Below are 72,089 nucleotides of genomic sequence, written 5' to 3'. Positions count from 1 at the left end.
ATAAAGATGAACTTTGTTAACATAGACATAAATTGGGATATAACCTTAAAATTTTGTTAACTAAATCATCCTTTTTAGCACAAATTTTTAAAATTAAGCTTTATGATAATTCATACTTGTTGAAAGAATACGTTGAGAAAACACACAAATATTAATTTGCAATTTATTGAAAATTCAAAATGTTGTATGAATAATGAAATTTTTCTTAAGAAAATGCTTTATTTATTGTGAAACTAATGATATGCATACATGTTAAAACTATTAATACCCAACATCATTTGTTCTGTGGTGGATATGAAAACATTTACATTTACTGCTCTTGTGATAGAACAAAAATGACACTAGTTATGTTTATTGCTTTGCTTGATTGGGTAATATAGTTCATTTGGTTCCACTCTCAAGTTTATTTCCTTGATTAATAAAATACATTATAATTAACTCTATACTTAATAAATATTTTTATGGATATTTCATGACACTCAAAACTTGTTAAATATTTTTATATAGGTTTCCTCAAATTTTAAAATAAAATAATACATTCGATATGCATTTTCTGATGCAGTTTGAGAAAGTCAAAACGAGAATATATATGTGAATTTGTACCTACCATAATGATGTGCGGTTAGCACAAAAATAGTATTGTGTCTTGGGAAGGATTTTCAAAGGACTTACTTAATGTCATGGAAAAAATACTATTATCATTATTTTTTAAAAGCAAGTCTCCAGTTTTGTTAAAATCTTTTCAAGGTTAGTTTCAGGTAATATTTTACTACTACTAATCCTTACACATCTAGTTAGTGTTGGGTGGCTAATGCCCTTATTTTTTATATTGTTTACTAGTTTGATAAATGACAAATAATCTATATAAAAAATAGGTTTACTCACAAAGTATTTATGTGTAAATGTAATGATATGTAAACCATGCTCATACAACACGTTACTTATGATATGTGAAGATGTAGAGAATCTCTCTCGAGAGAAAATTAAGCAATACATGACTAGGAAAGAATCTTATGAGGAGACATCTATTAAGGGAACGAAAACCCATTAATATAGTATTCTCATACTAAATAATTCTATGTTGTGGAGCAACAACCTAATTATTTTCCTATTGATTATCTGGCCAAAAGGATCATTACTAAACACAATTAAAGCAGATATTATATCCATCATAACATAGTTCTGTACCAAACAATAGTCATTAAATTAATGAGTTGTTTATTGTTTCTAGGTTTGAAAGTGAAGTACTAAATTTAATAGGTATTTTTTTGTCTAATTTGAGTTTATAAGTTGAAATTGAAGTTGTTACTTACTGTACTAACCTTATTCTTGATTAAGTAGTAGTTTTTGTGTAACTAATACTTCAAAGTTTCTAATATAAGAGTTTATATTCTTTGAAGAGGCATACCAAGAGTAAACTATTGAGTTGGGTGCATTAGAGTTAGTCCTATCGATTGTATAGTTGTAATTTGATATCTTTCTTTGAAGTTTGGTGGTGTTTTATCAAAAATCTTACTCACGCTAGGTTGTGATTTTTACTCAATAACCAAGATGTTTTTAATGTTAAACGTGTAATGACCTTTCGGACCATTTTCTCTTATTACATTCTTTTTTACATTTAAATCATTCTTATAGCGACACCATGTCATCTATGACTTGTAGGGGTTGACAATTCGATTACCTCATCATTCATTTGGTTTCTATGCAAGTTTCAACATTTAGGAGTTTGTTTAAGTAAAAGTTTAGGTAGATGGACTCAGAATGCAAGTTTGATGATTCTAGTAGCTCTGGAACACCAAGTTTAACCTAGAAGGACCTTCAATGTGGATCTTTACCACAACAACCCTGTCCATAGATTGAATTATTTCATGGATTGGATTTTGCTTGACTGTCTACAGTTCCATTGAGTTTTCTTATGGTAGAATTCTTGAGGCTTCTAGGCTTAGTTTTAGAAACTTTCTGGCAATACCTTAAAATGGAGTTTTAGTGTGAAACCCACATTTCATCAAGCCTAGATTAGAAGTTTCGACATCTCACTTAATTTTAAAACAAGCTAAGTTTGGTGGGGTAGAATAGTTTGTTCGTGTGTTCGTGGTTTCAAAAGAATATTGAGTACGCCATCGGGGATTTTGAATTTTGGAGAATCAGTTGATGTGCATAATCTAGTGCAACCTCCATTTACCCTTCATGTTTATGCATCTCAGGACACATATGTTATGATTGACAGGCTTGTTGTCTGCATTAATCGGACCTACGAGGTTTCCCATCACGTTTGTATTCCTATATTATAATTGCATAGGAAAAAAAAGCTTACCTTTCACATTCGTGCGCTAGACACCATGTTTGGGATACTTTGGGGGCCTGTCCTTCCGCGATCTTAAAGGTCATTTGACTAGTCTCTATGATAAATAATAGTCATAATTTCAACTTAGTTACACATTTCTATTTCCTATTATTGGAGTTTTGGAGCTCTGTTTTGGTTAATTTTGTTATGTATTACTGGGGTTTTGTATGGCTTTGTACTGGATTATTAGATAGGCATGGAAAATTTGTTTCACATGTGATTTCCTTTACGAAGGACTACGCAAGCCCTTTTAGTGGTGGTTTTTATATCATTTCCTTGCATGATTGGTTTTTGAGGTTTTCCGACCTTGAATTGTACTCATTTCAGGGTTACAAATCAGTAAGCTAATTAGGACCCATTGAAGGAATCAATTTTGGTATTTCAGATGCGGGTCTCATAATTCCATTTTGACTTGATTTTGCATCTGTTACCAATTATTGTGATTTTAATTTATAAAAATCTATTTTGATGTTACGATTATTTTTTGAGAGTGTGGTAGCGATCAGAGGTCATTCGGAACGGCACTGTCCAGAATTTAAAACTGAGAGTGTGAAAGTTTGTATTGATCTAGGCTACATCTTACTGATCTTTAGATTGATCATGTTAATGTAAATGTTAAGTAACTAGAATTGGGATGGGATTATAGTCGAATCATGTTTATTTATTAGAATTCATGTTTTAGGTGTGTGTCAGGTAGTTTTGGGTGCTCAAGCATTCCTGTTATTGTGATGTGATAATGTCTTACCTCATAGTTTTCATGTTTTTGTTGTTGGATGCTTGTTGTTGGACTTATCCTATAGGTTAGTTATTTCTTAGGCTTACTTAATGAAGCTGAGAAGCTTCAAAGACTTTCCGATGTTTCTTCAAATGACTTTACCCACTCGTATACTATTTAATAGAATTGGGTAAGATTGTCTGATCCTTATTTAGGTGACAAATCAACTAATATTATCACGATTTGAATCTACACCTAGGACGTGGCGGGTACTCAAGAACCATCGTTGGTCCCCAAGCGAATCCTCATCCTGGCTAACTTAAGCATGCAAAATCTTAAAATAGAATAAAATTCATAAAACTAAAATATAAAACTTTAACTTAAAAGAAAACTCTGAATACTATAATATGTTCCATTCTCCATAAAATAGGAAACTTAAGTCCTTTAAAATATTTTTAAAAAATGATTAACGCACACTCCTCAATTATACTGAATATCTATTAAGTCTCTAAATGACAATGATGGAAGTCGGGACATGACCCACGACATCCGAACAACTTATATAACTGAAAGGTAAATAAAATCCTCTAGAAGCAAGAGGGATCATCATAGCTAACTCGAACTCTCAAATATATCAATGAAGCTCCTGCTGATTATCCTGAATACCTCTGTCTAGATCATGAGAAATACAGGCCAAATGGTTCACTGTGTGGAATGTACGAGCATGAAAGGGGAACTCTAAAGCATAACTTGAGCTTGAACTTGATAAAAATGTAAACATACTTACCTCTTTTCTAAATTACTCAAATCAAAGAGTTCTTAAGGATACTCAAAACTACTAACTTACTCAACTCAGAAGTACTCAAGGATAAGATACTCAATTCATAGATTAGATACTCAACTTCAAAGAATAGGTACTCAACTTCAAAGATATGATACTCAACTCAATGAAACATAGATCTACTCAAGATACTCAACTTAAGGTACTCAACTCTTATTGGTTAACTGTAGTCATTTCAATATAGAGTAGTTTAAAACAAGTACAATATAAAAAAATTGTTTAAAACATGATGTCAACTCATAATCATGATATCATAAAAGACATACCATGCTCCCTCTTAAAGTCTACTTGTGCAATGTATGAATGAAGTCTCATACCTCAATTCATACTAAGTAGAACCATTTAGGTACCAACATGCCTTTATAACTTCGGCAGGGTTTATTGGGTCCTCTTGATGGGGCATATACATTGGACTCCACATTTAGCTCCTGTGATATTATTATCGGTAATTAGTAGCTGCCACAGTTCAGTCAGACTCTCTGCATTGACCATTTATCAGTATATTCAGTATTTAGTTTTAGCATGTTATAAATTGGTCATTGCATCCAGTCATCTCACAATTCAGTTTATCATGTCAGATTATTATACTAGCTTTTGTGTTTTTTAGTGATGTTTTATTTCAGCTTTACTCTATCCTACATGCTCAATACCTTTCAAGTACTGACAAATACGTACGCTACATATTCTCGTGAAGTAGGTTCAGGTTCTCAGCATCTAGATCATGCATAGACCGATTTCCGATCTCAAGTTTAGCAGATTCAGTGGTGAGTTCTTATTTTTGGAGGACAACAGTCATGAGTTTCATTCCTGTCTTTAGTCATTTAGTTTAATTTTTGGCTAGATGTAGCTGCGGCTTGTCCCAGTATTTCTAGGCAAGTTTAGAGGTTTATTTCAGACATAGTTAGATTCAGGTTAGTATTGAGTTAATATATCCTTTGTATTAAACTCATTGTTTTCAAATATCTGAGTTAAAGAATATGGGTATTCCCCGTCTTTTCAGATTTATGTATGATATAGCTTTCGCATCAATTTATTTTCTTTAGTTAACTCATGATCATTCCAGCAGGTTTAGATTAGGTTCACTTGTAATCCTACGTTTTGTGTCCGCGTCTCACGGATAGATCGGGGTGTGACAAAATTTGGTATCATAGCACTAGGTTTAAGTGTCCTAGGATGTTTGAAAAGACGCACTAAGTAGAGTCCTTTTCATGGGTGTGAAGTGCGCCACATCTAATGAGGGGGAGGCTATGAAGTGTTTTGAAAAAAAACTTCACTTTCTTGGTATTCTTATCGTGCGTGAGGTATGATCTTATTCCATTATAACTTTACGTTCTACATTTCATATCATGCCTACTCGTAGAACTAATGCTATGAATGTGAACGCCAGGAATGCAAACGCAGCTCCTCCAGTCCCAAATCAAGAAGTCTCTAATGATGAGTTCACAAATTCCATACATATGTTGACTCAGAGTATTACTAACCAAAACAATCGGGTTCATGCTCATGTGAATGAAAATTGTGGATCAATGGTAGCAAGGGTTAGTGGCTTTGCTAGTATAAATCCTCTTGAGTTCCTAGGATAGCAAGATAATGAGGATCCTCAAAATTTCTTGGATGAGATCAAGAAGATCTTTGAGGTAATGTAAGTTACTGGGAATGATTGGGTTGAGTTAGCATTATGTCAGTTGAAGGATGTTTCTCATATGTGGTACACTCGGTGAAAGGAGAATAGGGGTTCAAATGTAGATCCTCTCACTTCAGACTGCTTTAGTGAGACTTTTCTCGACAGTTTTTTTCCAGTAGAGTTGAGAGAAGCAAAATCCCAATAATTCATGAACATAAGGCAGGGTAACATGACAGTCCAAGAGTAGGAACTCATGTTTAACAAACTCTCCAGGTATGCTCCTCACATAATTGCTGACTCCAGGGCTAAGATGAATAAGTTTTTGTATGGAGTGTCAAATTTGGTGAAAACATAGTGCAGAAATGCGACATTATTTGGAGATATGAAGATCTCTAGACTAATGACTCACGCTCAGCAGTTTGAGGGTGATAAGCTTAGGGAACATGCTATGGAAAATAAGAAGGCTAGGACTAGGAACTATGACTATTCTTATCTAAAATTGGGTGGTGGAAATCGCTCACAAGGTTAGCAGAAGTTTTTGGCACCGGCCCATTCATTAAAAAGTGTTCCATCCTTCAAGAAAAGGTTTGACCAAAAGGGTAGAGCATCAGGCCCTAAATCTCATGGAAGTGTTTCAGGCACCAAGGCTTATCCCACTTGCCCTAAGTATGGTTAGAACCATCCAAGCAAGTGTCTTACAGGAAAAGAGGGATGTTTTGGGTATGGTTAGTCAAGTCACAGGTTGAGGGATTGTCTTTCTAGACAAGATCAAGGAGGTGGTAATGGTAAAGCTCATTCTACAACTTAAGCAGCACCAGCAAGTCGCCCAACTCAGCAGGGTAGCTCATCTCGTATAGGTGGCGGTCAGCGCCTAAATAGGTTGTATTCTATTTAGGCTCGCCAAGATCAAGAAGTTTCTCCTTATGTAGTCACTAATACATTACGTGTCTTCGACCTTGATGTTTATGCGTTGTTAGATCCATGGGCTACTCTTTCATTTGTAACTCCTTAAGTAGCAGTCAAATTCAATATCAGTCTAGAAACTCTCTCATAACCTTTCTTAGTCTCTACTCCAGTCGGTGACCCAGTTATAGCTAGATGGGTATTTAGAAATTGCCCTGTCACAGTCTCTCAAAAAGTCACCTCAGGAGATCTAGTAGAGTTAGAAATAGTAGACTTTGATGTCATTCTACGCATGGATTGGTTACACTCATTTTATGACACACTCGATTGTATATCTAGGATTGTTCGTTTTAAGTTTCCAAACAAACCAATCTTAAAATGGAAGGGTAGTAGCTTAGCGCCTATGAGTCGATTTATTTCTTACCTTAACGCCAAACGGATGATCTCTAAGAGTTATATTTATCATCTAGTTCGTGTTATGGATTCTAGCCTTGAAACCCCAACTCTTGATTCAATTTCAGTAGTCTTTGAATTTCCAGAAGATCTTCCCAGAGTCCGTGCCAAAAGGGAAATCGACATTGAAATTCATCTCCTTTGAGATACCTAGCCTATTTCTATTCCTCCTTACAAAAGTCTCCACCAGAGATAAAGGAATAGACAGAGCAGTTGAATGACCTTCTATATAAGGGTTTCATTAGACCTATTATTTAATCATGGGGTGCACTAGTGTTGTTCGTAAGGAAGAAAGATGGTTCTCATAGAATGTGCATTGAGTATAGAAAGTTGAACAAGGTCACAATCAAGAAGAAGTATCCCATCCCTAGAATTGATGACTTGTTTGACCAACTTCAGGGTTCTAGTCATTTCTTAAAGATAGACCTCAGATTAAATTATCATCATCTGAGAGTCAGAGATAGTGACATTCGAAAAATAGCCTTCAGAACTCGGTATAGTCATTATCAATTTGTAGTTATGTCATTTGGACTAACTAATGCTCCCGCAACTTTCATGGATTTGATGAACAATGTTTTCAAATAGTACTTGGAGTTGTTCATTATCGTCTTTATTGATGATATCCTCATTTACTATAGGAGTGAGAAGACATACATGTCAGTTGAGAGTTGTTTTGCAGACTCTCAAGGATAGCTAGTTATTCCCTAAGTTTATTAAATGTGAGTTCTTGTTGCAATCCATTGCTTTTCTTGGTCACATTGTACCTAGCAAATAGATCCGAGTAGATTCGCAGAAGATAGAAGCCATGAAAAAAGTGGCCCAGAATTACCTCTACTACAGATATAAGAAGTTTCTTAGGTCTAGCTGGTTATTATAGAAAGTTTGTGGAAGGATTCTCCTTCATAACCTCACCATTGACTAAGTTGACTCAGAGGATGGTCAAGTTTCAATGATCAGATGATTCTGAGAAAGGTTTTGCAGAGTTGACAACAAGATTGACTAAATCTCCTGCCTTGACTCTACCAGAGGATTCAGATGGTTATGTGATCTATTATGATGCATCCAGAGTTGGCCTAGGTTTTGTGTTGATGCAGCGAGGTAAGGTGATAGCTTATGCCTCTAAACAAATTAAGGTTCATAACAAGAACTATCCAACTCATGACCTCGAGCTTATAGGAGTGGTGTTTGCACTGAAGATCTAGATACACTACTTGTATGGTGTTCACGTAGATGTGTTCACTGACCATAAGAGCCTTCAGTATGTGTTCACCCGAAAAAAGAGTTGAATCTTTGCCAGAGGAGATGGCTATAGTTCCTTAAGGATTGTGATAGGAGTGTGCATTATAATCCGGGTAAGGCTAATGTAGTAGCAAATGCTCTTAGAATATTATCTATGGGTAGTGTAGCCCATGTTAAGGAAAAAAGGAAGGAGCTAGTGACAGAGGTTCACAGGCTTGCTGGCTTGGGAGTTCGCCTTATGAGCATATCTGACAATGGTGTAACAATTCAGAATGGGGCAGAATCCTTTTTGGTAGTGGAGGTTAAGGAAAAGCAAGATAGTGATCCAATCTTTCTTGAACTTAAGGTTGCAGTCCATAATCAAAGAGTGGAGATTTTCTCCCAAAGGGAAGATGATGTACTTCGCTACCAGGGTAGATTGTGTGTTCCTGATGTGGATGAGTTAAGACAACATATTCTTGCAGAAGCCCATTAGTCTAGCTATTCTATTCGTCCAGGTTCCAGTAAGATGTACCGCGATCTGTGAGAAATCTATTGGTTGAATGGCATGAAGAGGGATATAGCAGATTTTCTGAGTAAGTGACCCAATTGTCAGCAAGTCAAGGTAGAACATCAAAAACCAGGGGGTATGACTCAAGATATCGATTCCTACATGGAAGAGGGATGTGATAAATATGGACTTCATCACAGGATTACCGCGTACTCGCAGACAACAAGACTCCATTTGGGTAATAGTTGATAGGATGACTAAGTCTTCTCGCTTCTTTGTAGTCAAGACTACATATTCGGCAGAAGACTACACAAGGCTTTACATTAATGAGATTGTGAGGTTGCATGAGGTTCCTTTGTATATCATCTCAGATAGAGGTACTCGGTTTAATTCTCATTTCTGAAAGACATTTCAGAAAGGTCTTGGTACTCAAGTTAACCTTAGTACAACATTTCATCCACAGTCGGATGGGCAAGCAGAGCGTACCATTCAGACTTTAGAGGATATGTTAAGAGCTTGTGTGATCGATTTCAAGGATAGTTGGGATGATCAACTTCCTCTTATTGAGTTTGCCTACATTAATAGCTAACATTCTAGCATTCAGATGGCCCTTTATGAGGATTTATATGGGCATAGATGTAGATATCTTGTTGGTTGGTTTGAAGTAGGTTAAGCAGCTTTGATAGGGCTAAATTCAGTCATTTATGCTATGGACAAAATGCAACTCATTAGAGATAGACTTAAGACAACCCAAAGTCGTCATAAATCTTATGCAGATGTAAGGAGAAGGGAATTAGAGTTCCAAGTTGATGATTGGGTTTTACTGAAGGTCTCTCCTATTAAAGGGGTGATGAGATTTGGAAACAAAGCGAATCTCAGTCTTAGATATGTAGGCCCTTACAAGATCTTGAAAAGAGTTGGCAAGGTTGCATATGATTTAGAGTTGCCAGCAGAATTAGCAGCCGTGCATCTGGTCTTCCACGTCTCACTCTTGAAGAAGTGTGAGGGTGATCCAGCCTCTATAGTGCCATTGGAGAGTGTGGAGGTGAAAGATAGTCTTTCTTTTGAGGATGTACCACTTGAAATTCTTGTCCGTCAGGTCAGAAGGTTGAGAAACAAAGAAGTCGCTTCAGTTAAGGTTTTGTAGAGGAGTCAGTCTGTATAGGGAGCTACATGGGAAGCAGAAGTAGTCATTAAAGCCAAGTATCCTCACCTCTTTCCTTCCGATTCCACTCCAGCTTGAGCTAATAATTTATTTTCAATTTTCCAGTCATTCATTCGTGGATTTAGTCATAGAATCATGTTCCCTCATTTTGTACTTGCATTTTCAGCGTATTTTCATGTTACCAAAACTCAATTCAGTACGAAACTCAATTCTTATTGTTTAGTAGTAGGGTTTGTAGCTTTATCCCTCTAGTTCAGCTAGTTTAGTCTTCATTCGAGAAACAATATTCACAAGGGGGAGATAATGTAACACCCCGTAGCAAAAATATACCAAAAATCAGGTTTTTTCAGAACAATCAGAAGGTGCTACTAACGGTGACATCTACGGTCCATAGGACGGACGACAATTCGTGCTGCACAACAGTCGATGGGATTAGAAACTCCCAAAAATATTCAGCCGGGAAAAATTGGCTAAGTCTTGAACGACGGAATAACTAACGGTCCGTAGGTCAGACGATGGTCCATAGTCTGTGACTGTCGATCGACACCCTCATTCACCCACTCTCTGACAAAAGCTACGGATGACCAGCACGATTCGTAGGTGGACCTACAGAGAGGTCTGACCGTAGGTGGAAAATTTACAAACAATTAAGAAAAATTCAGTTTGGTCAACTCCAAATGGTCATAACTCTTTGCTCAAAAGGAATTAGGTTTTCCATTACCTACCCACAGATATATAATTGAATTATCTTTCCATATCCACCGACCTTGATAAAATCAGTCATCCAAGTAAAACGTTATGCCCATTTTAGTAAAGGCCTGTCGAACAGGCCCTAACGACGGACCCAATGACGGGGCATCGTGCAAACGATGGAACGTCAGTCCTAGCCGTTGTCTGGTCCGACAGCAACTTTCCCAAGGGTCTTTTTGACCTTTCACACTCTGTTTAAACCCTAAGTTACATTCTTTTTTACCCTAAATCATCATATTATAGTCAGTTTAAGCCTAGAAACATGATTAAAACATATCTAAGTCAAATTATTAAATCAAAAGTTAGAAAATTAGAAGAAAAAAAGGAGAAAAAGCTCAAGAACCCCAGTTCAAGAATGCAATAAGTTCCAGCAGTTACAGCCCCAAAACCTAAGTATATATTCATCGATTTCATCACCAGGTATGTGGAATTTCACTAGTGGGTTACTTTCACCCATTAGGTCCCTAGTTTTCAGTCACATTCATGATTCTATTATCATGCTTAAACCTAGGGTTTCTAGAACATTGATAGAACTTCATGCACCTATTAAATACATGTTCCAAATCAAATTATCATGTTATTACTCAGATTATCACATGAATTTCAGAACCCTAGTTTTGAATTTCTTTAGTCCTTTAATTACACATGCTAGGTTAGATATTTAAGTTATTCAGTTATACATGCCTCAATTTTTAATGCATTATTATCATATTAAATGTTGAATTCTCAGTTTGCATGTTCAGTTCGAGGTATCTAGTATTTACATAAACTTAGACATAATCAATAAATTTATAGATTTCATTGGGAGTAGCATAATACCGAGTTAAACTTGGGTTTAGCAATACCCAATAGTCTGAGAACTAGTATCCAAGTAGGTTGTAAGTTCCCTCTACGGTAGCCCTCATTACAGGAACAAGTGATATGGAACTAACTAAGGATCTTAACATGTGACAGGAGACAGGAAAAAAGTGCAATGAGTTTAGTTATCATGCCAGCATGCCTTTATACCTTTGGCAAGGTATATACGGTCGTTTCGATAGGGAGTATACATCGAACTCCACATTCAGGTCATGTGGTTTTATTATCAATTATTAGTAGCTCCCACAGTTCATTCAGACTCTCTACATTAACCATTTATCAATATGTTCAGTATATAGTTTCAGCAAGTTATAAATTGGTCATTGTATCCAGTCATCTTAGAATTCGATTTATCATGTCAGATTATTATACATGCTTTTATTCTTGTTCAGTTATGTTTTATTTCATCTTTACTCAATCCTACAAGCTCAGTACCTTTCATGTACTGCCGCATTCATGTGCTACATCTTCTAGTGATGTAGGTTCAGTTTCTCAGCATCAAGATCACGCATTGATCGATTTTTGATCTCCAATTCAGCTGATTCACTGGCGAGTCTTCATTCTCCGAGGACAAAGTCATGAGTTTCGTTTCAGTCTTTAGCCATTTAGTCTATGTTTTTGCTAGATTTAGTTGGGGCTTGTCCCAGTATTTCTAGTCCAGTTTAGAGGCTTATTTCGGACATAGTTAGATTTAGCTTAGTATTTAGTTAATATTTCCTTTGTATTAAACTCATTATTTTCAAATATCTCATTATAGAATATGGGTATTCCTCATCTTTTCAGATTTAACTATGATTTAGCTTACGCATCAGTATATTTTCTTTTGTATGCTCATGATCATGCCAACAGGTTTAGCTTAGGATTACTTGTGGTCCTAGGTTCCTTGTTCGAATCTCGGAGGTAGCTCTGGGTGTGACAAGATAGGGCTAGACCTAGAGGAGCTACGCCTGGTACCGGAGGAGGGGAAAATCCTCTCTATGCAATCACTAGTCTCCAAGAGCAAGATAATTCGCCAAATGTTGTCACGGGTATGATCGAAGTCTTTACTTTTGATGTTTATGCTTTGTTAGATGTAAGATAAATTTTATCTTTTGTGACCTCTTATGTTGCAAATCAGTTTGAGATTCATCCTAAGAAACTTTGTGAGCCTTTATGTCTATCTACCTCTATTGGAGAGTCTATTATAGCGGAAAGAGTCTATCGTGATTGTCCTATCTCTATTAATCATAACAACACCATAGATGACCTAGTGGAGTTGGACATGTTAAATTTTTATGTCATTCTAGGTATGGTTGGATCCATGTTTGTTATGCGATAATAGATTGTAGAATTTGAGTTGTCAATATTCTAATTCCTAACGAGCCAGTCAAACAGAGAATTAGTAGTTTAATAGTGCCTAAGGGTCATTTTATTTCGTACCTTAAGAAGAGGAGTTAGTTTCAAAGGGGTGTCTATCACTTAGTCCGATTAATGACTCAAGTGCTAAGATACCTTCCCTTTAGTCAATTCCTATAGCAAAAGAGTTTCAAAAAAAATTCCTAATGATTTACCCGTAGTCCCTTCTAAGACAGAGATAGACTTCGTCATAGATATCATTCCAAATACTCGTCATATCTCTATACTGCTATCAAGAATGGCACCAGCAGAATTAAAAGAATTGAAAGAGCAGGTGAAAGATCTGTAAGATAAAGGTCTTATTCGGCCAAGTGTCTCGCCTTGGGGTGCTCCGGTCTTATTTTTATGAAAAAAAAGGATGATTCCCTTCGGATATGGATAGAGTACCGCTAACTAAATAAGGTGACCATCAATAATAAGTATCCTCTTCAAAGGAAAGATGATCTTTTCTACCAGCTTCAGGGTGCTTCCTGCTTCTGAATAATTGATCTCAGATTTGGCTACCATCAATTAAGAGTTAGAGAATGTGACATTCCAAAGACATCCTTTAGAACCAGATACGGGCATTATGAGTTTTGGATTATGTCTTTTGGGTTGACAAATGCACCAGTAACATGCATGGATCTTATGAACAAAGTATTAAAGCCTTACTTAGATATGTTTGTTATCGTGTTAATTGATGACATACTAATCTATTCAAGGAATGAAGAAGATCATTCTCGTCACGTCAGAATAGTACTTCAGACTTTGAAAGAAAAGCAATTATATGCCAAGTTCTCCAAGTGTGAGTTTCGAATTAAGTCAGTGGCATTCTTGGGCCACATAGTTTTCGGTGATGGGATTAAAGTTGATACCGTAAAGATAGAAGCGGTTAAGAGTTTGCCTAGACCCTCGTCTCCAACTTATATAAGGAGTTTCTTGGGTTTGGCTGGATACTATAGAAGGTTTGTTAAAGGTTTTTCAACTATCTCGTCTTTATTGGCCAATTTGACTTAGAAGACTGTAAAGTTTCAATGGTCTAAAGTTTGTGAGAAAAGCTTTCAGGATTTGAAAAGAGATTGATTACCGATTCGGTTTTGACATTATTGGAGGGTACTCAAGTTTTATGGTGTACTATTATGCATAAAGTGCTTGTTTGGGTTGTGTTAATGAAAAATGGCAAGGCTATAGCTTATGCCTCCAGACAGTTGAAATTTTATGAGAAGAACTATGCAACCCATGACTTAAATTTAGTTGTAGTGGTTTTCACCTTGAAAATATGGCGTCACTATTTGTACGGCATTCATGTGGATATATTTAGTGATAACAAGACACTACTCTATGTGTTCACCCTAAAGGAGCTCAATCTTAGACAAAGGAGGTGGTTAGAACTGCTCAAGGATTATGACATGAGTATCCTTTACAATCCAAGTAAGGATAATTTGGTTGTTGATGCCTTAAGTAGATTATCCATGGGGAGTACCGCCCATGTTGATGAAGAAAAGAAGGAATTAGCTAAATATGTGCACAGGCTTGCACGCATAGGAGTCAGACTTATGGATTTCATAGAAGGAGGTATAGTGGTGACTAATGGGGCTGAATCATCATTAGTGTCACAGGTGAAACAAAAGCAGACCAAGACCCCATTTTGCTTGATTTGAAGGAAAATGCTCATAAGAAAAGAGGATTGACTTTTGAACAAGTGGGAGATGGTGTGCTGAAGTACCAAGGTAGATTATGTGTACCTAAGGTGGATGGACTCCAAGAGAGGATCATGGAGGAGGATCATAGCTCAAAATATTCCATTCATACAGGTTCCACCAAGATGTACTGCGATTTGAGAGAGGTATATTGGTGGGAAGGTATGAAGAATGACATTGCTAAGTTTGTTCCAAGTGCTCAATTTTCCATCAAGTGAAGATAGAGCACAAAAGGCTGGAGGTTTGGCCCAGGATATAGAAATTCCAGAATGAAAGTGGGAGACGATTGATATGTACTTCATCGCAGGCTTTCCAAGGTCTCGCATGTAGCATGATTCTATTTGGGTAATTGTCGATAAATGACAAAATCATCCAAACTTGTTCCCATAAAGACTACATATTCGGACAAGGATTATGCTAAGTTATACATTCAAGAAGTGGTAAAAATTTATGGAGTCCCAGTCTCCATTATTTCGTATAGAGGTTCACAATTTACTGCTCAGTTCTTGAAGTCTTTCCAGAATGGCTTGGGTTAAAAGGTGAACTTAAGCACTATTTTTCTTCCACGGACGTATGGACAAGCAGAGCGTACTATCAAGATCTTAGAATATATGTTTAGGTCTTATTTGATTGATGTCAAAGGGAATTGGGATGATCACATATCTCTCATTGAGTTTTCTTACAACAATAGCTACCATTCGAGCATCCAAATGGCTCCATATGAAGCTCTTTATGAGATAAGATGTTGATATCTTATTGGGTGGATCGAAGTTGGTGAAGAATGGTCAATAGGACTATATCTAGTTCACCAAGACATTGAGAAGGTGAAAGTTATTAAAGAGAGGTTGAAGTCAGCACAGAGTCGCTAAAATTTCTACACAGATGTTAGTAGAAGGCTGTTAGAGTTTGAGGTGGATGATTGGGTGTATCTTAAGGTTTCACCCTCGAAGGGTGTTATGAGATTTGGTAATAAAGAGAAACTTAGCCACCGGTATATTGAACCTTATGAATATCCAAGAGAGTTGGCAACGGTTCTTATGAGTTAGATTTACCACCTGAATTAGCAACAGTTCATACGGTATTTCATGTATTCATGTTGAAAAAGTACACAGGTTATCCATAATTGATAAACCCAGATGAAAATACTGGGATTAAGGATAGTTTATCATATAAAGATATTTTGGTTCAAACGTTGGATCGCCAAGTTCGCAAGTTTAGAACAAAGGAGTTGCATCAGTCAAAGTTCTTTAGAGGAATCAATTTGTTGAAGAAGCAACATGGGAAGCGAAGGAGGATATGACAAAGATATATCCACATCTCTTTGAGTCTGGAAAGAACGCATATCAAGGTACTATTTCTCTTCTTAGTACTTTATGAACTATGAGTAAGCATGATTGTTTATTACTTTTGGAGTGTTAAGAATTGAATTTGTTGTTACTATCATTAGCATAGTGAAAGAAATCTCATTTTAGGATGAATGTTCACTAGGGGGAGATATTGTAACATCTCATAACTCGAAATAGCCTAGAATAAGTTAAATACCTAAAAATATTCACTTTTGGAAAGAATAGGAAAAATCAAAAAAATTCCTAAGTTAAGAAAATTAGATTTTGGTCATTTTGAAATGGGCATAACATATAGCTCAAGATGAGTTAGAGTGATTTGTTGATATGGTATTAAATCCCTGGAAGAGATCTATCCAATGTTACCGATTTTGTGCAAATTTTGATATCTTATGAGAGAGATATGACTATCAAAAGTTGAATTGTTGGGTTGAGGAAGGTCCGAATCAGGATTTTTGTAAGGGTGAACTTGTCACTCCACCCAACTGTTTCCTAATTTGTTTTAAGAGTTTAGTAGGAGTAAAAATAAGCCTAAAGTCAGTTTATATAACCAATTCACGCTAAGGGCTTGGGAGAAAGAGAAAAGAAGGAGAAAAGAAGAGAATGATCAAGAATCCATCAAGAACGTTAAGGTTTTGCGAGTGGAATTCATCGGGGGTGATACCTATTAATGTATGTGAGATCTTCTATGTTGGGTTAGTCTACCCATACACCAATTTGCTTAATTAAGCAAAATTTTGAATATATTGAATGATGAACATTGAAATTCTTCAACAATGGTTAAATCCTTATTGGTTGAGTTGTAGCATGTTTTAGTTGATTGGATTCGTGTTTTTGGGTTTAATCTATTGGGTATTGAGGTTATTAGTGATCCCAAGTGATTGGGGTATGAGTCATGGAAATTTAGAAGGTATAGAGATGAAAATGGAGAACAAAAGTCAGAGGTCCCATCTAAGTTACCCTGGGGTGTCGTGCCTACTAGAGTCATTCAGGACAGTCTCTGTCTGATAGGATCTGGTGCGTTGCACCAGCCAGAGCGCCTTAAGACATTGTCTGTCCATCAGGATCTGGCGCTCCACGCCTCTCATAGAGCCCTGGCGCTCCACGCCTCTCAGAAAACCAAGGACACCTGGAGACCCCTTTCTTTTCTTATCTTTTCGTACTAGTTCTCAAGTGATGTACCCACACTTTTTAGTTGATAACAATACTCTAAGGTACATATAAACATCACGAAATTATCCATAAACATGAATCATGAATCTTGAATCCATAATTCTAGTCAAGGAAAGATAGGATCAAAGTCAAGGAAGTTGAGAAGTCAAGTTTAAAGCAAGTAAGTAAGTTAAAGTAATGTTTCTTAATGTTTTCAAGAGTCCTATTTAAACTTTTTAAGGATCAAGCTTCGATTTAAATAAACAATAAAAGTTGAAGTATTTCCTTCAAAGAAGCATAAAGGAACTAAGTATTCCCTAAAGAGTTGATTTAGATCAAAATTTTAAAGTCAAGCAAAGAGTAAAGAGTGCAGTTCATTTATCAAAATATATAACGGAACTAAGTATTCCCTAGAGAGTTTATAAATTTTTTTACATTTAAGATAAGAGGAAACTAAGATTTCCCAATAGAATATTGAACAAGAAAAGGGAACATTAGTCCCAAGAGGGCTGTTTAAAAGCCAAAAAAGGTTGAGCAAATTATCTCAACCAAAAGGAAGGAAGTTATTTTTAAAGCATGACCTAAAGCATATTTTTGGAGTATCGATCACCGATATGGGGATGAGAGTTCATATTAACTGAAGTCTCCATGCAATCCATGTAGCCATCATTGGTATTAACAGGTCATAATTTTTAGATGATCACTTAAGTAAAGCTAGTGGATCCACTAAGTTGAGGAGTTCTGTGCAGTGGAAAAGTATAGGACAGTTCTAGCAGCGCGGATGATATGTTTTATCACCACTTAGGCTCATAGTGGTGGTTCTCGCTTAGATAACCTCCCACAAAACTATATCACTTTCATAGATAAGTAAAGTTGAGTTTGCTATTGCATTTCCTTTAATGAACTACTTTCCTTTAATGTTTCACAAGTTTCATTTATATATTGCAGGAGTTGTAAATTACTTTATATGTACACATTGAGTTGAATAATTCTTGAGTCGAGTAAAGCCAAGGTAAGTTCATCTTATTATCGTTAAGCTTAAGTTGTTGTTTAGCATTCCAACTCGCATACTCGTACATCTAGGTACTGATGCCAATTTGCCTGTATCGTCTTATGATGCAGATGCAGGTTACCATGATCAGCATCCAGTGGATCGTTGATCCAGTTTGAGCACTCAGATTCAGTGGTGAGCATCCTTGCATTCCGGGGGATCCTTTCTAAGCTTTCCAGTCTTTTATATTTTAGAATGTTGTGGGGTCTGCTCCAATATTCATCAAAGTATTTTAGAGTCTTCATAGATGCATATCTATTTAGTTTAGATAAGTCTCTTTTATTTTCAAATGTTACATTTTGAGATTTATATGCCATTTTGGTCAAAACATTGATTTAAGTATTTATGAGAATGTGTCTTATTTTATTATTGAGTTAAGTCTTCTGCTAAGTTAAGTAAGTCTGGCCAAGGTTCTGTCTATGACAACAATGGTCATTAGGTGCCGGCCACATCCAAGGTGTAGGTTCGGGGCGTGAAGCATGGTCTACCAATCCATTGTCACATATTGCGACCCTAGGTTTTTGCAATTATTCTGGAAAAAACTCAATACACTTCAAGGGACATCTTTAGTGATGAGTACACATATCATGCATAAATGGATGGCCAATCAGAGGCTTTCAACAAATTCATTAAGTAGTATCTTGGATGTTTTGTCGCAGATTCACCACATGAATGGGTAGGCATGCTTTCTTGGGCAGAATTTTGGTACAACACGGCCCTTTAGTTTTCCGCAAGTATGACTCCGTTTAAGGCATTGTATGGAAGATAACCCCTACATTGTTGAATGTTACATGCTTCGAAGGGATGAAAAACTAGAGATTTTTAAGGCAAATCTGGCAAAGGCTCAACATAGGATGAAAAGGTTAGCAGATAAGGCACAAACTGATGATCATTTCGAGCTTGGTGATTGGGTGAATATCAAGTTGATAGCATATCTCCTAAATTCAGGTCATTTACAAAAAGATCATAAATTAGGAAGGAAATATTCTTGTCCTTCTAAGGTAATTAAGTGCATCGGCAGTGTAGCCTATAAACTTGAATTTCCAGCCGCAATGCTCATCCATCCAGTCTTCCACATCTCTATGTTGAAACGTCGTATGGGAAAGTCTATCCATAAAGTCACTCCCTTATTATGGTCATATACAATTACATCCAGTGACACAAACCTTGAGGACATGGTATTTGCTTCAGAGGGGAATAATGTTGTGAACGATAAGGTTCCTGCTGAGGTGGACGTACAAGCTAGTAGGGATATTTTGGGAAGAGGACAAAAGATCAAAATGTCAATGGCTAGATTAGCCTACTTTTATTAGAATCATGATTAAAAATTAGAGATATTAGAGTTAGCAAAAAATTAAGAAAAAGGACAAGGGCAATTAGTTATAAGAGCAGAGTAGTGTACATGAGAGGGCAGCCTGAGGTTGATGCATTCTCTGTTATTCTCTCATCTCCATTCCTACAATATGACCTCTCATCTCCTCTTCTATATCTATCCTTTCTTTTGCTGTAATTTTTCTTTTTTAGGTGTAATTTCCTTGTTACTGCACTATTAAAATCGAGTTATTTCTTGTGTTAAAATCTGTTTCGGTCCACACACACCAACAATTAATCACATTTTATTTTATTAGTCCTTTTACATCATTAGAGTAATTCAATTTGGAAAATTTAACCCATCAACAAGTCTCGTTACGTCCCAACACATATCACAAGGAAATACATGATTCTACACACTTAATAAGGCTTTCAAAATCCACTTACCTCACAATCACTCTGGGACTTGAGTCTTCACTTTTATTTATGCCTCCTCATAAATTCAATTTATTCAAATATATAATCTTCATAAGAATGCAAATCTAATGACACCCATAATACTATGTTTAGTTTCGGCTTGAAAATTGGGTAGAAAAGTCATTCCGAGCTATCAAATTCGAATCTGGAATTTTCTTTCAGTATGTTTACCCATGATAAAGCAAACTCACATGAAAAATTTTAGCTAAAACGAATCATTATTTGACCCCCATACTAGGATGTTATTCTAAGAACCCTAGACCTATATTTTCTTAAATCAATATATATTATACACTTTTCCAGCCTAAAAATCTATTCAAAATTACGTAAAAATTTAATAGAAAGGATGAGAATAATTACCTGGACTCTTTCGGTTGAAATTCTAATTTTCCTCTTCCCTTTTTCCTTTTCTTTTCTTCTTCTGCATTTTTTTCGTCTATTCTGGTCATATTTTTTTTTTCAACTTTTCGTGAGATATATGACATTCAACTCTAGGGATTTTTTCCCTTATTATTATTATTATTATTATTATTATTATTATTATTATTATTATTATTATTATTATTATTATTATTATTATTATTAGTATTAGTATTATTATTGCTAGGCAAATTGCTCGCGTTTCGTGCAGTGGTGAACTACGTTAATAATATACTTTTGAACATTTGATAGAACAAGCGTTTTCAAGTGGGTACATCACAACGATTAATTGTCAAAAATATTTTACCCAAAAATGAAATGAATTGTTTTTAAATCTTAAAATAAAAAAAAATTATTCCAAATGATTAAGAATTTTGTTAGTAATTATTCATTTTGGTGTAGTTACTCATCACCCAAAGTCTTTAGAAAAGATAGGTTTTCTCAAATTTTAAAATAAAATAATACATTCGATATGCATTTTCTGTTGCAGCTTGAGAAAGTCATGCCATAAGAAAGAATATTATATATATATATATATATATATATATATATATAGAGAGAGAGAGAGAGAGAGAGATAGATAGATAGATAGATAGATAGATAAATATATAGAGAGAGAGAGAGATTATTTAATTATACACATCTAGTTAGTGTTTGGTGGCTAATGCCCTAATTTTATAGTGTTTACTATTTTGATAAATGAAAAATAATCTATATAAAAAATAGGTTTACTCATAAAGCATATATGTGTAAAGGTAATGATATGTAAACCATGCTCATACAACACGTTACTTATGATATGTGAAGATGTAAAGAATCTCTCGAGACAATTAAGCATACATGACTAGGAAAGAATCTTATGAGGAGACATCTATAAAGGGAACGCTATCCCATTAATATAGTTTTCTCATACTTAATAATCTATGTTGCGGAGCAACAACCTAATTATTTTCCTATTGATTATCTAGATAAGGATTATTACTAGACACAATTAAAGCAGGTACTATGTCCATTATAACATAGTTCTGTACCAAACAATAGTCATCAAATTAAGGATTTGTTTGTTGAATCTATGGTTGAAAGCGAAGTACTAAATCGAATAGTTATTTTTTTGGTCTAATTTGAGTTTGTAAGGTTAAATTTAAGTTGTTACTTACATTACTAGTCTTATTCTTGATTAAATAGTAGTTTTTGTGTAACTAATACTTCAAAGTTTCTAATATAAGAGATTATATTCTTTGAAGAGGCATACCAAGAGTAAACTATTGAGTTGGGGGTATTAGAGTTAGTCCTATCGATTGTGTAGTTGTTATTTGAAATCGTTCTTTGAAGTTTGGTGATGTTTTATAAAAAATCTTACTCACACTAGGATCTGATTTTTACTCATCAACCAAGATGTTTATTAATGTTAAACGTATAATGACCTTTCAGACCATTTTCTCTTATTGCATTCTTTTTTTACATTTAAAACATTCTTATAGCGACCTCATGTCATTTATGACATGTAGGGACTGACAATTCGGTTACCTCATCGTTTGCTTGGTTTCTATACAAGTTTCTATAATTAGGAGTTTTTTTAAGTTAATGGTTGACTTCAGTTAAAAGTTCAGGTAGACAACCTCAGAATGCAAGTTTGATGATTCTGGTAGCTCCGGAACACCAAGTTTAACCTAGAAGGACCTTCAATGTGGATCTTTACCACCACAACACTGTCCATAGATCAAATTATTTCATGGATTGGATTTTACTTAACTGCCTACAGTTCCATTGCATTTGCTCGTGGTAAAATTCTTGAGGCTTCCAAGCTCATTTTGAGCAACTTAGTGGCAATAACTTCAAATGGAGTTTTAGTGTGAAACCCACATTTCATCAAGAATACATAGATTAGAAGTTTCGACATCTCACTTAAGTTTAAAAAAAGCTATGTTTGGTGGGGTAGCATAGTTTGTTCATGTGTTCGGGGTTCCAAATGAATATTGAGTACTCCATCGGGGATCTTGAACTTTGGGGAATCAGTTGATGTGCATAATCTAGTGCAACCTCCATTTACCTTTCATGTTTATGCATCTCAAGCCACATATGTTATGATTGACAAGCTTGGTGTCTGCATTAATTGGACCTACGAGGTTTCCCATCACGTTTGTATTCCTATACTGTGATTGCATAGGAAAAAAAAAAGCTTACCTTTCACATTCGTCCGCTAGACACTATGTCTAGGATACTTTGGAGGCCTGTCCTTCCATGATCTAGAAGGTCATTTGACTAGTATCTATGATAAATAATAGTCATAATTTCAACTAAGTTACACATTTCTATTACCTATTATTGGAGTTGTGGAGCTCTGTTTTGGTTAATTTTATTATGTATTGCTGGGATTTTGTATGGCTTTGTATTGGATTATGAGATAGGCATGGAAAGTTTGTTTCAAATGTGATTTTGTTTCCGAAGGACTACCCAAGCCCTTTTAGTGGTGGTTTTTATATCATTTTCTTGCATAATTGGTTGTTGGTTTTTTTCGACCTTTAATTGTACTCATTTCAGGGGGTACTAGTTTAGTAAGCTAATTAGGACCCATTGAAGGAGTCAATTTTGGTATTTCATATGTGGGTCTTATCATTCCATTTTGATTTGATTTTGCGTCTGTAACAAATCATTGTGATTTTAATATATAAAAATCTATTTTGATGTTACAATCATTTTTCGGTAGTTGGTAGCGATCAGAGGTCATTCGGAAGAGAAAAGTCCAGAATTATAAACTTAGAGTGTGAAAATTTGTATTGATCTAGGCTACGTCTTACTGACCTTTAGATTGATCTTTTAAATGTAAATGTTAAATAACTAGAATTGCGATGGGCTTATAGTTGAATCATGTTTATTTATTAAAAAATTCATATTTCAGGTGTGTGCCAGGTAGTTTTGGGCACTCAAGCATGCCAATTATTTTTTTGTGACAATGTCTTACCTCATAGTTTCATATTGTTGTTGTGCTCGTTACCCTATAGGCTAGTTATTACTTAGGCTTACTGAATGAAGCTGATACGCTTTAGAGAATTTCTGATGTTTCTTCAAATAAATTTACCCATTGTATACTAATAAATAGAATTGGGTAATATAGTCTGATCCTTATTTATTTGACAAATCAACTGATATTATCACGACCCGAATTTACACCTAGGACGTAGTTGGTACTCTACAAGAGGAAGGCTAACTTAAGTATGCAAAAGCTTATAATAGATTAAATTCATAAAACTAAAATACAAAACTTTAACTTAAAAGAAAACTCTGTATCATATAATATGTTGCATTTTCCATAAAATAGGCAACTTAAGTCCTTTAAAATATTTATAAAAAAATGATTAACGCAGACTCCTCAACTATATTGACTATCTATGAAGCCTCTAAATGACAGTGATGAATGTTGGGACAAGACCCACGACGACAACTCATATAACCAAAAGGTAAATAAAATCCTCTAGAAGCAAGGAGGCTCATCACAGGTAACTTGAACTCTCAAATGTATCAATGAAGCTCTTGTTGATTATCCTGAATACCTATGTCTAGATGATGAGAAATGTAGGCCAAATGGTTCACTGTGTGGAATGTACGAGCATGATCTTGAACTTAATAAAAATGTAAACATACTTACCTCTTTTAAAAATTAATCAACTCAAAGAGTTCTTAAGGATACTCAAAACTACTAACTTACTCAACTCAGAAGTACTCAAGGATAAGATACTCAACTCATAGATTAAGATACTCAACTTCAAAGATTAGGTACTCAACTTCAAAGATATGATACTCAGCTCAATGAAACACAAATCTACTAAAGACACTCAACTCAATGAAACACAAATCTACTTAAGATACTCAACTTAAGGTACTCAACTCTTATTAGTTAATTGTAGTCATTTTAATATAGAGTAGTTTAAAACAAGTACAATATATAAAAAAATTGTTTAAAACATGATGTCAACTCATAATCATGATATCATAAAAGACATACCATGCTCCGTCTTAAACTCTACTTGTGCAATGTATGAATGAAGTCTCATAACTCCATTTATACTAAGCAGAAACTCTTGATGAACCATGCAATTACTATTGTGGGAGTTTCACTAACCGACAACTACCACTATGAGCCTAAGTGGTGATAAAACGTCTTGTCCATGCCGCTAGAACTGTCCTACAATTTTCCATCATATAGAATGCTTAACTTAGTGGATCCACTACCTTAAATTAAGTGATCATCTAAAAAGTATGATCTTTTACTACCTATGATGGCTACATCATTTATAGAGATTTGAGTTACATGAACTCGTATCCCCATATCGGTGCTCAATACTACTTAGCTCATATGTTTTTAAAACAAATTCTTTCTTTGGTTTGAGATAGTTGCTCAAAACATAGCTTAAAATCTCTCTTGGAATCGATGTTACCTTTTCTTACTCAAAACTCTTTTGGAAATCTCAGTTTCCTCTCATCATAAATGCTAAAAAAAACCTTTATAAATTCTTAGGGAATACTTAGTTCCCTATAGATTTTCTCAAAAGTGAACTCAACTCTTAACTGTTAACTTAAATTGAAACTTTAAGTCTGTAAAACAAAGTGAAAACGTTTATGAAAGACTTTTGAAAACTTTATAAACTTCACTTTGACTTGTCTTAATTTCTAGACTTGACTCTTAACTTCTCTTGACTTTGATTTTAACTTTCCTTGAATTGGATTATGGATTTTAGGTTCGTGATCTCATTTTTATGGATGATTTCACGATCTTCAACTTGGAGGGTTCATTCGGAATTATAAGTATAACTACTCGACTCAAGGACTCAAAGACACTTCTCATCTCAAAATTGTTTGACTTATAGGGTTCATGCGGAATTAAAGGCATGAACTACTCAACTCAAAGATTTCATGACTAACATGTTCTGATCCCGTGATTAGAAACATAAACTCAAATGTGTTAGAAACTTATTACTCAAGATTTAGAACTTGAAGATGCTCCTCCTCTCAAAGATAATCAACTTATGAAGTCCATGCAAATTTTATGGGAATGAACAACTTGACTCAAAGATCTACAAAAATGCATGGAACTTATTTGTACAACTCTTCTCATTCTCTGATTTACTTACTTAAAACTTGGTGTGAATCAATAGTTGATCTCAAAAGATTCACATTTGAACTCAAAGATTTTCTTGAACTCTACTCTTAACTCTTGAATGTGAATTATGAATTCAAGCGTTATGGTTCATAATATGAAGGATGTCATAATGACAAGGAAGAATCATAAATACATTCTTGTAACTCTCATACACACTTGCTAAAGTCTTGAAACAAGCTATTAGAATTTGTGGAAGACTCCTCAGAAAGAGTAAAAGGGTTTTTCTGAAAAATGTTTGAAAGAACTCTCAAGACTAGACTCTCAACTTTACCTTGAATGTGATTATAAATTCAAGGTTGTGATTTGTTGTAGAAAAGATCTCGTTATGTTTAGGAGTAGTTCTAGATAGCTAAACAAGCGAATAGGTCACAAAATTATCATTTTGCAACAAGTCCGCGATGCGGAGTTGTATTAAAATTTTTGGTCATGAAATATAATTTTGAGGCAGAAGAGTCTACGTCCTAAACACGAGGCGGAGAAAATTTTTGGTCACTAGGGGAGCAAGTTCGCAAAGCGGACTTGCGTGCCAAAATCTGGTAGACTTTTCCTTCTTCGTTTTCTAGCCCAGTTCACCAAAATTCAATTTTCTTTCTAAATCCGTCTCTTGATTTAGAAACCTAGCACATGTGCACTAAAATATAACTCTAACCACTCTATAAATTGACACATTGACCTTAATAACTCCTCAATCTTATCCCAATTCAAGAATAAAAACAAATTCATGAATAAATAACAAAAACATCAAAGATTCAACTTTTAGAACTAATTGAAAGCTGGAATTAACATGATTGACATGTGTGTGAATAAACCCAACACTATGGAAGCTTACATAGCTGAAAGAACCATCTTTTGAAGAACTTAAAGCAAAATTTAGCTAGATGACCTAGCCTATGTGTTTCTTGATTTTTCTTGAGCGTGGAATCTTTGGAGTGAATGAGAGAGTTTGATTTGTGAAAATTGATTTTCTATACGTTTAGGGAAATTTAGATGACAACCTAATGGTTTTTTGGAAAAGAATATCCTTAAAGAAATAAATAAAATTAGCTGAGAGTCAGAGATAAAATGAGATATTGAGGACACTATTTACATTAAAATAAAGCCCTAAATGAGCCCAGTTTGTGAACTCATCACCATCAAATCAATAAAACTTTCCAGCAATAAAATTTCATTTCACTATATTTGAATGTAAGGATTTTATCTAGATAGAAGAGCATTATAAGTTTAAGAATTTTATAGGCAAAAGTGTTCTCTTCTCTTGATGTCTCAAGCCACCAGTCGTCGGAGTTCATGGAATTTGGCTCAATACAGTATTAATAAATACTAAAGTAAAAAGTTGTTGAGAATATTTGAATAATATTAGAACTCTCAAAACTTCTTTCGACTTTCGCTAAAAATATCACGCAATCACTCCTTAAATTTTAAAAGAAAATCAAGGAATCTTTCATTTAAATTCAATGGATCTAAATAGAAAAATCTTTTTAAATCCAAACAATGGGTATATTGTTCCTATTTCCATATCATGAAGGAATTAGCACTTTTAATATTTCCTAACAATCTGTGGTTATCCGGTGAGTCATTTATTTGGATAAAGTTTGGACTTTTTATTTATTTATTTGAAATATATGATAAGAGAAACTTGAATTGATCATTTAAACAAGCTTTGAGTTCATTTAAAAGAGACTAAACAATTGATGATAAATAATCGATAACCACTTAAAATTTATAAGTATACTAATTTGACAAAGTAAAGATACTTTGAAATCCAAAAATGACATCTTTACTAGAAGATTCATTTAAGTTAAAACTATAGAATTCAAATCAAATAATTACATCTGTAAGCTAAATATTATAATAGAATAAAGTTAACTAAAATATAAAATGAAAATAACTAACTACAATATAAAATGAAGAAATAAGCTAAAGAGGAGTTTAAAAGAACCCAAATTGGAAACTCAAAATTTGGGCCCTTGCCCATTTAATTTCAAGCTGTAAATTTTCTTGCCTTCGGCCTGCAATATTCACTTTTCTGTTTCTTTCATTTTAGCTTCCTTTCAAACTTAAAGCCAAGGCAGACTCAATCAGAAAAATTTAGGCCTTCGTGGCCCAACATCGAAATGCAAAGGGAGAATATAGAGTCCAGTGGACTCCAAAGAGAAGGAATTCATTCACAAAAACTGATAAAGATAATCACCCATTTAATGATAGGAAATTAAAATTATTTGAAGATACATAAACAATCATGAATATGAGACTAACAAGTAAAAGTAAGGCCACAACTCACAATAGTTGATCCCAATGAACTAGACAAGAATGACACCATAACATGCAATATCCAATTAAGACGAGGCTGAGAAAGAAACTGAAATAATCATGAACTATAAACATACTATCATTTGATATCTAAACCAATTTAGAACAATATTATACCTTCTTGAAAGAGACAAGAATTTAGTCAAGATCGAAACAACCAACAAAAAAAAAAGAAAATATTAAATATGAATCAAGATACATGACATTCTTCAAAAAAACAAAAGCAACATAAATAACTCATAATATTTACCAGAAAAAAATGACAGAATGAAAATGAATTAAGGAAATAATTAGGACTTAATCTAATCTATAACGAAGCAAATAACGTATTTACAAGCAAAACAGGCAAAAGCTAAATTACCAATGGGAAATAGTTTACTTTTTTCAGAGCAAAGAGTTGTACGATGAAGAGAAAAATACTTCACCACCACATAGAGGAGCTCCTGACAACTCCGAGAAAGCTCCAGCGAACGCCAAGGCTGAAATTTGAGGTCTAAACCTTTTATGGTTTTTTTTGTGAAAACATCGTCCTCTTCCCCAAAACTATTAACTTTAAATCGCATAATATCTCATAATTATGATCTCATAACTCTATTTATATATACTTGAATTAGTAAATTCCTACACCCGTATCCATACATGGATATATATCCACGAATGTCAAAATTTTGCATCATAGAGACTTAAATCTCTAGATCCGCATTTCTATGGACATTTACACTCGATTCCGAGCACCATAGGATCTAACCAATGAGTGAAAGATCCCATGAAAGCCTCTTATGAGAATATACTATGGATAGGAAATCCCATTAAAAGGTCGTGATGATTATGGGAGCAACAGATATGGGAAAATCTAAACTTTTCATAGATCTAGCTAACCATTTTCAAGCAAAGCTCTGAATATGGAAAAAATAAAATTTTACCAAAGGGCTTGGTATATAGTCACAAATAATGAGATTGTGGATGTAGTACTATTTGTCCAAAGAATGACATATGACGACCCTATATCAAGACGTCTATCAAAAATAATGGGCTAAAGATCCATGGAATAGCTAGATCTACCCGCCCTTTTGGACCCATTACAGTCACCGCCTTATCTTTTAATTAAAAGAACCATATATAGTTAGATATCCAAGAAACTAGCAATTAAGAGACTTATAGTATTTACTAGAAAATAATGCTTCAATATTACTTGTATAAAAATGCAACCAAATTTGTAAACAAGAAGGAATACTTCAAGTTTTCAATGATCTCTTTCCCTCTTGTTCTGTAGAAGCAATATTGTTTTATGATGCATGTATCTCTCTATATATTGTATAAAATTTTCTTTTAATTATCGAGAAACGCCTTTTTGAACACTTGACAACTTTTGATTCATTTTTTTATGTAAAGCTGCCACACCATTTAAACATGTGGCATCATCTTGTTGGTATTAATTTTTCTTCAAATTTAGTGTCATTAGATATGTAACATAATTTTGGACCTTAAACTTAAACAAACATTGGTTAAAACGATAAAAAACTGACTTATATAATTTCTAATAAATTTAAGACATTAGACCCAATAAATAATAAAAATGGACATCTTTATTTAATTTGGATGGTTGTTTCCTTGTAATGTATTGTGTTGTTTAAATATCATGTGTATTTTGATTGTTATACATCGATAAAATTCATCGTTAAATAACGACCAAATATCCTATTTTACGTAATTTATGAATTTGGAATGATCATGTTATTATCTTAATGTTTTCTTCTCGTTCGTCTTTACGCCTTGTTTAATAACCTTATTTTGTTCGTTGTTCTTTTTTTTATAGTAGCTCCACTTCGTACCATACTTATCTTGTAGGTTAATCATTTAAATTTTTGATATATCAGGGTGGCTTAACTTATTTGGGGTCTAAAGCAAAATTTCAATTTGTGGCGTAAAATATAAATAAACTTCGTATACGTATTTATTCAAAATTTATTTTTCTTACACTATTTAGATGAAAATTATTAGTATTTAATATAGTTTTTTTTCCAGTTACTAGTTTTAGGTATGATTTTAATAACTCAACATCGAAAAACATCATTTAAGTCAGGAAAAATTATTATATGCATTGTTAACATAATGCTATAAGTAATCAGTTGATAAATATTAAATGAATATAAGAGTTTGAACCATGAGAATGGTGGTGCTTACTTTGGATTGCTTAATGTGGTTACTGGTCTTACTCTTACCCTATTAAGTGTAGAAGTCTTCTTCTGTCTATGTGAGTTGTTAGATGATGTCCTCTTGCTTGTCATGTAAACTGAGAGAGGATCGATAGTTAAAAATAGGTATAAATTTGATGATTTACCGGATCTACAGCTTCTCCCCCCCCCCCCCTTCCCTTTTATTTATACTTAATTTGATTGAAACATGCAAACATCACGTCTATGAAAAACATTTGAACTACGACTTTACTTGTACATCACGTCTATGAAAAACATTTGAACTACGACTTTACTAGTTAACATTAATTATATTTCATCATATATTTTTAGGACCATGTTTGGAAATAATCTCAAAGCGCTGTAACCTTGACTTATTTTAGTTTAATTTCTAGGCATATACTTTCCACATCTATATATGTCTTTTACTAGTTTCTGAACACGTGCAATGTGCACGTGTATCCCAATAATATGAAATAGATATTTTTGAAATTGTAAGACAATACTAAAATATGGTTGTGATGATTAGTAATATATGAAAGCATTTGAGTAAATATGTATGAGACTTTTTTTATTTTCCATTTGGTGTTTTGCTAATTCAAATTCATGTGTGACATTCCACTGTGCGGATACTTCCTATTAGGTCTTTTCATTATCAAGAATTTCATTCAAAAGATTGAATTAGATGTATGAATATTTATCAATCAATCAACAGATTTGATGAAAATATATATGAATTTTGGTCTGCACATGTTATAAGAGGACAAACTTCAATTTTATTTCAAATTAATTAATTAATAAGGGTTCTTACTAACATGTTGATCTTTCTAGGAAAGAGTGAACAAACATTGAAAGTTTAAAAAGCTTACTCCAAAACATATCATACGAAAAATAAAGATAGATCACAATTATTTCCTCTTTTAAAAATATCAACTACCACTTTTAAGATCAAATAAAGAATTGTAGCACTGCATAAAAAATACAAAAAAAATTATTTCCTACAATAACAAATCAAGAAATAGGAAAAATATGCATCACATATCCTAAAATTTCCTAGACTCTTAATATGCCAAGATATTATCTAGATTTGACAATCAATTCATTACAAATAAAAGAAACAACTATAAAAATAACATAACTCAAATGAAAAGTAATAAGAAATGATTCTCCTTTATCTGATTTGATAGGAAACTCATTTCTCGCTCATCTTTAGTTTTATTAGTATGGACCCATCTCAATGTCAAATAATACTTATAAATGTTTTAGGACCTTATCTATCATACCATTTTGTACAAGATTTTACAGATAAATAAAAAAAACACTCATTGTAAGAGAAAATGTTAGAATGAACTCCTCAAGAAGTAAAATATGTATCCAATACACTCTATGAATTTCCAGATTGTCCGCTTCCGTATGGACACAAATACAATCATTTTTGTGTGACACCTTTATGATCGACATAATGTAATTATTTCATACAAATGAAATATATTAAAAGAATTTGATACCACATTGTTGTTAATGTTGTAAAGCTTTGAAATAAAATTGGCATGTTCTTTATTACTATCCAATTAGTAAATTTAAGATTTCTAGCTAGTAATGGATGACAGTCAAAACAACAATCATTTATATAATATGAATGAATGCATATTTGAGTATGTAAAAAGAATTTCCATCTAAAAATATATATTTTATCGAAATAAAAAATGAAAATTAAAAAAAAATACCTTTATAACATCTAGCCAATCCACATAGAAAGCGGCAGGACATACCGGTCATCGTATGCTACAAAATGAGAAGATCTAAACAAAACAATATATTATTAATTAAAAAAGAAGGAATCAACAAATAAAAAACTAAAGCGAGTAAAACAAGATGATGAAACACAAAAAATAAGAGAACTAACATTTTCTTGATAACTTTATAAAAGAATAAATCCAAAGTAAAAGGAATGCTAAAAAAAGAATATAACAACATAAGTTAAAAGGACCAACGAGTAAACCTCATTAAGTAGTGAAAGATGATAAATTTTAGTCTTTAATAATGTATTTGATTAACATATTCTGTCATTTTTTATTTAATTAAGAAACTTGAAGGACATTTTTGTAATCCAATTTTCGAATTGGAATTTTCCCACTTATATAATATAACTGGTCCTGAGAACGTGCGTTGCACGTTTGATCCCTATTATTATATTAAATTTATCGAATTTCATGTTTCTAATATCTTTATCTTATTCTTTCCACCGAGTTGATTCATTGAATCCATGTAATGTAAGAATTTCATAAAAATAAATTATATAAAATTGTTAGAAAAAACTCTTTTTATAATTCATGGAAGTGTCATTACTTTTTTATTTTCAAAACATATAATAAAGTTCTAACATTTTAAGATAAACTTTCTAATGTCATTATTGATTTAATTATAAAAGTTAGCAAAAAGTAATTTTTTAATTAAAAAATAGAGAAGATATTTATGTAATTCAATTTTAAATTTAAAAGCTTCCACTTTTAACATAAAAAGTATCTATAACATCAACTTAATTAATGTGAAAAAACAATCAAATGAACCTGTCATTCATACTATTGAAAAGAAACTAAAATAATAAATTAATTAATGCAAAACATATCTAAATGTGAAAATTTTATATTCAATAACTATAAAAATATTATAAAAGTGAAACAGTAAACAAAAAAAAAAAATACTTTATATAGCACACAAGAATCAACAATAAAAAATAATCTCTTTTTTATATTAAAATTAACTAAAGGAAATGGTTTCCTGTTCTAATTAATTTTTGAAAATAAAAGAGCTGTGATGGAGATAAAATAAATTTGTTCCAATTGTTTGACATAATATTAAATCACAAATTTCACTTTTATAAAATAGATGATCTAAAAAGTAGATATTCACTTATTATAATTGATACAAACTTCTTTCCATTATTAAATAAATAAAAAAAAAAAAATTAACACAATGTTGACATAACAAAAAATGATCAAAATGAAACGAAAAATTTATTTTCTTTTGGATTAAATACTTGATCCAACTCTTCTTACTTTATAAATATTTTTATCAAATTATATTATAAATTTAATCAAAAAGTTATTTAAAATTTAACTAAAAAGGTTCTTTATTTAACTTATTTTGACTAAGGTATAATCATATCTCAATTCCTCATTCCAATCAACATTCGTAAATGAAAGAAATGAAAGAAAGATTGTACTTTCAGTTCTTTGACATATATACACTACTAGAAACATAGTCTATAGCAACACTTTCTTTGCAACAATTATTTGACTGTTGATATAGATAGACTATCAGAGCATTTATTGATCGTTGCCAAAAAATTTTGGTTCTATTAGAACATAATTTAATGAAATTGTTGGCTTAGAAAAACATGTGTTGTTGTATAAAACATTAACGCAACAGTAGTTTCAACTGGTGCAATAAATCCACCAATAGCAACACTTTTTCAAAAAAAATTATCTACTGCAACACTTTGTGTACTCCCTCCATATTTTCCCTCTTTTAATTTCACAAAAAAATAGTATATATTTAATTCCTAAAAAGTATATCCTGTTTATGTCTTTTAGCATTTTAGGTCATACATTATCTTCTCTCTGAGTGACAAAACAAAAAAAATCGAAATATTCTTGAACGAGGATCTGGGTAGCTCTTGAATTTTTCTTTCATCTTTTCTCATTGTTTGTTCAAATCTAAACAAAGCGAAACCTCGCTCAAATCTAAATTGCTCGATCTTCATATCTTGGTTTTTAGGTATGAGTCGGTTCTTTTTTCTACAAAGGATTATATATGACTTTTTGTTATTAGGGTTCGAATTTGTATCCACTTTTAAAATTTTATTGTTTTCCGAAAAAAATGGGGTATGCATATTCTTAATTTTTTGTTTATCTGTCATATTTAGAAATTCAAATGGCATATCTCCATTCATATGCGTGGCTTGTGTTTTTTCTATTTTTTGGTTGCTTTGTGTTCTTGTTGGTTTTCTGAGTTGAAAATAATGTGTTGGTTAATACCTTAGTAGAGTAATTATTGGTGAAATATTTCACTAAGACTAGCTGTGCAGTGAATGTCATCTGCTTGATAGAAATAAGATTTTAATGCTTCCTGTGGAGCCATACTCAAATTCTCAAGTGTCTAATATGTAATATGATTGTCTATGTTTTCATGCTTTATGTGCACTATTGGGATTGACATCTTATATCAGGTGTAATATGACAAATCTTCTAATTCACTGGACTGGCTGCACAAGAAACTTTGTATACTCTCGTTTCTCGTCTCTCTGAATATATTTATACGTACTGATCGTGTAAAAGATATTGAACTTCATTATTTTGTTGTGTCAGAGGGATAATGTAGAAGCTGCTCAAGAATTTGCGAAACGGAATCAGTTATCACCAAGGATATAAGATCAGATTTTGTCTCATATTTGTCTTAAGTAGAAACTTTAATAGGTGCAACAAAAAGAGACCATGAATATTCTGCCAAAAGGTACCAGATCAAGCATTGCACATTACCTGTTTTTATCAATAGTTCAAAATGTCAGTCTATTCCGAGGCGTTTCTAGGTGCCTTCTTTTCCAACTGGTAATTTCTTGTTCTACATTGTTCTGATACCCTTCACACTAGGTGTATAAAAGATATATTCAGTGGTTTATATCCTGCTTTTAAGGTTCTTGAAATGGAAATTGAATACTACCATCTAAGGAAGATGTGATTTTACAGAATGAGTCTCAAATTGATTTTTACTTAATAGTCTCAAGAGCATTGGTATGTAAATTTGTTTGGTACAGTTACTTGAACACATCGAATTTGTTTTTCATGTTATAAATCACTTATGTATACTATTTCAGGATCTTTTAGTATATACCAATGGACGTGAACAAGTAAGTATTACACATCATATCTTTTCAAACATATTGGCCTTAATTTATTTTTTCTGAAATATGTTAAAGAAACAGATCATTGGAAAGGTTGTTGCTGGAGAATCATTTGGAAAAATTGGTGTTTTACTTGGAAGGCCACAACCATATGTTGTTAGAACAACTGAAATTTCTCAAATTTATATTATTAAGCTATACAGTTAAATCTTTCTTTCATGTTCGGACAATTAGGAGAGAGATAAGATTTTCTGAATGCTATTAGTATCTTAGGCTTGATGGACACTATGGCATCTGAGTGTGGCTCTATCTCTCTGTGCTTTATTAAAAAAAAGGTCTCGTTCGTTCTTTAATTATCCTGTTGTAGCCAAGATCAACCCTCAGATTTCATCTAGGTGAGTTCACTAGAGGAGAAGGAGGAGGATCAAGAAAAGAGGATATTGTCAATGAATGATATCATGAAAGGTGAAAGGCCATATCCTAAATGGAGTTTGTACTGCAAAATAGAAGGATGAAGCTCTGGATTTAGGATACTGCCTTAAGGTAGTTTGTTTCTTTTCACTACTTTGTTCTTTTTGTTTTGACCATACTTTTATTGGATTGTTGATGTCCAGACCAATATGTTTTTCTTGACTTTTTTGTTGTCTATTAAGAGGGTTGTCACTACTTTATATAATTTGATATTTATAATGTTCATTCCTAAAAAATTGAGGATGTATTCCATGATGCAAAAAACACTTAAATGTAGTTTCAACCAACTCACTTGCTATTTGATGGAGTAATTTCAGTAGGAAATATGAACTCTCTTTTATTGTTTTGTGGTTCCGTTTATGTTACACACTTGGAGGTCATGCTTTGAGACACAACGATATGCTTCTGCTACTCCTTTTATCTTGAAAAAATTTGAGGTCTTAGGATGAGTTTATAGTGACTTCTTGAGCTTTACAATTTTAGAGTTCTATCCACAAGACATAAAGATTTTAAATGAAATTTACCATTTGATAAATATGAGACTACTTGTTTATTTTTAAGCCTAAATCATGCTTGAGTTCAATGAATATCTCTTTCTTTTATATTTAGACTTTCATACTTAGAAAAGTTATTTCTTTACTTCAAAAGGAAACATATGCCTATTTTTAATCAAAACATAAATTGTCCAGATTTTTGTTTTTCTAAATGTGAGCTAACGTCTCATTACTTGTTTTATCCTGTTTGAAAATCTAGTGATATCCATATTGTACATAGAGTACACATTGAGTGTATCAATTCAATGTCTTGAAGAGAAAAGACGTTTTTACTTTCAAAATTTTCAATTGTTGTATTTAGCCCTGATTAAAAGTTTGAGTTCTCTTGTATTTCAACATATACATGTTTACAAGTTTATTTGTGTTTCCTACTACATCTAACTGACAAAAATCTTAAAGTAACGAAGTTTATATGTTTTAGTTAACTTTTGCATATATGCAGGAACTAAAGAGTAAAAACATGATTTTTCCTACTCCATTCCTAAAATGATAAACACACTGAAAAGGACTAAATAGTTTTAGGCAAATACGGAGGAAGCGTTTAATATTTCTCCCTATGTCCCAATTTATATGACTTACTTTCCTTTTTAGTATGTCCCAAAAAGAATGATATACTTCTATATTAAGTAATTAGTTAACTATAAAATGTCTATTTTACCCTTAATGAAATGATTTACAGCCACTGATATTTCTATCATTAATTTTGGGCCACAAGTTTTAAAAGTCTTCATTTCTTTCTTAAACTCTGTATCGTGTTCAATGTTTATCAAACAAAATTAGGATTCATCAACTTTGTTTGACTAGGATCTCTTTCATCGATCCAAATTAAACAAAAGGGCAAGTTGTTGTATTTTTCTTTTGTGAACAAAATTAATTTAGTTTTAATTTAATGTTGCTATAAGGAATCGTGTTAAGAAGGGTTTCCATTTTCCGGGACAAACTTTTTCTTCCACACCTGCTTTCTGTTAATACTAAATTTAGTTTTGAACTCATTCTGAAGAATAAACTCTATAATTCCTCGTATAGAAAACAGAATTCAAGCATAAAGAGCTTGTTCATGGGACTTCACCTCCTGCATTAGAATGTATACAATGTATTCTTCAACAGCCGGTGCAATGAATTCCATGCTTTCCAATTCAGTAATAGGATCGTCCTTGGATAAAGTAACAAACATTGTTAGTTCTTCATACGATACGTTAGGTCCCTTCATATCACCTTCAAGCCCCAACTGAGAAACTCTTCTGATTAAATATGCTTCATCAAGAGGTGGCCCCATTGACATATTGCTTTGGGTCGAAGTTTGTTCAAAACTTCTATTAAAGGATAAGTCGTCTATTTATTCAAGGTTTCCCTCACAATATCTGGTGACAAACCTCAATTACAATTTTTCTTATCCCACTTGTACCATTTCGATTTTGACTGATAAATATGAGAGATGAATCATTTCTAGTGACTTTTTGGGTTAGCACAATTTCATTTACATCTATACAAAGATTTAATTCAATCAAAAATCAAGTAAACTTTAGGCTACAAAAGGGTAAAAGGGCATAAAATGAGGAAGAACAAACCAAATGGTAACGTCAGGGGGAAGGTTATTCTCAAGAACTCAACTTTACAACCCCATCCAACCCAACCTAATAATTTATACGTGAAAAAACTTTCACTAAGAAATGCTCTAGTAAATTCTCTCTTATATGTATTCTGCCAAAATAAAGAGAAGTAATTAATACTTTTGAGCATTTAAAAATATGTCCATGATAGCAATTACAACTTTATGACATTTAAAGAAAAAAACTTGCAGAGTAGATTGTAATAAATGCTTGTGATCTTTCTAGAAATCATGTGAGAAAATTTCATACGCGTTCTACAAAAATAATTAGAAAATAAAAATCCATACCACCTAGTAGGAGTGTACAAAATCGAACAGAAATTGAACCAAACCGCAAATTGAGTCAACCAAAAAAAACCCGATTAGTGGTTTGGTTAGTCTTGGTTTGATATTGGGAAAAAATCCGACTATATTTGGGTTGGGTTGGTTTTGACTAAAAAAAACCAACCCGAGACCAAACCAATCCGACATTATATATGTTATTTTAAAGTTTATTTTATACATAAAAATATTTACTTTAATATAATTTTAAAATATTTCTTAATGTATTTCATAGTTTTATCTTTGAATATATTATTTCAAGTATAAAACTTAGAATCCAGAATGGTCCAATAATGATTATAGTTTATAGATGTTGATGATTATAATAATACTTAAATAAAAAATAAGTTATTACTAATTCAAAAAGAAAATCAATTCAACACTAAGAATGACAATAATATTGAATATTTCTTCTATAGTTTTACATTGGTTTAGATGATTAAAATATATAATCGAATTTTAATTTTCCTTAAATATATAGTAACTAATACTTGTTAAACTTATTTTAGAATGGTTTCTTTTAAATTATGATCATTTTCATAATGACTTTACAATATTTATTTTATATGATGATTTCATTATTTTTAATTGAATATTTTTTTGTCATCAATACTCATTTCATATTTTATGTTATTTTTTCAAGAAAAACCTTAGATGATTGTATTTTTGTTGGACTAAAGAAATTTTTGAAGCACAAGATAATTATATGTGTGTATGCAAACTTTACCGAAAAATTCAGAAATCTGGAAAGAAAGAATTCGAGGTATATTATTTGGTTTGATTTATAAATTTAAAATTTGACACAATTGTTTGGTTCGGTATTTTAAAACACCAAACCAACCCGAGGTTGAAAATCCCGAACAAAAAGAATTGTATTAGTTTGGTTTGGTTAATAAATTTAAAAATGTTATACAAATGGTTTGATTTGATTTTTGAAAAACCCGAACCAACCTGTTCATGTACAGCCATCCCACTTGGGATTTTTTACATAATCACAAAATGTAAGAAGGCATAAAACATTCTCTTTTACTTATAAAATGAACTTAATCTCGTTAACATAGGGAGAGATAGTTTTAAAGAATACATATATTTATAACAACTTGATATATTTCTAAATAGCTTGATAAAATAATTATACTTCATATTTTACAAAAGCTACCCCCATAAGTCAAGTGTGTTAAAAAGTTGATATAATAAATATGAATTCTGTTAATTCAGACATAAATTAGAGTAGAACCTCTATGGTCAAGTAGCACATTTCTTGAGACAATTAAGCATACACGACTAGGAAAGAACCTTATGAAGAGACATCTATTAAGGAAATGTTATCCCATCATATATATATATATATATATATATATATATATATATATATATATAAAGAACCCTTGGCCCGCCTATGTGTCGCCACCATAATCAAGGATTCCCCTTTAAATTTATCTATTACCAAAACTACCATTTCCCTTTCATGAAGAGTTATGAGTTTTATGAAAAGTTGCGAGTTTTATGAAAAGTTGTGACTTATGAAATGTTGTGACCTTTAGGAAGAGTTACGACTTTTATCAAGATTTGTGTCTTTTATGTAAGGTCGTGACCTTTTCGAAGGGTTGTAACTTTTCCAAAGAATTTGTGACCTACATTTTGTTTAATATAAATAGAGGGATTTTCTACCACTATTTTTTGTAGGTCTTTTTTCGTTATAGGGTAGTCGAATTCAAATACATTAATTATGTTTCTTATGAAGTTTATTTAATTCCTTACAATTTTCTTTCTCCTTTTCATGGAGAATTCAATAAGTCATATTTATTTATGTAACTATGACAATTTCTTTTTAATATTTTAATGACCTTTTTTGAACTCTGTTAAAAATCTCAGCGAGGATGATTAAAATCGATTATCTCTTTCTTTCCTTCCTACAAGTTTCTTCATGTAAAAAAAGAAAATGGTTTTGATCTCAATGTGGAATTACTACTCTTGCACCTCTCCATTCACAACTCACAAAATTGTTGAAATGATTCAATTCATTATATTTGGTTATTTCATAACAAAGCATTTATTTTTGTCACAACTATTGGTATGTTTAATTCACTATAGGGGAGTTGAATTTAAATACATTAATTAAGTTTCTTATGAAGTGTGTTTCATTCCTCAAAATTTTCTTCCTCCTATCCATTGAAGTTTATTCTTTTACTGTAAGTCATATTAATTCATGTATCTATCGCAATTTCTTTTTTCTATTCTATTGTATTTTTTTTAACTCAGTTAAAAATTTCAATGAGGATGATTGAAAATTTATCTTCTTTTTTTGTCTCTTTCTATAGTTTTATTCGTTTACTTTTTGAAAAAATTTAATTTGGATTGTGTTATATTTGATAGCATAGAACAATAAATATGTGATAACTAATACACAATCAATGTTGAAGTTTGTTAAAAGAACCAAAAAGATTTCTCTCTTCTTTGTCACAATTAATATTGATTGCTCATTCTTAGATACAAAAATTCTATATGCCATTGCACCCTTCCTAGAATATTAGTATAGAGTCAATTAGTTCACTTCTTTTATTGCAAGTTAACTAATTTGTCATATTTCTTCGTCTCTTATTTTTAGGCATAATAAGAGATCATGTTTTCTTGAAACAAATAAATGTCCAAAATATACTAAAATAAAAATATTTTTTATCGGCAACGAATATGCACAGTATCGAAGAGTGATAGAGTCTTTACCGACATTACATAACTGTTATTACATTCAATGTTGCTATGGACTTTTTCTAGGGACATTTATAATAGTCTGGTTATATGAAACCTAAGCAATAGTAATGACTATTCTGAGACGATGAGGAAAAATATTTATAATACTAATAGTTTTAGGGTCATAAGAAAGGAGCCGAAGGTCCTCCATTTGAATTAATAAATTATGTTCTTGTATGGACATGATGTTTCACTTTACTTAGGAGTGTTGTTGTTAGAGGCTTTTTGGTACCTTCTTTGAAGTCTGATGTTGTTCATTATAAGTTCTTGGAATTTAGAAAGTTTCATTACTTCTTACCAATAATTTCCATTGAGATTTCTTAGACCTCTTTCTTATGCTTAAAATAACTCTATGACTCATAATTTTTAAATAAAAAATAAAAAAAAATATAGCACTTTTAAGATTTTGTATTCCCTTAAGATAAAATGATCTTGACAATAAAGTGTGTGTGTGTGTGTATGTATATATATATAAGAGAACCCTAGGCCTGCCTATGTTGCATTACCACAAACAAGGATCCTCTTTTAATTTACTTTATTTCCAAAACTATCCTTCCTTTTTCATGAAAAGTTATGACTTTTAGTAATGTTGTGACTTTTATGAAAAGTTGCGACTTTTATAAAAGGTTGTGACCTTTCCGAAGGGTTGTAATTTTTTTCAAAGAGTTGTGACATTTCCGATAAGGCATAATAAGAATTTGTTCACACTACCCTTTGTTGTTTATAAAGAGAGGAAGTTTCTCTCATTTATAAAATAACAAAAAATATGAACTTTTTCTTTTTATTTTGGATAGTTAAATATTTGTGTACTTTTTGCTTCCGTTGAGTAGCTCACTGAAACCATTATTTTTGTATGAATACACTGGTGATGAAATTGTTTAAACCTAAGATATTTATTCCCTTAAACCTGGGGTACATCGTGCATTCAGTGAAATCTATTTTTTTCATTATAGTTTCATTCTATTGTTACAAATCTTGGTATGTTTTTTATAATAATTAATTTATGCTTATATTATAAATTGTTGTTTTTGAATACATGGTTTAAACTTTATTGATTATATTTCTGCAAACTTTATTAGTTACTATTGTTTAATTTAATATTCATACAAGTTCTCTCTATTTGAATTCTTAAAGGTACAATAAAAAATTCTAATAAATCTCTAATTTTTCATCAACAACGTCATTCCTTCAAATACAAGGATGAATATTTTTTTCATTAAAATTAATTAATATAGTATTCTCATACTTAATAATTCTATGTTGCAGAGCAACAACCTAATTATTTTCATATTGATTATCGGGATAAAAGGATTGTTACTAGATACAACTAAAACAGGTATTGCATCCATCATAGCATAGTTATCTACCAAACAATAGTCATCAAATTAAGGAATTTTTCGTTGAATCTAGGGTTGAAAGTGAACAACTAAATGGAATAGGTTTTTTTTGGTCTAGTTTGAGTTTGTAAGTTGAAATTAAAGTCGTTACTTACTTTACTATCCTTATTCTTGATTAAGTACTAGTTATGGTGGAAGTAGTATTTTAACATTTTTTAATATAATAGTTTATATTCTTTGAAGAGGCATACCAAGAGTAAACTATTGAGTTGGGGGCATTAGAGTTAGTACTATAGATTATATAGTTGTAATTTGGAATTGTTCTTTGAAGATTGGTGATGTTTTCCCAAAAATCATACTCACACTAGGTTGTGATTTTTACTCATTAACCAAGATGTTTTTAATGTTAAACATGTAATGATCTTTTGGACCAGTTTCTCTTATTGCATTCTTGATGGCATTTAAAATATTCTTATAGAGACCCTAGGTCATTTATGACTTGTAGGGACTGACGATTCGGTCACCTAACTATTCTTTTGGCTTATGAAAGTTTCTGTATTTAGGAGTTTTTTTTATTTAATGGTTGACATCAGTGAAAACTTTTGGTAGACGGCCTCAGAATGCAAGTTTGATGAAGCTCTAGAACACCGAGTTTAACCTAGAAGGACCTTCAATCTGTATCTTTACCACTACACAGTCCATATATCGAATTATTTCATGGATTAGATTTTACTTGACTATGTATAGTTCCATTGTGTTTGCTCGGGGTAGAATTCTTGAGGCTTCCAGGCTCATTTTGGCAAACTTGTGGCAATAATTTAAAATGGAGTTTTTGTGTAAGATCCACTTTTCATTGAGAATACCTAGATTAGAATCGACATTTCACATAAGTTTTTAAAAAAGCTAATTTTGGTGGGATTGCATAGTGTTTTTGTGTGTACGGTGTTCCGAATGAATCTTAAGTATGCCATCAAGGATTTTGAACTTTGGGGAATCAACCATGATCGGGATACTATAGAGGCCTGTCCTTCTACGATATCGAAGGTCATTTGACTAGTCTTTATAATAAAAGAACAACCATAATTTCAAATTAGTTACACATTTCAATATCCTATTATTGGATTTGTGGAGCTTAGTGTTTGTTAATTTTGTTATGTATTGTCGAGATTTATCATGGCTTTGTACTAGATTATGAGATAGGCATGGAAAGCTTGTTTCACATGTGATTTCCTTTCCGAAGGACTACCCAAGCCCTTTTGATGGTGGTTTTTATATCATTTTCATGATTGGTTGTTGGTTTTTTCTGACCTTGAATTGTACCCATTTCGGGGGCACAAGTTCACGATGCCAATTAGACCCATTGAAGGAGCCAATTTTGGGATTTGTAGAAGAATCCTGAATTCATTTCTCTTTCTCAATCCCTCTTTAGATTTATATACCCAACACATGTACACTAGAGTCTAACTCTAACCACTCTATAAATCGACACATTAACCTCAACAACTCCTCAATCTCAGCTGAGTTCAAGAACAAAAGCAAATTCATGAATACACAATAAAGAACATCAAAGCTTCAACTTGTAGAACGAATTTAAAGCCGGAATTAACATGTTTGGCGTGTGGGTGAACAAGCCCAACAATATGAAAGCCTACATACATGGAAAGAACCATCCTCTTGAAGAACTTGAAGCGACATCTGGGAAGATAGACTTAGTGTTTCTTGAGCATGGAATCTCTTGAAGGAGTGAGAGGGTTTCATCTATAAAAACTTATTCTCTAAATGTTTAGGGAAATTCAGATGACCTCTGAAGGGAATTTAGGACCAAAATGCCCCTCTGGGAGTTGGAATTATTTTTCACCGGATAGTGAGGTCCATATTGGCTCCGCATCACGGAGTCATCACGGAGTTGCTGCCACGTTTGTAGGACGTTAGATAATCCATCATAACTGGTCACTTAGAGTTCGGAATTAAGAAAACTCGGCGGCATTGAATAAAGAACTCAAAGAGCTTTAATTTAATATCCTATGGATTTCCTAACTCATTATGTACTAATATTTATGACTAGTTGAAGTTGACCCAAAACATAAGAAAACTTAGGAATAACTTGAATGTTTTTCTCTATGGTTTGTATTGGAACTTAAGGTTCTACATCAAGAGACCTTAACACTCAAGAAATTCTAAATTCCTTGAAAGAATATCACTCACTACAAAGAACAGTTTGAGTCTTGGTTCAAAAAACATTTCTGGGGTGTTACAATATCTTTCCCTTGGGATCATTCATCCTCGAATGATGACTGAGCTAGGTATATAGTGGGGATATTCTTACTAAGGTCTGAGTCTAATGGTTTGCTCTTACCATATTCGAGCATAGCTCAAATCCTTAAGTTCAGACTCTATATCTCTTTATGGGAAATCTCATCCCAAGCTATTACTCTTTACCACCATATTCAAGATTAGCACTCTAACAACTTCGTGAAATCCTACTAACCAATTCCTTAGGAACCAACTAAGGTCTCTCATTTAACTATTTCTCATAGTAAAATCTTATACTCCGAATCACTTTAGAACTCATTACTATATTATTCTCAAAACTTGACTTCCTTGGACCAATTCCACATCACTAAGTGGTTTACATTCTCTTAATGCTATTTTTCTCTTGTGACATAACCACACATAACTAACCTTATGTAAAGTTTAGGGTCTCTACTACTCGTATTCATTGCAACAACCATTTCAATTCCTCACCTATTCTATGTCATGTCTACCATATCAAATCTCAAGACTAACATCATCATTCTTATGTTGTCATTCTTTTGATAATGATACTCATCTCAAATTCGAGCATAATGTTTATTACTAAACGTGAATATCAATATTATTGCTCAGTTACTATACTTATACCTCAATATTACTATGGCAATTTAGAAACAGTGTCCCACTAGGACCTCATGAAAATAAGTTATTCCTTACCGATCTGTATACTCGAATAACCATCACATTCCACTTCACAACTTACTTACTACTTACTGACTTACCCAAATTATCTCTTAAATAACTCTATCATCCTCTTAATGCCATGAGGTTCTCTTTTAATATTTATAAACCTAGATTAGATATATCAATTCATGAATACTCTTGCCCCTTCTATATATTCACCACTTACACTTGGTCATTACTAGTGGCGGAAAAATAAGCCCAAATTTTTGTAACCTCCCAAACTGCCTATATTTGTATGGGTCGGGTGAGTGATTTTTCACATGGACAAATTATGGGTTGACACACATATTTTACCCATAAAAATATGGGTAAAATATGGATAAACTATGGGTAAAGTATGCATTGACCAAATGAGTTAAACTTCTAACTTTTATTCACTCAAAATTCATTATATAACTTAAAATAATGTAACTTCTCTTCCTTTTTATGTTATTCTATAAAACTAACTATTATCTCTCTAATTGAAAAGGTGAAGTCTTTGAACCTCAAAAATATATAATTTAAATGTACATTTCTTTTTTAATTATAATTTCATTTTATTTATATAATTTTATATTGGGTAATCAATAATAGTATGAAATAAGCAAATCATGTATTAGTATTAGCATTGCTTAAAGTGAATTAAGCATGTTTTAGTCCTAAAATGCAAATATTCATTTACATTGAAATTAAAAAAAAATTCATCTTATTATTACATAAATTTATTTTATACTGAAAAGTTGTAAAATTTATTTTATTTTTATGATACAATAAGCTAAATGAAGCATGTTTAACATTTTCATCTAAAAAAGACTAAAATATCTTCTCCATATTGATTTTTTAGGTAAAGTACTATTTATTCGTGAAAATATGGGTAAACTAGTATTTTACCTGAACCATTTATTACCCAACTCATCTTTATCCATATCAAATATGGACGAGTTAAATGATTACCCATTTTATGTTATCCATTTTCAGCCCTCCCATTTGCCACCTTTAGTCAGTACTAACACAATGACCCATCATCATAACCCCTTTCTAGTTAAGGTATACTCTAACTCATATTGACTTGCAACACTTACTCTACTTCATATCATATGTTCTTCACAACTTTTCACTTCTTAGTCTACCCATAAGGGAAAACTCTTCATTATAATCTAACTAGGTGCATGACTATGATAACATAGCTTGCCAAAACACTATCTCCCATACTTAGATTACTAAACCTCACATAGTTCCCTTTAACTTTGACTCATTCACCAATGCTGCTCATGATCTCTTCATCCATACTATCATTTATGGATGAAATTACTACCCAGGATCTAGACATACTTCCTCATAAGGATCTCATCTGAAACAGGGCTTAGACAAGAGAGTACAACTCACTTTTCACTCAAATGCAAGATTCATATGAATGCATTACTCTAAAATTGAACACGTAACTTACTCTTGGGCTTCTTTCGAGACCTTCTGAAGTCTCAGGACTTTCTCAAGACTCTTGCTAAGAACAACCCATCCATAAGGATCTTTTCACTTTACTTTTCCACCACCTTTAATATGATGGGTAGTTGAATGAATCTTAGAACACACAATTTGGAATAGATTTATATGACTTAGCTCTATTGCACAATTAAGAGTATGAAATATGGGAAAAAGTTTTCTTTAATGTCTGTAGTACCCCATTTATATAAGTGGGAAACTCACAACCATAAACGAGATCCTACTTGACACGGCTTCATGGACAGACTAGGACACTTGAACTCTTTGCTCTGATACCAACTTTTTCACAACCCGAGTCTACATCCTAGATGTGGTCGCACTTCAAGAACCATTGTTGGTCCCCAAGCGAACCGTCATCCTGGCAGGCTACAAGCGGAAGACTAACTTAAGCATGCAAAAGCTTAAAATAGAATAAAATTCATGAAACTGATATACAAAATTTAACTCAAAAGAAAACTATGAATAATATATTATGTTCCATTCTCTATAAAATAGGCAACTTATGTTTTTTTAAAAAATTATTAAAATAAATGATTAATACAGACTCCTCAACTATACTGACTATTTATGAAGCCTCTAAATGACAATGATGGAAATCGAGAAAATGCCCACGACACCCTAACAACTTATATAAATGAAAGGTAAAGGAAATCCTACGAATTCAAGCAGTTTTACCATAGGTAACTCGAATTCTCAGATGTATCAATGAAGCTCTTGTTGATGATCCTGAATACCAGTGTTTGCATCATGAGAAGATGCATGCAAAATGACTCAGTATGTATAATGTACGAGCATGTAAGGGGAATTCTAAAGCATAACATAAGCTTGAACTTGATAAAAATGGAACATACTTACCTCTTTTCAAACATACTCAACTTAAGGAGTACTCAAGGATACTCAAAACTACTACCTTACTCAACTCAGAAGAACTCAAGGATAAGATACTCAACTCTGAGATTAGATACTCAACTCAAGATTACATACTCCACTTCAAAGCTCATCAAGTTTTTGTTTGATAAGTGAAGGGGTATAGTCATTTTGCACACTCTCGTGCTTCTTTTTCTATTTACACCCTCGAAGGGAAAAGTTTGTTTCCTTCTCTCTAGCTTTCTCTTCTAATCTCATCAGTTGTTTTGATAGAACATCTACTTGCGCCACCAGTTTATACCATTCGTATTTTCTTTGGGCTTCTTTGTTGGTTTAGAACATTTTATCAAGTAGTGTCGCAACAACAGTGTTTGGATTGTTCAACATTCCCCCTTCACAAATGTGCTTATTTACTCTTTTATTTTTGGGTTTCATACCTCGATAGAAACAATCCAGTGCGTTACTAGGCATTCCATGAGATGGGAATGTCTACAAGATTTCTTTGAACCTCAACCACATTTCCATAATTATCTCTTCCCCTGCCTGTTGAATATCAGTAAATTATCCCTGAGGTTCAATCTTTTCTTGATTTATAATTAAAATAATCAAAACTAAACTAAAATTAAGGTCAGGAAAACTATAACTAAAAATAAAAAATAAAAAACTCTAAAAGAACTATATTTTCACGTGACACCACTCCCTAACAAAGGTGCCATTTTTATGCTCTTCTATGTGAATCGTGATCAACGACAATAGCCTACAACCTCAGTGTCTATGAATTCAAGTGAGTATAGAAACCCAACCAAATGTTAGGGTCGTGCCAAAATGGAGCAGTAGTAAAAATGGTAGCTAAACTATAATCTCCTTATAATATGTAGTAGCTTAAGAAATTATCAAATAAAATATGTAAATTCAATCGGTGACACCGAAGTTTCAAATATCAAAAAGGGTGATTTGTACAACTAGTAAAGACAACAAAAATAACAAAGGGGACTCAAGTATGAGGAGAAGTTCTTGGGGTGTGACCGCAATATATGTTGATGTAAATCAATGGGTACATGTTTTCATTAGGAAAATTTTCAAAATAACGGTAACTAGGGTAAGATTTCAGTTAAAGTAACTCCATCTCGAGCAACTTACCCCATAAGAAATAGGTTCCTCTCGAAAACCACTCGTCTAATGAAGACTAACCTACGCCTTATCCACACCCACTCTTTCGATGAAGAGTACTTGCATAGGGGACTAGGGCTCACCTTCTCGGGCTGAGCCTCATATCACCCCACTCCTTAGGACATTAATCTAGTGGTCTTGATTTCGCGACATCTCTCTCTCGAGCAAGCCAAAAACACAAGGGTGGTTTTGTATTTGCAACTACAAATTCATTATTAAACCACAATCACTAGGCGAAATCATTATTAAAATGCATCTAATCCTATCAGCAAGCAAGTTTCAACAATAATATAAACACATAGCAATCATACCCAAAAAATGGGGATTTTTGGCCATACATCAAGCAACTATCAAATACACATAAAATAATAAAGAAATCAAATATGTATAAGAAATTAAACCTTAATATGAGCAAAGGAAGAATAATGGCGAAGACCCGCTTTCGATTTGAGGAAGAATAACTTCTTTCTTCAAGTCTCCCACAAAAACCCCTCCAAACATGAGAGAAAATATCAAAAATCTAAATTCTAAAAGTAATAATTGATAATAATGTTTGTACCTTTAAAAATAATAACTAAGGTTAATATTTATAGCTTTTAGATTTAGTGTTGGTGAATTCGTTTGACGAATTTAGTCGTGAATCGCCTAGAAGTTTTGCAATTAGTCGTTCTTGTTGTTCATCACTGGTTGTGCTTTGTCTTCAGCATCTATGCATTCTAAATCATAGGGCGGAATAATTCTTCTTCATGGAACTATTCAGTGAAGCACCGATTGGTATTTTTCATCGCCTTCTGAATCCACTTCTTTTAGGGTTTCAATAGTTGGAACAAAGGGCAAAGTCACCAAGTGTGCTTGGCGATACTCAAGCTTCAACTTCAGCTGTTTTCACCCTTTTTATTCCCGTTTTGTGACTAAGTGTCCATTCATATACTAAAATTGCAAATACCCAAAATTTAAGAGTTATCATCAATTATTGAGATAAAATGAGAAATTAAGGACAATATTTACAATAAAATAAAGCCTTAAAGGAGTCCAACTTGTGAACTCATCACCATCGGATCAATAAAACTTCCCCGCAATAAAATTTCATTTCAATATATTTGGATGTGAAGGGTTATTGATAGACAAAAATGTTCTCTTCTTTGATGTCTAGATACACTAGTCGTCGGAGTTAACTGAATTTGGCTCAGTACAATATTGATAAAGAGATTTATGTAGCATTTACAGGTACAAGAGTCAGAAGACACCAATCACCATGAAGGTTTCATTATTTATAGTTTGAAAGCAAATTGCAAATTAGAGATTCGAATCGAGATCACAATAGAAATCACTAAACTTTTCAAGATTTAGGTTCAAATATTACATTAATCTAACAGCACCATATTGTTTTTAAGTTAGTTAAAGGGCATCCCCATCCAAATCATCTGCAATGTGGCGTTGTTTTTTGCTGGTGTTTTCTCCCTTTGTTCTTTCTGGTCTCTTTTCTTGTTCTCAGAAATTTTGAGTACATCGAGTTACCATATACACCATGGTGCTTGTGTCTTCTTCCTGTTGTTTCATGCCATCAACAGAACTATTATTGAAACAACCAGTTCTTCTTCGGTTTCTAGGTTGATATTGGGAGCATAACTTTGCTACACTTTGACTGAAATAAACTTGTATCCTTTCATCATCAATTTTAGTATTATCCATCTTAAAATATACTTGCCCACATGACTTCTTGTCCTCATGTGACTATTCTCATTCTTGTGATCTCTAATAATTTCAGCATATGTCACGGTTCCAAATCGTGAGAATGTTATATACAATGCTTTCTCTTCTTTTGACGGATTTAATTTACAAACAAAGAGCACATTGTTAGGGGTGTCATCCTAGCATCAGGAATTTCTCCTACAGTTTCAAGTAATACTGCTCGGGAGTGTGCTTCCTTCTCTTCACAAACACCTAATTCCTCATCCTTTGGCATCCAACAATCCTCTAGTCGAACATCATCAATCTCATATTTAGGCTTTCTTTCAGGTGAAGCATCTGGAATCAAGTCCTCTAGTCGGGTTTTATTTTCTTTCAGAGATAGTCGAAGTCGCTTTTTTCAATACCAAATAAAGTCAAATCATAATCATTAGTCGGGTTTTATTTCTCAATTTACGATTTGATTCATGACTCTAACCTAGTAAAAAATCATATCAGACCACCCCAACCATAACTCAAATATTTCTAGCAAAACTTGCCTATTTCCCCCCTCCCCTCCCCCAAACATCCCCAACAATAATTCCTCTTCCCTTATGTATGTTTTTTAGTGAGCATATTAATATACTTTTTAGTTTAGGACATCAAGCAGTGCTACATATTGATATCTAAATAGGGATTACAATACATAGCTCAATCATATTATGTGGATACATCATCTATAATACATAACAATTTATGAATAGGTAAAGCCCAAAGATTGTTCTCATCCATTTTTGAAAAGATCCCAACTAACTCTCCATTCTAATCCAGCACTACATGTCCGGTGAGTAAATTTTGTCTACTATATAATTGTATGTAGACGTTATGAATTTTTTCCTTTCTCTAATGACCATATTCATGGTTGCAAGCAATCAAAGATTGGAAGATTTTCAATACTAATTTCTTTCTCTATGTGTATACTTATCATTTTGAGCTCGTAATAGAGATTCTCTAGCATGCTTCATATTAAAATGTTCTTCAGGACATGGAGGTGGGGGTTGTTACCTTGCCAGTCCCTTAATCAATATCTATACCCTTGATTAGGTGAAAGAAAACCTTCTCCCTTCGTATATCCTCTATCACAAAATTAATATTATGCAAATATCACATATTATATGGAGAATAACTTGTGTCTTTATATTAATAAGACAAGATACTTTTAAAAATACATATGCTTATATTAATCAAAACAAGATACTTTTACAAATAAATATGCTTATATGAAAGGAAACTAACCAAAGTAAATCAAGGAAATCAACTAAGAATCTGCTTCAATAATTAAGTTATCTATATATAGAATAGACAATATTTACGCCGATTATATTCTATAACACTCCCCCTCAAGCTGGAGCTTGGATGTTGATCATGCCCACCTTGTCATAAACATAATTAACCCGAGCTCTATTTAATTCCTTTGTGAACAAATCAGCTAGTTGTTCTACTGTCTTTACATAACCGGTGGAAATCAAGTTATCTTGGATATTTTCACAAATAAAGTGATAATCTACCGCAATATTCTTTGTTTTTAAGTGATACACAGGATTTGAGGCAATATGAAGAGTAGCTTGATTATAACACCAAAGTTTTGTTGGTGTAGAGTGTCTCATTCCAATTTATTTCAATATGTGATGTATCCACATGATCTCACCTGTGGACTGTGCCTTATCTCTATATTCAGATTCTGCACTGGATCGCAATACAACACCTTGTTTCTTAATTCTCTATGATACCAAATTACCCCCAACATAGACACGATAACACTAATAGATCGTCTATTGGTTTTACATCCAACCTAATCAGCATCAGCAAAGCACTCAATGTGAGTATGTCTATGGTTACCATATAAAATTCCAAGTCCAGGCGTTCTTTTCAAGTATCATAAGATTTGTTCCAAGGATTCCCAATGTTTGACTGTAGATGCAAAAATGAATTGGCTAACAACACATACTGCAAAAGCAACATTTGGATGTGTTATAGTAAGATAGTTTTGTTTCCCTACTAACCTCTATATCTCTCTTGATCACAAAGGGGCTGCCATCATCTCGGGTCAGATGCAAATTAGGGACCATTGGAGTACTATAAGGTTTGGCTGGGAACTTTCCTGTTTCCACAAGTAGGTCAAGGATATACTTTCTCTAAGATAGAAAGATTCTCTTCATGCTTCTAGTTATTTCTACTCCAAAAAAGTACTTTAGTTTTCCTAAATCATTTGTGTGGAATTTAGTATGCAAGAATGAATTGACTTAAGATATACCCAAATAATCACTTCATGTAATAATAATGTCATCAACATATACCACAAGAAGTATACCAATTGTTGATTGTTTATAAAAGAGTGAGTAATCTCACACATGCTTTTTTCAGCCCAAATTCCTAAACTACTTCACTTAATTTGACAAAAAAAGCATGAGGGCTTTGTTTCAAACCATACAAGGATTTCTTTAGGTGACAAACTTTCCCATACTCCTCTTGAGCAACAAATCCAAGTGGTTGCTCCATATACGCTTCTTCTTGGAGATCACCATAAAGAAACACATTCTTGATATCTAGCTAGTGCAATTGACAATTCTAATATGCAACTAATAAAATAAATAAGCGAATATAAGTGAGTTTAGCCACATGACAACATGTGTCTGAATAATCAACCCCATAAGTCTGAGCATATCCTTTAGCCACTAGTCGAGCCTTAAGTCTAGCCATAGAACCATTTGGAGTAACTTTAACTGCAAAGACCCATTTGCATCCCACTGCCTTCTTTACTTTTGGTAAATCCACCAAGTCCCAAGTGTGATACTCATCTAGTGCATGTATCTCCTCAAGCATTGCATTATGCCACTCAGTGTGACTCAAGGCTTCCTTAACTATCTTAGGAACAATGATAGATTCTAGAGAAACAATCAAAGATCTATACATAGAGGATAAATAACCATAGGAAACAAAATTAGCAATGGAGTATGAAATTCGCAAGTATGTGTACTTTTGCGAATAACAATAGGGAGACTAAGATCTTTTGGAAGATCAGATGAATGAGGATCTGATGACAAAGGGACCGGTGCAGGACATGTATCATTGGCTTCTCGCCTCCTCGAATAAACTTGAACAATTGAAGGTCTTACTACAGTAGATGGTGCAGAACTTGAACGCACAGTAATCGATTGATACTCAATAGATGATCCAAAAGATGGAGGGACAATATTTGATTCTTTTGTCAAAACATGGGTGATCTTATAGACCAATCACTCATCTTACTCCCCTGACTAATAGAAAGGGATGTGCATAAAATAAAGGTGTAGTCTTTGAAAATACCACATAAATTGATACCAAATATTTTTCGAGTACAACATAATAAAATCGATACCCCTTCTGAAGACGAGAATAACCCAAAAATGCATTTCAATGCCTTTGGATCCAACTTAGTGACAGATGGTCGAACATCTCAAACATAACAAGTGTTGCCAAACACCTTAGGTTCTACTAGAAATAGTGACTTGTTTGGGAACAACACATTGTAAGGAACATTACCAGCAAGAACCGTGGATGACATACGATTAATCAAAAAACAAGCCGTAGACACTACATCTGCCCAAAATTGTTTAGAAACCTTCATTTGGAACAAAAGTGCTCGAGTTGTATCAAGTAGATGCTTGTTCATATTCTCACCAACTCTATTTGAGATGGTGTATCAACACATGATGACTGGTGGATAATATTGTGTTGTCTCATGCATGATTGAAATGGTTCTGACATATATTCTTTAACATTGTCACTCTTAATAATATGTAGCGAAGCATTGAATTGTGTTTTGACTTCTGCATAGAAGACACAAAAGTGAGTAAACACTTCTAAGCCACTCTTCATGAAATCAATCCAAGTCATACTAGAAAATCATCCACAAAAGTAATAAAATACTTATTTCCATTTTTGAAAATGACAGGGCATGGTGCCCAAACATCAGAATGAACCAATTCAAAAGCGGACTCAGCCTGCTTATTAAAATGACTAACCAAATTTGATAGATCCAAGTCTAATTTAGCTAAAAATCAGAAATGAAGTGGATGTTAACCAGAAAAGAAAACAATGTCTGAGAAGCTTATAGATTTTTTGGAAAACAACCTAATAAATAAAAGGATGGACATGTCGTCTTCTTTGACAATATGTTTGAAAGTTTTGAGTTTCGACAAAATAACCTTATCGAGACACTTCCAGAATGAGTCAAACTTCAGATTTGAGTTCACAAACAAATCTCCAACAAATATTCTTAGCATCATTTTTGAATTAAAGAATTTTGAAGCACCAGCTTCACCTGAGAAAGGTAGACAATAAGCTTCAGATTTCAGAGTTTCAATCCATACCCAGAGTCCACAAAATGGACTCTACACACTTAGACAATCAATTTATCTAACAAAGAAATGGTGTCCATATTCAAAGGTGAAATATAGGGCTCTCAACTACTTCCCCGAAGCCACAGTAGCTTCTGCCAAAGTCACAATGATTTCCGACAAAGCTTAAATCCCACCTTAGACAGTTGCTTTGATACCATGTAACACAAGTTATACGGAGAATAACTTGTGTCTTTCTATTCATAAAGACAAGATACTTAAACAAATGCATATGCTTCTATGAAATTAAACTAATCAAAGTAAATCAAGGAAATCAACTAAGAATCTGCTCGTATAATTGAGTTAGCTATATATGTAATTTTTACTCCGATTATATTCTATAACAATATACCTAAAATTAAGTTACATTTCTATAATTTTCATGTAAAATTTGATAATTATTAATTATTCTAGCTGTTTTGATGATCCCCTCAAAAGTGTAGAGACATGTTCCTCTATAGAGCAAGAATACTCGTCCAATGGCACAATGTCATACAACTGTTAAAGCTTCTACGATAAAAAGTTGATGAAGTTGTAGAGTACTTCACCAATAAGAAGTGATGAGGTTGTTTGTACATTGTGTAATAATTATTCATGGTATGTATCAAACAACAAACAACATATTCATCTTTCATTCAAAGAGAGAAACTTTCAAGCTTCAAAGTAATAAGGGACCTGATAAAGTGTTTTTATTTCTTTCTGTACCAAGTGTAATTTTGTTTGCTTGTAACAGAGTTTACATGGTAGGAATCATTTCGCTTGCGAAAGAAACATTTAAAGGTTGTTTGAATCAGTGTAAGATAAGGTTATGGGTAACTTAGGGTCTTATTTTTGAAGTCTATATTAGTCAGTTAGGATTAGTATAGTGAGCAGTATTGTATCTGCTCTGGCTCATTTAAGTGATATGTGGTATTGCGTAGTGTGGAGGTTAGCAGGCTAGTCTCATTTTGTAAACTGATTTTACTTTTGCTTGGAGAATATTAGTAAACCTATTGAGACAGGTCATGGTTTTACTCCCTTGAGAGAGGAGGTTTCCACATAAGTTATGTGTGCAATCTTTTCTTCAACATTTACTTTATTCTGTGTTAGTGTAAATATTTTAAGGACCTGGTCCCACAGGCACTGGTTGGACGCATACATTCCAACGAGTGGTATCAGAGTTTGACTTTTCACTTTGGTTAACATCAAGAAAAGACAAGATCATAAATGAAAGGATGCCCTACCAGACATGGAGGAAGGACAATTTTCTACTTGACCATCTCGTTTCAATGGGTAATATTTTGGGTGGTGGAAAATCATGTGCATGACTACATCAATCTAGAGGACTCTATGTTGGGGGACATTATTATTGATGGAACTTACATTCCTACAAAGGAAGTGAAGGATAGAGAGCTCACCAATGCTGTCATTACAACGAGAAAAGAGTAAGATGAGTCTGATAGAAAGAAGAATAAAAAGAACTACAAAGCAAAAAAGAGTCTGGTATGTTGAATTGGAGCAGATGAATACAACATGATCTTTGTGTGTGAGACTACAAAGGAGATTTGAGTTCGTCTCCAAACAGCCAATAAATGAACCCATCGAGGGAAAGAGTTCAAGGTTAATATGGTCACCACTCAGTACGAAACTTTTGTTATGAAGGAAGGTGAAACTATATTTGAGATGAAGTCAAGGTACACCCTCTATCTCCAACGAGCTGAGATGCCTGGGAGAGCCTATCCCTATTAGCAAGCATGTTCTCAAGATTCTCAAAGTACTTCCCAAATCCTGGGAAAGTAAAGTGGATGCTATAACATAAGCCAAGATTACAATGAATCTACCCATGGATGAACTTATTGGGAATCTTCAGACGTATGAGCTGAACAAGAAATAGGGTACAAGTGTGAAGGAAGGAAAAAAGGAGAAATCCATAGCTCTTGAAAACATCTCCAAATGAGGTGACTAAGGAGGAGGTCGAAATGACTTATGTAATCAAAAGGTTTTCAAAGATCACAAAGAAGTGTGGGGTTTCACAAAGAAAGCTTCCACCAGCATATAACAACAACAAATAATATTTTGTCATAAATGCAGCAAGCCTGCTAACTTGAGAAGGGATTGCCCAGTCAAAAGCAGGAAACTCATGACACCAGACCACGTAAGAAGGACCTTGTGCCAGACTATACTCAGAGAATGTTTCATGCTAATCAGATGGTGAGAAACGCATTTGATGTCTGGGGAGATGATCCAAGTGATTGAGAAGAAGTTGAAATCCATGAGAATATTTCGATGATGGCCATTGAAGATAATGAAAGTATCTTTAACTTCGTTTGTTCTCTGATGGAAATATCTGATGACGAGGAAGATCCAAATGAGGTAACTCTCTTTGGCATTAAAAATGATCTAGATACTCTTCATGTTATAAACTTTAGAAACTTTCTACCTCGCTTATTGACTTTTTTGACGAAGGAACCACTGAAAATATAATGTTAAATTAAATTGATTTTGTTGAGAATGAGAATTCAGCTCTTGCGTCTCATTTTCTGAAATGCGTGTAAGGATAGGTATTCTAAAGACAATCAAGATGATATTTCAGGAGGGCACTCGTACCTCATAGAGTGGACAGCAAAATCTTAGTATTTTTGAGGAAGGACTAAAAGAAAAACTTAAAATCTCTAAAACTAAGCTAGTTGCCTCCCTTGAAACAAAGTCTCAACTGAGGAACGATCTGAGTAGGGTCAAGGAAAAATTAATGCATTTTCTAAAGTGGAATGACTCTTCCAAGATACTCTCTAACTTGTCTCATCAATGTTTCAATGGAAAGAAGGGGTTAGGATGCAGACCTAGAGAACCCCCTTATAAACCTTATAGAAAATATGCGTCTGTAGCTGATAATATTTTGTGAACTCACTGTGGTCGTAACATTCATCTAAAAGAAAGATGTCAGACACTGAGAAGAGTAAAATAAAAACATGTAAAATTTGTTAAATCTTAAAGTAATGAAAAAGGGAAACGCAATCCACCCGGTCCTCGCTATTGTTTCAACAAGAAAACTTTTCCCCCTTGGACAGGAAGGTTTCTTTTTAAACCATTTGACAGTTACTGCAAACTCCGTCTTAAGTGGGTTCCTAAGACTAATAAGTAATTCTTATGCAGATGAGAGGAGGAATTTAATGTTGGTGCGGGGACAGTTGATGCTCAAGGCACATGACTAGTTGGTGCGTGGACTGTGATTCCTGTACAGAAGGCAAACAAACTAAGTCATGTTTGAACGCCAAGAAGGGAGTCAGCACAACCAGACCTCTAGAGCTTCTTCACAAGGAGTTGCCAATAAAATTTTCCTGCAATAAAATTTCATTACAATATATTTGATGTTTTTTAATAGATAAAAGAGCATTATAAGTTTAAGAATTTATATAGAGAAAAGTGTTCTCTTCTTTTGATGTCTCGAGCCATTGGTCGTCGGATTTCACTGAGTTTGGCTTAGTACAATATTGATAAAAAGTAAAGCAAAATTTTGTTGAAAGTATTTGAAAAAGTTTCGAAGTCTCAAAACATCATTAAACTTTTGATGAAAATATCAAGGAGTCTCTACGTAACTTTTGAAGGAAAATCAAGAAAGCTTTCATTTCAATTCAAAAAGATCTAAATAGAAAAATCTTCTGAAATCCAAAGAACAGGTATATTGTTCCTATTTCTATATCAAGATGAAATTAACACTTAAGTGTGTGCTAACAATATGCGTTCATCAGGTGAGTCGTTTATTTAGATATAGTTTGGACTTATTTTTTATTTACTTAAAATATGTAATAAGAGAATATTGAATTGTGGCTCCCGAAATTTGAGGACCTATGGATAAAGCCTTATGTTCCAAAGCGTGGAGCCGGCTCTGGTATCACATAATGTAATAACAGAGAAATGTGGTATGTAATGAAATACAACAATATACAATACGATGCATCCCTCTTATTTAATTGTTTTTAGTCAGACATATTTTTTTCATAAAAATCATACTTTTAGAGTACGGTTGAAGTCTACATTGATTAGAGGTCGTTAATATATTGGGCAATGGATGTGTTGCTTTAGCTCAGTAAGTAATAGGGTTGTTACTTAGTGTGAGGTTAAGCGTTTAATCTCATTGTTTTAGCTGGAGTCTGTTTCAATATTTGCTTGTGTTTAGTGGGAGCAATTGACCTGTGTGACAAATGTGGTTTTACTCCCTTGAGTAAGGAGATTTCTACGTAAAAACTCATGTTCCCGTTATTGTTTGTTTTTTACTCCTTGATATCTTTTGTACATTTGACCTGGTACTACTGCGCATTGGTGGACACATCGTTTCAACACAACCTGTTTAATTTATGAAGGCTATGTTGCTTGGATTCTTCAAAACTGTCATCTTGGTGCATGTTGGATCCTCAAACCCAGTGCATTTTTGAAGCATCCGACACAATGTGACATAGTTTTTTGGAGATGTAATTTTGGTCCATGAGAATGGTGGTCTGACTGATGGTATTGTCATTAGTCATCTGCTTACTTTGGATTGATTAATGTTGTATGTGGTGTTACTCTTACCCTGTTAAGTGCAGAAGTCTTCTAATGTCTATGAATTGCAGGTCTGGCTCTTGCTTGATAAGTTTAAGGCATATGCTTTAGATTACCAATTTTTGTTGGCCTCAAATTTTCATCAAGAAAAAAATTTGGGCAAACTACATAAATCATCTTGTTTAGGTCTTAATTATTAAGATTCCAAATAGTTTCATGTATTACTTTCTCTATCATATTTCATGTTTGAGATACATGAATTTAAATCTGCGAGATACATGTATCTATCGAATTTTAAAATCGAGATATATATTTTATTTGTTTATGTTTTATTGATTGTAACTGATTTCCTTAATTAGAGGAGTCATTGAGAATTTTCATAATACAAGGACAATAAATTTAGAAATTCAAATTAATCAAAAATCCTAATATAAGGCAAAATTCAAGGAGTGTATATATGTTTAGTCAATTTTATCTTAATATTCTTTGATATAATAATTTTCATTAATATTATCAGGAAAAGTGCATAAGTACCCCATCAACCTATACCTGAAATCTCATAGACACACTTATACTATACGAAGGTCCTATTACCCCCTAAACTTATAATTAGATAATTTTTTAGCCCTTTTCGGCCTATATGACATCATTTTGAAAAAAATATCAACACACACTTGACCCACAAGATAGTGCCACGTAGGACGAAAAGGGTTAGAAAATTATTTATAAAATAAGTTCAGAGGGTAATAGGACCTTAGTATAATATAAGTGTGTTTCTGGAATTTCGGGCATAGGTTGAGGGAGTACTTGTGCATTATCCATATTATTAATGAATGACAAAAACATGTATATCTTGGTAATCTAGTTTGAGTAATTTCATTTTATTATTCTTAAAATAATAAATTCATTAATTTGATATATTTATTATCAATATATGATGTATCCAACAAACAAAACACTAGATACATGAGTATCATACAAGTACATTCATTTGTATCATAAATGTATCTAGTATCAATTCCATGCATGTATCTATTTATGTAAAATAATATTAATTTCATGTATCTTTTTATATGACCTAATATTAATTTCGTGAATCTATTTATATGATCTAATTTAAATTTCATGTATCTTCTATATGTATCTAGTATTAATGTGATGGATCAAGTATCAGTTTCATACAGTATATTTAAGAACATGTATCTCGGATACATAGTAAGCATATGCATATAATTATATGTATCTAAATATGGAATGTAACTAAAATTCATGAACTTAGAAATAATTTACGAGTATAGAGTACATGTCCTTTCATTAATCTAAAAAAATAAAAATTACCAATCGTTGTACGAAATTAATGACAATGTCCATTAAAAAGATTGAAAAAACCTAATAGATTCAAACAATGTAAAATCCTAAAATCAACCTTTAAAATAATTAGAGCTCCAAATTAGATACATTAATATGGTAAGAAGAGAGTTACAATATAATATCTCAAAATAGCTTAACAAAATCTTACATTACCAATTTTTATGATGTTGATTATAGAGAATTGATAATGAATTTAGCATATGCAAAGATGCTTGAGGAAGAAAGGGGTAATGGTACATGTTTGTGAAACAAAACATGTATTGAAATGGTTGAGGAAGAAAGGGGTAATGGTATGTGCGTGAACAGTGAATGATGTGGGGAGTAGACAGATGGTGTGAAAAGAGATGAACTAATTTGAATTGTTAAAGTCTCATTAACTATAGAGATATACTTTTAAGATAATTATTAAAAATTATATTTAAGGGGATTGTGCATCTTATTTAACTTTTTAAAAAATATGGTATAATTATAAAAAAAATATTATATGTAATATTTTTAAACTAGAGGTAAACTATATATACATGATAGTGAAGTATGTCTAGATATAGTATAATTATCAAAAAGTGATGTTATATGCACAAATAATTATTTTTTTCTAAAAAAGTATAATTTTTAACAAATATATATTATTTTATTATTTTTAACGCCATTCAAATATAAGAAATTAAGAAAACATCATTTTATATGTTAACATTCTCTTCGCAAACACTCGTATTATTTATCGTTAAAATTCTTTCACACTTTCTTTTTAATTTTTTTATAAGTTAGGGTATTAAACTGTCAAAAATATAATTAATAGTAAAAAAAAGCGACTTACAATTTTTCTTTTGTTGGTTTCTTCTTAAAGATTCAGTATTACATAAACATATTAAAGTCCGGTTATACCTAGTTATCACTTTCTTGTATCACATTTTGTAGTTCTAACTCTTATTTTTATGTAAATTTTTTGAATTTATTACTTATAGTATTATGTAAAAAAATATAATTTTATATAATGATTGTCTTAGTAAAAGAATATATTTTAAATGTTTACTTGATAAAATATTACATAAAATTAATAATTATAACCGATATTCGAAAAAAATCATCTTAAGCAAAGATATAAATTAAAAATTTGCACTTAAAAGTCTAAAAAATAAACAACTATACTTGATATTTTTGTAGATTTTAGGCCTTAATTAAAATTTCGTTTTAGGCCTCCAATTACGTTGATCCGCCCATGATGAGTTGTAAGATAATGTCGTCATCTGCTATTTTCATGCAGCCAACTAGACGAGAATCTGCACTCAAGTCTGAGCACAATAGGGTCTAACTATGGAGTGAAGATATCATGAAAGCCTCTTATGAGGATATTCTTGAGAGAGGAAATCCCATAAAAAGGTGGTGATGGTTTGGGAGCAACATGAATAGAAAAATCTAAACTTTCCATAGATCTAGCTAATCATTTTCCAGCAGAAGTTTTGAATATGGACAAAGTAAAAGTGTACAAAAGGAATTGTTATATAGTCATGAATAATGAGACAGTGGATGTAGTACTATTTTTCTAAAGAATGACATATGATGACCATATTTCAGACGTCTACTGAAAATAAATCGGCTAATAGATCCATGGAAAAGTTAGATCTACCCGTCCTGTTGGACCCATTACAATCACCACCTTATCTTGTAGTAAAAAGAACCATATAGTCAGATCTCCAAGAAACTAACAATTAAGAAACTAACAGTATTTACAAGAAAAGAATGATTCAATATTATTTGTGTAAAAATGCAACCAAAATTTGTAAACAAGAAAGAATATTTCAAGTTTTCAATGATCTCTTGTCCTCTTATTTTGTAAAAGCAGTGTTGTTTTATGATGCATGTGTCTCTCTATATATAGTAAAAAAATTTCTTCTAAATTTTCGAGAAACGTCTTTTTGAACACTTGAAAACTTTTGATTTGTTTTTGTTTTAACTCAGAGCTGCCACACCATATAAACACGTTGGCATCATCTTGTTAGACTTGAATTTTCTTCCAATGTCATGTCATTAGATATGCAACATAATTTTGGGCCTTAAACTAAAACGAACACTGGGTTAAGATAATAAAAATTGGCTTATATATTTTGTAATAAATTTACACTACAACTAATATGATATATAGCTACGAAAATAAATTTATCATTTATTATTCGCTTTTAGCGAAAAAAATACTTTTCAAGCTTAAATATATGAGACACATACTTTTAGTGATGAAACATAAAAATACTTAGCAAAGTTTTGTCCACTAAATTTTTCCACAAAAAAAACATGGTACCATTTGTTTAGTAGTGTTAGTAAGGAATTAAAAATATCGGTGACACATTATTTCGTGACTAATAATATATCTAATTCATGAAAAATTATTTTTTGTCTTAAGATTTATTGATTTATGGACCAAAATAAATTCATCTAACAAAACATGTTATTACAATATCGACAAATTAGAGTTCTTAATTAAATATTATAGGTTTTAACTATAAGAATTTACATTTTAGTTATGCTATTTTATTTTCGTCACTAATAGTTTAAATAATTGGTGACAAAGATTTTATTATCTCTAATCAATTTGTGATTTAGTGACAACAAAAAATTGTCACAAAATATGTAAGGTGTTAAATAGCGATGACTTAAAATTTGTAGTGAATAATTCAACTATTTACTACGAAAAAACTTCATAGCTAAATACAATTTTTTTGTCTATAATTGTTCATAATTACAAGTGACAGCTTAGAAAAAGAATAATGCAAGTGCTTCTTAAGAAATAGATGGAGTCCTTTCATTGATTTGAAAGGGTAATTATTAAAACCAACGAATTCAGTCCATGAAAAAGTTGAATTCATCAATTTTCTTAAATTACACAATTATAAAATGCATCATTTCAAAAATACGATTCAGGTTAAAAGTATAGTGATGGGTACAATTCTAACACTAGATCACTAATATTTGTTGGTCTAACACTTTTGTTTTTATTTGATACACTTTCATTAGTAAAGACGATAGAAAAATAATTTATCAAATCTTTGTGCTAATTTTTGTGCGTGCCTATTGATTTATGACTTGTAAACTACATAGACTAAGTCGGTTCATTTACTTATATCTAAAAATATGTACATATTTAATAGTAATTGCACATACCTACATAGATCAACTATACAGAGAAAACATCGACTTACAAACTTAAACTTTTCTAAGGTGCGAAATATTTCATAAATTTTCTATTAACTTTTTCCATCAGCGAAAATCAAAATAAACTAACAAATGGAAGTACAAATGAAAAAAATGAACCAACTATCTATGTTTATTTTCATAACAATTGATTTACTGATCGAAATGAATCGATTACTCAATTTTTTAAATAAAATCAAAAGTTTAATAATGCATAAACTCTTAATTGTGCTAAATAATTTGTAAAATTTTTAAAATAACTAAATGAAATGACAAAATCATACTGATTACATTTAACGAAATGTTAAAAAATATAGTTTAATCAAAATATAATCTACATTTGAATGAATTGTGGGTGGTAAATTTCATGCAGTTGTGTATGTGCATAAGTAATCATATAATGTACAAAAGTTAAATTTGAAAGAAGTGAATGAAGTTAAAAATAAAATAAAAATGGGAGACAAGTGAGAGTTGATCGGATGGTAAGCACTCCTCACTTTCAACCTTACGGTTGAGAATTTAAAATCAATTGAGATGGGTAGGATAAGGATAATAGGAAATTAAACCTTTTTATAAGAATAAATTTGTCCCAATTAAAACCGTTAATAACAAAATCTTTTTTGGTACATGAAATATAGTCATTAGTGACGAAATTAAATTTTGTTTAACTACTAAATAAATATAACTTTAGAGACAATTGATATTGTCACTGATTGGAGTAAAATAATTAGCAACTATGTAACTTTCGGTAGTAATAGCGTTTTTAGTGACAAAACATACTATTAACTACAAAAACTATACTTTTTGCGATAAATAAATTTCTTACAAATGTTTAAGCAATTGGGAACGATTTTTCTCTTTGTAGTTAATATAATACTTTTGGCAACAAAGCACTAAATCGTCTTTGTATACTTTTAGCGACACACATTTAGTAATGACTACTTGAAGAATTATTTTTCGTCTTAGAAGATTTTTAGTAACGAAATATGATTTATAAATGACGAAATTATTTGTCCCCGATAATATAATTTGTTGTAGTGTTAAGAAATTATCTTTATTTAATTTTGATGGTTGTTGCTGTAACGATCCAGAAAAAAAAGGTACTAAAGGTGATTTAATTATTAATTAAAAATCTAAAATTCTAAGGGCATAATGGTCCTTTCACGTATTAATTAAAATAACTAGATTTATATTAATTTAATTTAAATTCTATTTGACTAAGTCTTGAATTAGTCTTCTAATCCTAATAGTTCTCTCTCTCTCTCTCACGCTTCTTAACATCCTCACTCTCAACAATTCTTCACGCTTGAAGAACTCACATGAAATTTTAAGAAAAACAAAGCAACCAAAAACATTAAGGCGAAGTGAAATTGTTCGTTGAGTGGTGTGGACGTTGAGGTAACTTGGACTGACTTTTGGAGAGAGTTTTGGGTAGCGAATTCTTTGTTTGAACATCAATAAAGGTATGGGTTTCTCTCATGGGATTCATTCTGCAAGAGTACTTTCTTGCGAACGTTTCTTAAACTCTTGAATCTAAGGTTGTTCCCCTTCGTATATCCTTGTCCTTAGCTCCCTAACGAATTTGTAGGATGGGTATGTTGTGCTGCTAGATTTTTGCATTAATGATGTGTTTAAATTAAATATGAATGTGTTTATGTGCGAAAAATCACGATAATGATCATCAAAATATGAACGGAAAAGTTGATGTATGGGCGTGTATAGGGCAGTGTTTTAGGCACTGTTTTGGGGTGTATAAGTTGTGTATTTATCGTGTATTTTATATGTGTATTGGGTGTACAATATGATGTTCATTATGATTAAGTATAGTGAATTGAATAAACCATGAAATCTCCCTAAGAACTAATGTGAAATTTGATGAAAAAAGTGCAGAAAAATCGTGGAATAAATTTCCAGAACTTAGAAATAGGCTTTTAAAGAATCTGGAAATTTTTGGACGTCAAAGAAATAAAAAAAAAGTTTTGAGGCCTGCAGGGATTGAACCCAGGACCTCCCTGCAGCATGCCTTAAAATAAAAAAAAGGCTGGGGAAATCGAACCCTCGCCCTATCTTGCTCGAGGAAAAAGGAACGGAGAAGGGGGCTGGGGATATCGAACTCGCGACCCCCAGCTACGCGGGAAGAAAAAAAAGGGAGTGCGAGGCGTGGGAATCGATCCCACGACCTCAAAGCGGAAGGAAAGGGGGCGAAATCATTGTAAAGGAAGTGAGGCTGTGGGGATTCGATCCCACAACTTCACTACCACTCGCCTTTATATATATATAAAAAAATTAAAGATGGAGGGGTTGTGGGGGTTCGAACCCACCACCTCAAAGCCTCCTCCTCAGCGAAAAAGAAAGAAAAATAAGGGGGCTGTGGGGGTTCGAACCCACAACCTCCCAATGGTAATGAATTTAAATCCTAATAACATCAAAGGGGTTGTGGGGGCTTGAACACCCAACCTTTCGGTTAATTAATAGTAAAATTAAAATAGAAAATTTATCCCTTTATGTATATATGTAAATTAAAATTAGAATTCTAATTGAAATAGAAAATTAATTCTTTTATGTAAATATTGAGATTTAAATTAGAATTCTAATTAGAATAGAAAATTTATCCTTTCATTTAATATATTCTAATTAAAATAGAAATATTAATTCTTTATGTAATTATTGAGATTTAATTTAGAATTCTAATTAAAAATAGAAAATTTATTCTTTCTCGTAAATGTTAAGATTTAATTTAGAATTCTAATTAAAACAGAAATTTAATTATTTCATGAAAATGTTGAGATTTAATTTAGAGTTCGAATGTCATGAATATTAGAAATAAAAATCAATGAAAAATATAAATGATATCCAAGTGATTCAAGATTTGGGTTCCCGTGCCCAAACCTCCGTATTGATACATAAGTCATACGTGAGTAAAATATTCAAGAATAATGTCATTTACTTAGATCAAAAATCAAGATCTTGGTATATATACAAAATACATAAGTCTTGTAATGCATAATCTTAGGAAAATAAGAATCACTTAACAAACTATAAATGAAGCCCCATGGCTGGTATGTATAGACACATAAGTTAAAAATACGTTCAAGTATAAGTGAACCTAAGATATACGTAATGAAATGAAGAAATGAACATCCACGTAATAAGAGGTGAGTAACTATGAAAAATAAAGGTGCTAATAATGAAGAATGTGGTGACAATCATGGTGTGGGGCTAATGTATATGATGAGAGCAATCTCAAATGAGCCTAAGTAAATGTTACCAATACGTACTCACCAATGAGAGTGTAAGATAATGAAGAGACCAGTCTCGATGAACACTCTAATGAAAATATTGAGTTTAAAACACTTAATACTAATGATTAGATGAGAAATCATGTATTGAGCTATGATGTCCTCATACTAGAAGCCAACTTCCATGATGTATGAGTTGAATGAGCGGTGATGCCTTCTTTCGGGAAGGGAGGAGGTTCACGTAACTCTCATGAGATGAGACTGTCCGTCTTGCCGGGTATGGGTCTCCATACATCTCCTAGTCTTTGAACCTATATTGCCACTATAGGGAACTGGCGGGGTTAAATTCCCATATACGCTAGCATGTTATTGAATTGCTTTGGCCGGTGATTCCACCTTTTTTCTGTGTGGGAGAGACACTGGATTTCATGATGCTCACATGATTTATGTCTGTTAAAGTTAAAGTTCCCAATGAATGAATGAGGCCAGCCTCAAATAAATCATATAAAGAAATGAATGATACCGAATGTGTTAGGATAGGATAATCAAGAGGTGATCTAGATTCAGGTAATGACATTAGGTTATTCCTGATCATGGCACAGCAAACCCGATGAAAGTCTAAAACTACACCCTAGGTATAGCTAGTGTTCACACTGGCCTATGAATGAACTGAAATGAGGTATGTATGAATGAATGAAGCAGACTCTGTGTTTGCTAAGAAGGCTCCCTAGTTGAGGTCCCATATGTTGAGCCCTCATTTTGGAAAGTCTTAAGGTTAATTATATGATAATAAGGCCTCATGGTATATGAATGAATAATATGAAAGAAAACTATGTGTTATATGTTATGTTCTATATGAAGATGTTATGTGTTGAGTGCCATATGATAATTATAATGATGCATGTCACTCTCATGGCATAACTTTCCCAATCTAAATTTGGCAAGTCCACTGACTTGACTTCCAAACATCATAGGTTGTTAGGAAAGAGCTATTCTTCCTCATGCATGTCCCTTGTGTGTGCTTGCATATGCCCATACTTAGTACAAACATCTACTTTTAGGTGTAGGCACAGGTGGACGGTAGACCTACTGGTTCGTTGTTGCAGCTATCCGGACGTCAGCATTCATCCAGAGTTTGGTAGGTCCTCATGCTTTCGAGGATGCTACCATTTTACATTCTAGCGTAGTTTTAGAGTTGAGCTAGTGGAGCATGTTCCACTGGCGCTTCTTTCCTATTTTGGTTTCAAACGTTGTCTTGGTGTTATTTTGGCCGATATACAATTAATACTTAATGAATTATTTCTTTCAGTTGGTTATCTCTTAATTGTTAGATGATTGATGATGAACGATTACAATGTATAAAGAATGTTTGGAAAGTATGATTAAAGAATCAAAAGTTTCAAATTTTCTGCTAAAATTAACCTATGTAAAGTAAGAATGACGTAAGTAGGCTTGTTTGCGACCTGTGAGAGGTTAACGACGCCGGTCTCGTCTGGGGTCTAGATTCCAGTCATGAAAGTTGCCTTGTAATGTATTGTGTTGGTAGATTAAATATCATGAGTATTTTGATTGTTAATTATATTTTATTGTATCGTACATCGATTAAACTTATCGTGAGATAACAACCAAATATCCAATTTTATGTAATCTACAAATTTTGTATGATCATCTTATTATCGTAATATTTTTTTCTCATACGTCCTTATTTATTATTTAATAATCTTATATTTTATTTTTTGTCCTATCTTTGTATAGTAGCTCTACCTCGTACCGTACTTCTCTTGTGGGTTAACAATTCAATTTTTTAATGTATCACATAGAGGCGAGTCAAAGTTATTGGGGGCCTAAAGCAAAATTTCAATTCGTGGCCTAAAATATAAGTGAACTTCATATACATATTTTTCTTACACTATTTAGAAGAAATTATTATTATTTAATATTATTTTTTTAGTTACTAGTTTTAGGTAAGAATTTATCAACTCAACATTGAAAAACATCCATTAAGTGAGGCAATAATTATATGTATTGCTAACATAATGTTATAAGTAATAAGTTGGTCAATATTAAATTGAGATAACAGTTAGAACCATAAAATTTGACTCAAGAAGATGTGTGAAACTAAAATTAATAAATAAATTAAAAATAGTTTTGAATACATTTTGTTAAACACTTTTGACTATTAATTCTTATTTTTAACAAAGTACAAATGATGTTAAAGTGGATAAAATATTTTTTTTTAAAAAAAAGTTATAATTTTTATCATAAACAATTAATTTTTCTATGAAATTTTTAACATAAAATTTATTCTTGACAAAAATTTGTGGCTCCCGAAATTTGAGGGCCTAAGGCAAAGGCCTTAATTTCCAAAGCATAGAGCGATCTGGTGTCACATAATGTAATGATGGAGAACATGTAAAATTCTATCAAAATTGTATTTAACATAATACAACAATATACAATAGGATATATATCCCTCTTATTTAATCGTTTCTAGTCCGACATACTTTTTGCATAATGATCATACATTTAGTGTACGGTCGAAGTCTATATTGATTAGAGGTAGTTAATATATTGGGTAATGGATGCATTGCTTTGGTTCAGTAAGTAATAGAGTTATTACTTAGTGTGAGATTAAGCGTTGAATCTCATTGTTGTATCTGGAGTTTATTTCACTATTAGCTTGTGTTTAGTGGAAGCAGTTGACAGGTGTGATTTTACTCCTTTGAGCAAGGAGGTTTCTATGGAAAAACTCATGTTCCCGTTATTGTATGTTTTTTACTCCTTGCTACTTTTGTACAATTGACCTGGTACTACTGCACATTGGTGGACATGATCGTTTCAACACAAGCTATTTATTTCATAAAGCCTATGTTGCTTGGATTCTTCAAAACTGTCATCTTGGTGCATGTTGGATCCTCCAAACTTAGTGCATTTTTGAAGCATCCAACACGGTGCGGCTGAGTTTTTTCGAGATCTAATTTTGGTCGATGAGAATGGTGGCGTGCCTGATGGTATTGTCAATAGTCATCTGCCATTTGGTCCAACTTCTTTGGATTGCTCAATGTGTTAAGTGGTCTTGCTCTTATCCTGTTCAGGGCAGTATGTGAGTTGTAAGATGATGTCCTCATCTACTATTTTCATGCTGGTGACTAGACATGATATTAAGGAAAATGAATCTATGGGAACGATGTCTGAGGCGTATCCACATTTGATTTTTGACAAATTTTCAAACAAAGGTAATTCCTGACATCCCTTTACCGATGAAGAGTGAAACACATGCATTTCAGTAGACTTGATACTGACGTTAAGATTTTTGAAACTGGTTGATGGTGTTGCCAAAATCAGTTACTGATTGTTTAGATAATTGTTGAATATGTAAAGTCTTTGTATTCTTAGTGTAGCATCTTATATACTCACCACGGATATTTTGATCATGTAGCTTGGTGAGAGGACAGTAAACATCCTAAAACATTTGTTTCCTGATACAAAATGTAGCCTCACATTTGCGCGCCAACTATTATATATATCTTTGCTGATTGTGCCAGCCTATGTTCTAGACTTTTTTTGTAACATTTTTCTGAAGTTCATCAAATCAGGGATGTCTCTTTTAGTTGTTTCAGTCATTAGATTTTACACATTAATTTGTTTCAGACAATGTTGTTCGGATTCTTCAAAAATACTCTAGTAGAGGGTCCTAACTACTACGCTATCCCTTGGTTGTCTCTTAAACTGACAGAGGATCGATAGTTAAAAATAGGTATAAATTTGATGATTTACTGGATATACAGATCCCCCCCCCTTCCCATTCCCTTTTATTTATACTAAATTTGATTGAAACATGCAGACATCACATCTATGAAAAGCATGGAGGTCTGAAAGAGGTTGGTCCTCAATTTGAACTACAGTTTTACCAGTTAACAGTAATTATATTTATCATATTTATTTGCATCCATGTATATAGATAATCTCAAAAACTGTGTAATTTTCTTGACTTTTCTTAGTTTAGTTGCCTTACCTATGTTTTCCATATCTACATATTACTACTCCCTCCGCCCCATTTATGTGGCACCGGTTAACTTGGCAAGAAAAATAAAAAGGAATACTTCTTAGATATGTGTGGTTGAAAATCATTTTATCAAGGATACAAGGGGTATTTTAAAGTTTATAGTAAGCCGGTGAAATTCTTTTGGGACGGACCAAAAATGAAAGTGTGCATATAAAATGGAACGGAGGAAGTATAAAATTATTTGGAATGACACAAAAGAAAAAAAAGTTGCTGCAATTTCTCTTATCTGCTTCATGATAATAGATGTCAAGCAACTAAACCAGAAGTGATATCAGATCCTTCTCCAAGAGTTTACTATATGTACTTTATCTAGCTCGAGAATTTATCATATTAGTCAACAGAAAATGTGCTTTCTGTAGTGCTCTGTCTCTTTATCTTATGAATTTCGTGCTACGTTGTTAGGAACATGTAATTACCTTTAAATTATTCTGGAAGTCCTGATCGTTTCCATCTAATGCTGACTGCTCATTCCTGATAAAGTTACTTGTTTTTAAATGTATGTCCCATATGCAACTAGCCACTCTAAGTGGTAACCCCGTCTAGCAGAGGCGTGTCTAGAAATGAAATGTAAAACCAGAAAAGAACTGATGCAGTCAAGCAAGATAAAATAGAACCATTCCAGAACACACATCAAACTGAAATACATAATAACTCATTGATGACATCAATAACGGTACCAAAGCAAATTGCAAATTTGAGATTCAAATCGCGAGCAAAATGGAAATCACCAAAATTTCAAGATTTAGGTTCAAATAATACATTAATCTAACAGAACCAAATTGTTTTTAAGCAAGTTTAGGGGCATCCCCATCAAAATCTTATGCAATAAGGTGGGACCATTTCGATAAAACAAGTCACTGTCAGTACACAAACATTGTTATCTGCGGAATGGCATGGATAAAAAGTGTGACTGACATAATAAGCATAATTGAATCTATTTGACCAGCCTTAATGTGGCTTTGTTATTTGCAGGTGTTTTCTCCCTTTGTGATATCTTGTCGCTTTTCTTGTCCTCATAAATTTTGAGTACTTTGAGTTACCATCTCCGCCATGCTGCTTACTCTCTTCTTTCTGCTGTTTAACGGCATCAACAGAACCATTATTTAAACGGACACTGCTTCTTTGGTTTTTAGGTCGATATTGGGACCATAACTTTGCTACACTCAGACTCAAATCAACTTGTATCCTTCGATCATCAATTTTAGTATTATCCATCTTAAAATATTCTTGCTCACAGGACTCCTTGTCCTCAAACTCGATGAAAGCATAA

The 72,089-nt window shown here is 32.7% G+C and overlaps 1 long non-coding RNA gene across 2 annotated transcripts; it reads left to right on the top strand.

Annotated features, from left to right (window-relative positions):
* The first annotated feature begins 33,391 nt into the window (after positions 1–33,391).
* LOC138340620 (uncharacterized) lies at positions 33,392–35,466 on the top strand. Of its 2 annotated transcripts, XR_011213314.1 has the most exons (3): positions 33,406–33,653; positions 34,105–34,156; positions 34,244–35,466. It is a non-coding gene; the product is annotated as an uncharacterized lncRNA (long non-coding RNA). The 2 variants fall into 2 exon arrangements; XR_011213315.1 differs by lacking the exon at positions 34,105–34,156 and having other exon boundaries at positions 33,392–33,653.
* Positions 35,467–72,089: the final 36,623 nt, after the last annotated feature.

The sequence above is a fragment of the Solanum lycopersicum genome, chromosome 12, assembly GCF_036512215.1.
Source record: "Solanum lycopersicum chromosome 12, SLM_r2.1".
NCBI lineage: Eukaryota > Viridiplantae > Streptophyta > Magnoliopsida > Solanales > Solanaceae > Solanum > Solanum lycopersicum.
This window is presented reverse-complemented; position numbering and strand designations above follow the sequence as displayed.